The sequence below is a fragment of the Magnolia sinica genome, chromosome 4 (genome assembly GCF_029962835.1).
Source record: "Magnolia sinica isolate HGM2019 chromosome 4, MsV1, whole genome shotgun sequence".
Taxonomy (NCBI): Eukaryota; Viridiplantae; Streptophyta; class Magnoliopsida; order Magnoliales; family Magnoliaceae; genus Magnolia; species Magnolia sinica.
In genome coordinates, this window is record NC_080576.1 from 73,232,937 (window position 1) to 73,305,025 (window position 72,089).

The following is a 72,089-nucleotide window of genomic DNA, read 5'->3' on the forward strand; positions in this document are numbered from 1 at the left end:
TCGTATTAATGTTTTGGATTACTGTTTCGATGCATTGTCGTACGCCACAATTGATGCCTTAACTGATCTAATAGAAAATCCAAATGAGAAATCCACAGATTATGTGTACGTGGCAAACATGTAAGTGAACCGAGACCATCCAAAGTAGTGATATGTGGATGGTTTCTTACATGAAATAAGATTCATTTAATTACTTAAATTACTTTTCTACGGAGATTCGTTTACTAAACTTTGTCATTTGAGCTTTATCATCTTGACCATCCGTAGATGTCTCCAAACTGACAATTTCATATCATTCTTTTAGGGTTATTTATGTGATATTTCTGGCTCATGACAAATCTAGAAGTAGCTCCACCATTGGACGGTCTGGATTACATTTCGTAACTACACTAGATTAGTGATTGGACAGTCTGGATTGCATTTCATCAATGACGCGGGTTGATGAAAGACGTATCTCCACCGTTCATTTGACATATCTATTTAAAACCTATCACTGGAATCGACGCTAAGGAATGGATAATAATGACGAATGAAGGTCGATGGCTTATAATCAGTGCGAAAAGGCATGTTTTTTTAGATGGTTAAGATAGCCCAGACAAAGTGATCTGTTATTACCAACCACCCTATGGAAGAGCCTGCATGATGCTTGGTTCGAATGATCGCACACGTGTGACACATGGGGATAACAACGCACAACTCTCCACAGGCAGTCGATCTGCTAGCCAAACGAACCACACGACATCTCCACCGTTCATATTTGCTAGGGTCCACCATGATGTTTATATGCCATTCAAGTCGATCCACAGATTATTTTCATTGACTATCAGTTACATCGTACCTGTTGTTTTCTGTCGTGTGTCCCACTTGACGCAATCGATCCAGCACGTACATCATAACAGGCCTAACAACAACACGCATACATGACTTTACAATTTGCATCCAACAGGAAGAATACATGCATGTACATACCGAAAGTGAAGAAGGCAGTGGAGTGGATAAATGTAAGGAATCCAATCCATCCATCACTTTCTAAGACCCAAGACCAAATGGCCTACATGTTATCTCCATCTCAGCATCATCATACAAAGAAGACATCATTTTCGGGAGAAAGCAAGAACACCTACCTACGATGTAGTAGGAGCGGAAGGGAGACGGTGTGATTAGGATAAAGTTCCGACCACCCACCAGATTATTCTAACTGAATACTATAATATATACACACCTGTGAAGAGGATAAAGAGGAATCAGTTAGCTGTGGTCTTCATAAATGATCAATCTCAGCGTCGTCATACAATTAACCTAGTGAAGACAATGTTTTTCGGGACAAAGCAAGAAGACCTACCTTCGCTTGAGGTGAAGCGAAAGGGGCACGATATTGATTAGGACACAGTTCCGCCCTAAGGACAGGATTCTTGTAGCTAAAAACTATAGTCTTCCTCACTTGTGAAGAGGAAGAAGAGGAATCAGTTAGCTGTGGTGTACATGTCGGATCTATCCTAGCGGTGACATACAAAAAACTCAGAGAAGACAACGTTGGAGAGGAGAAAGCAAGGAGGCCTACCTATGATGGAGTATGAGTAGAAGGGAGGTTTAGTGATTATCATCTGTCAAATATTTAAAAGGTGGTGCATTACACATATGCTCTCACAGACCACCGAGAGAGGAAGAGAGTCTTGTCCTGTCCTCGAGAAGGTCGCGTGAGATCCTCGGGATATCCCTTGGAAATCACCTACTGCGAAGAGTGGTTTACACTACCGCCTTTTGCTGGGCATTTACACCACCCAGCAAACGAAAGACGAGGTCACGATGACCCATTTCCCTGTGATTTCACAACCCCCTTAGAATTTAAACAGGCTCTAAACAAATTCTTGAGAAAACGGTTAACCCGGATCGCAAGGATTGGTCACTTCTATTGACCGATGTGTTGTGGGCATACCGTACAACATAAAAAACTCCCATTGGATGTCACCCTTTAGACTTGTCTATGGGAAGGCTTGCCACTTGCCTATAGAGTTGGAACAAAAAGTGTACTGGCTATAAAGAATTTCAACTTCAATCTTGATAAAGTCGGCTTGCTGCACAAGTTACAATTAAATGAACTTGAAGAAATCTGGAATGATTCTAATAAGAACTTTCAGATTTACAAGGACAAAATGAAAATTTTATATGACAGAAACATTCTTCAGAAAAGTTTTAAACCAAATCAAAAAGTCCTTCAGTATAATTCCAGACTTCATCTCTTTCCCAGTAATTTGAGATCTTGTTAGACCGTCCCCTTTCAAGTCTAAACGGTTTATCCTCATGGGGCTGTCGAAATAGAAAATCCAATGAATGATAGCATTTTTAAAGTGAATGGTCATCGACTTAAACCATTTATTGAGAAATTCGATTAAGAGGATATGTCCATCTCTCTGAATGATTATGTCTATCAGGACTAACCTTATAGTTTGATGGCGGCCCATCTATCCATTTATTGTTTTATTTGGATTAGGTTAAAATAGTTTAGGTTTGTTTTAGTTTTATTTTTGTTTACTACTAATCCCTTTAGGTAGTGAAGAAGTCATGTCATTCTACTGTTTTTCCTCAGGTGCTCTCTCTCTTACTCATTCTTCTTTTATTTTCATTGTCTCATATTATGATGTATTGCATATCTTTTACATTAAGGACAATGTAGCTTTTAGGTTGGGGTGAGATTAAATGGAACTAATTAGTATTTTCTTAGTTTTTGAGAAAAAAATTTCAAAATTTTTAATTTTCAGTTTCAAAACTCTTTTTAAAAATTCATATTCTGTGTAGTTGAATATATTTGAGTGTATGATGATAAGTAATTTTTGAAAGTCTAGGGTGTAGTTGATTACTAGTTTTTTTTTAATAAAGTTTTTCTAATAAATTAATTAATAGAAAATTTAAACATCAATTGAGTCTAATTCACAATTCACGTCTAACTAATATTCTGTAAAGTTAACTTAAATTCTTAAATGTTTGAGTTGATAGTTACTTAAAAATGTTAGGAACTAAGTCTGAAGATCTTTATCTACCTTTGGTATAAAAAGAAGAAAAATGACCAACTAAAAATAATTGAATCGAAAATGGCTGCCTATTATACGTGCTGAAATTAGAATACAATGAAGAAAGAAAGAAATAATGATAGTATGAAAGTTGTCAATAAAAAATTAAAAAGCAAAAAAAATAAGTGAAAAATGAGAAGGGTTCGAAATCAGTAACTTGTGTTGATCTATCCACTTTGAAGAAATCTTCATAGTTAGCATTATAGAGAAAAGTTTAACTATTAATGAAGTACAAGTTAGAAATTCATTAACCACATTAAGAACTTGATGTTTGAATTTACTCTACTAATTAATTAATGAAAGAGAACTTAGTTTAATGGTTTGATATCAGGTTCTAGACCGACATATTTCATCCTTATATCTTTGATTCATACTTACATATGTATAAGGTTGCACGGAATGTTGTTTCCTTAAAAATGTTTGAAATTATTGTTTTGCATGTTTTGCTCGGGACTGGCAAAATGTTGGTTAGGGGGGGAGTGTTGAGTGTGAAATATAATATATTTCACCATTGTTATGCATTGGTTTTATAAGCATAGATATGCTTAATCGATTCAATTACGTATGTTTTCCTATACGAGGTGATTTAGAGAGCTAAGATGAAAATGACGCTTAAAGAGAAGATTTAATGTTCAAAGAATGACCAAAAGAAGATTTGGAGATTTGGAGACGATTGATGAAGAATTCAAGTGCCAAAGATCTAAGAAAATTAAGTGCAAAGGAGATAGAGAAAAGACTGACTGAATCACAAGAGCTACGACAGAATAAACAAATTGTCCAGTCCCACCTAAGATCGGTTTGGTCCAGCAGAATGTGCATAAAATAGTCCAACAACAAACAACGATTTTCAGACCTAATTCGACTATAATAGAAGACCACTTCGATGCGACCGAAGCCGGGTTCAGTGCGACCTAAGAAAGACAGAGACTTTAAATGCAAATCAAAGAAATTCAACTGCAACTGAGGGTTAATTTGGTGCAACCGAAGGCTAAGTTTGGTGTGATCGAAGCTCATCATCAGTCGCAGCTGAAGCTTAATAAAAGTGCGTAAATTGAAGTCAGTGCGAATTTTTCTTATTTAAATGGATGTTCTAGGCTTTCTTAGAGAAGAATTATGGTAGAAGGTGTAAAGCAAGGTATTGTGGAGCCTCCGTGGAGTCCCCCTTCTTCTCTAATCATTCGGTTCTAGTTAGTTTTTATATTTTTCTTATTGAATTTTAATTCAATCATGTCTTTGATTGACTAATCTCTTAGCTATGGCTAAGAAGTGAAGCTTGTAGTTATTCTTAATGTTTAGTTTACTTTGATTCAAGTATTTGATTTGAATTTTGAATAAATTTATTGATACTTGGTTTGAATAAAGATATATCTTTAGTTTACTTTGATCCATTATTGACACCATGCACATTGGATGCTTAAGAAAGCTAAGAGTAAATTCTTATATATTATGTAAGGGATTGATATGTAAAATCCACTGACTATCGTAGACTCCGGGCACGATAAATGCTTTGAATTTCATGCCATTAATACTTTGATGCATGATATGTAAACCAATTTAATTGAAGTTCAAATCTGTTTTGAGTTAATAAATGTTGATTTAACCACTCTATTATCAGCCTGGATAGAATATGACTTCGATTCCAGTTGAGTTATCTAATTGAATAAAGTGAATTAAAATTAAGATATAGCGATAAGTGAATCCTTAACGCTCTAGTATTTTATCTTTAATAGTTTCTTGTGCTCTCATCAATGGAAGTTGAAAGCTTATGAATCATAGTATTTTGTGCTCTTATTAATGACACAAGACATATTATCAATTCCAATTTTAATTGTGGTGTCAGAATCTACTTTTAGCATGGAGAGTAGGGTTGTGAATAAGTATCGAAGCTCACTCACACTAGAATCAATTGAAACACTCATTTGTACACATGATTGGCTGGGTCCGATTTGGAAAAAAAGGAAACTCTGCTAATGAGGAGTTCGAGGAAGAGCATGATAAGACACTGCATTCTATTACCTTTGCATTTGTTTACGACAATTTGACAATTATTATTTGTGGACTTGAATTGTAAATTTAAGGGATGAATTTATATTTTCTATGCTTATCACTTATCAATTTATGTATTTTAATATTTTTTTCTCTTTTCGTTTATGCTTTTAAATGACTTAATGTTGTTTAAATCTCATTTGGTTAGCTGGTTGCATTTGTTTATCTTCATTCCTTAATTATTTATGTTGCATCAACCTAACCAAATATTATTTCTTTCAAAATTCACACTTATAGATATGTCATCAAAAGATGATCCATCAACAGATATTTGAGATTATGGAGCCCAAATCTAATCACAGGACGAAAAGATAAAGTTGCAATGCAAGTTGTGTAGAAAACAATTTGTAAACAAAATAAATCGGTTAAAATTACATTTAAATTATCAGGGAGGATATGTTGCCCCATATAGCAAAGCTCCTCCAAAATTCTGGAATTTATTTCAAGCATTCTCAACTCAAATACAAAGGCTTTCACCACCCCTTCCCTTACAATCATCCATATAAGATATAGAAGTATGTCTATTAAAATTAAAGAAGGGTCAAGCAGATGAACTATTCCCCACAGTTAGTAGAGAAGGAGAAGAGAGACTATTAAGGAAATAAGAAGAATGAAATTATAAAGAAGTCGTAAAACAAAGCTTGAAATTGACATCTACGACAAAAAAAACATCAATCCCCTTTAAGACAACATGATGTTGAAGCAGGAACGAGTTCGGGACATAAGCCAAGCGATAAATCATCAAAGTTTCTTAAAAGTCTTGCAAACATTCTATTGGTGGTTGAGAATCCAATATAAATCGGATCATAAAAAGATGCTGAAAAAACTTGTTAAAACTATGAGGGCGATGGAAATGCATTTCTACCATCAGATTCAAAAGAGGTAAACAACAATCTTTTAGACATCTCCAGCTTGAACTCAGCTCAAAATTCTTTCGTAATTCGAGCTGCAAAAAGAGAACCAAATGATGATTTTGGCAATAAAGGTGGATGAGGGAGTTACTATTTTAGACAAGGTTACTTGGGTTATATGCCACAAAGGCATTCAAATACTGAGTATATTGAATGAATGAATGATTTATTGGTTTGAATGTGGAACTCTATCTGAGTTTCTGAACATATTTTTGATTTTTGATAATGTTTATTTACTTTATTTGTTTTTTTTTAAAATTTTACAAATTACTTTTGAGTCTTTGACAATATTTATTTTGAACAATTCAAGTATGTATGTGTATATATATATATATATATAAAGACGGAAAAAAACTCAACTCGACCTAACTCGCTCTGGATTATCCTAGGCTAGACCTAGACTCGGACCGAGTCAGGCATGCTGGACTCGTAATGAATCCAATCGAGTTTAGGTCAGGTATATTTCAAAACTAGATCGGGTCGGGTCAATCCTAACTCGGTTTGACTTGACCCGATGTCCAGCTCTAGTATTGACTAACTCAATACGCTAGTATACTAAGCATACTAAGTAAACTCTGTGGGGTCCATAATGATTTATGTATTTTATCCACTTCATCCATCCATTTTATGAGATAATTTGAAGGCTTGAGACAAAAAAATGAAGCATACAGAAAGCTCAAATGGACCACACCACATGAAACAATGTGAATTGAATGTATACCGTTGAAAAATTCTTGGGGGCCACGTAAGTTTTGAATCAAGCTTATATTTGTGTTTTACCTTCATCAATTTATGTGTGATCTTATGAATAGGTTGGATTACAAACACACATCACTGTGGGGCCTAACGAGGTTTCAATAGTGGAAATCATTATTCCGACTCTTTCTTATGTTATGGTCCACTTGAGCTTTGGAGATGCTTCAATTTTTGGCTCAACTACTAAAATGGGCCAAAAAAAGGAGTGAATGGCGTGGATAAATGACATACACTCGCAGTAGGTCCATCAAAGTTTAGTACAATAACTACGCATTGAGTAACTAATCATGCAATCCGATTTCAAACCGGATGCAACGAGGTGGGTGGGACCCCTGACTGGGGAGGTCCACTGTGATGTATGTGACTACATCCAAGACGTCCATCTGTATTGAAAACTCATTTTAGGGTATGATCCAATAAATGAAGTAGTTCCAAATCCCATATGTACCATAGTATAGGAAACAATGGTGATTAACCATCAAAACTTCTTGCGGGCCACAAAAGCTTTGGATTAAGATGATATTCACATGGTCTCTTCATCTAAGTGTTTGTGACCTTATCAACTGGTTGGATATAAAATAAACATTCTGGTGGAATCCATGAAGTTTTTAATGACGGTGATTCAATTACTATTGTTTATGGAGGTGTGGTTCACCTAAGATTTGAGTCAGCTTTATTTTTGGGATTATACTCTAAAATGAACTTTTCAAAATGGTTGGACAGTGTGGATTTAAGGCACATACATCACTGTAAGCCCTACAATCAGAGGTCCCAGGTACATCGGTGGATCCGGGTTCTCACCTAATCCGCTCCTACATAAGCGATATCCCTGTGGCAGATTCTGTAAGGCCCACTGTTATATATGTGTTTTGACCGCTGTCCATCCTTTTGCCGGCTCATTTTAGAAAATGGGACAAAAGATAAAGTTGATCTAAAATTCAAGTGGACCACCTCACATGAAACGGTAATTGAACACTGAACATTAAACACTTCTCAGAGGACCAAAAAGGTTTTGGATCAATCTCATATGTGTTTTCCCTTTCAACAGATGGATGCGAAATAAACATTCACGCTGAACCCTAGGAATGTTTCAACAATGAGTGTCATTGTCCCTGAATTCTTTGGCGAAAACGGACGGACGGCCTGAATATAAAACATATACATCCCCTGCAGCGCCTCCCACCAGGGATATCCCTGGTTCCTGTCACCAGGGAAACCACTTCCAAGGGAAAAGTCTCCTTGTCATTTTCTCCAAGGTGGATTTCCCATTTCCCTTTTCCAATAGCGTGTAGTAAGTAAGTTGCAGGATTGAAGAGCGACCGAGAGGATGGAAGAGGGAGATGAGGAGAAACGCGGTGCATGTAAGGAGGAAGACGGAGGGTTGCAGCATCTTCCGTCTGCTGTAATAGCAACCATCTTAACGAAGCTAGACATCCCATCTCTCTGTTCCACCGCTTCCAGTTGCAGATCCTTCCACTCTATCTCCTCTCACATCCTCTCCTTCCTTCCCGATTTCCATCTCCTCGTAAGTTTCATCCCATCCATCCATTCATTCATCCATACACTCGGGAAATGCTGGCCGATTCAAAACTTTAGGTGGGCAACACCACACGGAACAATTTTGTTTGTTTGTTTTTTAATATTTTTTCTTTTTTCTTTCTCAATTTCCTCTAACCGGGGGTTATTGGGAGCCCTGTAACGATAAGCTCTGCGGGGGCTCACAGCGATGTCTGTATGACATCCACTCCGTACATTAGTTTCTTCAGCTAATGTTAAGACATTATCCAAAAAGTTAGGCAAATCCAGACCTGAAGTGGGTCGCATCACAGCAAATAATGGGGGATAGAAACGCCCACTGTTGAAACCTGCCTGGGGCTCACAGTAAGTTTATATGTCATCCAATCCGTTCATAAGGTGATTCCCACCAGGATGAATGGAGAACACAAATATCAGCCTGATACAGTACTTCTGTGCCCCCCTAGTAGTTTTCAATGGTGGGTGTTCAATCCCCACTACTCGTTTTGGAGATCATGTCCTAATATGAGGTGGGTCAGCTGATGGTCGGAGTGGATATAACACAGACATCATGAGGGACCCCACAGAGGTTAGGGTTGCTGGGGCTTCGCATAAGGGGGTTGCCCACCATAGGAAAAGTCCAGACTGTGTGGGGCCCACCGTGTTGTATCTATGCCATGCAACCAATTCATCAGGCGCATGAAGGACCGTCCCAAAATTCAGGTCGATCCAAACCTCAGTTGCACCATGCCACTTGAATTTGGAGGATTGGGGCCTGATTTTAAGTTGTTTACTATGGTGGGAACACCTGGAGTTTTGGATCTGCTTGATGTTTAGCATCATGGCCAGACATTGTGGGGAGTGCACTTTATGGATGGAGTGGATGTCATACACACTTCTTGGAGGCCCCCACACAACTCCACTCGAGGGTAACCATGGAGTCGACTTTCTTTGATCATTCCCCCCATACACACATTCACATTATCATTTCTGCAGAATGATTCAAAATATTGTGAAAAATAGATTGAAGATAGCAGCCTATTTTCTGCCGCAGGACATAGCACCCACGATCGATCTGCTCCGTCCGTTGTTGCCTCCAAACCCCAACCTCCGGAGCCTGAAGCTCGACTGTGGCCGCCTCAATGACTCCTCGATCACATATCTGGTCAGGCCATCACTGCATGAGCTCTGCCTTCACAACTGTGAGAATTTCAGTGGGATGCTGCTTTTGGAGGTCGGCTGCAAATGTGCTGATCTAAGGTCTGCAGCTGTGTCCTGATAGATTTTGTTCTTTTTTTGATAGTCTTATTGAATTTATACAGATGGTTTTCATTTTAGTTTGAATATATCCTACTGAAAGGAGCTTAAAAAACATGAAGTGTTTTTGTTTCTGAAATTATTCGAAATCTGGCAGTCTCAGTAAATCTTTTGTTCAATTTATGGCATCAATCTGCTAATTTCATAGCTTCTATATGTTTGGTTGGTGGCATTGATTTGCTAATTACACTGGCTTGACTCATTTAGAGAAAAAATAGAATTTAAAATATAAGGGTTGAGCATGTTACCTAACTAGCAAAGGTGTTACTCTGGTCAATACTCTAGATCTTCACTTGATGTTGTTTGAGGCTTGGATTTATGGGTCAAGTTTAGGCCAGAATTTGGTTTAAATGAAGAAGTGACTTTTGGACCAAAGTTTAGGTGGAATTAGTGGCTGATACTTTGCGACTTGAATTTCGATGAATTCATGGAAACTGAGGAATCAATTTTTTGTGAATTGGGAATTGATTGGATGTATTTAAGTTCGAGCTAGTTGCTTGAAGCAAAGTGGCTACAATTTGGGTGCAAGAATGGGGAAGCACCTATTTCAAAATGTTTTGAAGTATATATAGGTAGGTAGGGGCAGCAGGAATGCGAGTTCGAAGCATGATTTGAAGTGGGAGAAGAGCCTAGTTAGAAGCAGTGTGACAAATATCACCAAGATTTTGAAACACTTACATTTCTCAAAATCTCTGATGATTTGAAAATATCACCTTTTTTGTTTTTTTTGCAATACTATCACGATATTAATGCTAAAACAATAAATATTATGGGATTTTGTTATAAAAATATACTGAACTAAATGAATTTAATAATGGAGAATGTCTCAAGTCCAACTAGTTGGACCACAATTTATGGTCCACCCATCAGATAAGTTCCAACCTTTCATGTGTGTGCAACATCCAATCTGTCCAATAGGTTGGCCCCACCATGAGAATTTCCTTATACAAAAATCAGCCACATCCAGTCATTGAGTGGACCACACTTGTATCTTGTTATTTAACAATAACTAGACATTGTTTCTATGGTATGGCCCACCTGATGAGTAGACGAGGATGACTTTTGCACTAGGTGTCCTCATGGTGGGCCCAATCTATTGGAAGGGTTGGATGTTGCATTAACTTAAAAGGTCGCATGTTATCTACTATGATGGGGACATTACGCGCACACGCACGCCCCCCTATGCATGTACGCAAGGAGGACGAGGGCCCCACCATCGATATGGATCGATGACAACGTCCAGGGAGGGCCTTCTAGTTAGAGGACTGCGTTTTGATTCGTTGGAGTGGACCTGATAGTCATGTGAATCCCACCATGGGTTTTCATGATTGTGGCCCACTATCTAATTAACCTAGTACTTTGAGTTTTGCTTATTATTGTTATTAGGAATATCATGGACGGTTTAGATTACTTTTATTAGTTGTTATTTTTTATTGCTTCGTCTCCAAGTAATAGGTTGCGCACATGGCGCGAGTTTTTGGGGTATAGGGTTTTATTATAAATAGGCACCCCTTGTAGTCCTTTTTTTTTTCAATGAAGATTAATAAAATTGCTGTGTTTTTCTGCTCCTCTAAATTTTTAAGTTGTGGAGATTCAATTGGGTGCAAAAGCCTCCCTTCCTCGAAGGGCTGACTACCGTGGTGTGAAACCACACCTATTTCGATTCACCTCTACCTTCTTCCATCCATATTTCTCCTCCTACAAGCATTCCATCTGCAAATCCATCAATATTTGCAGGCATTTCCCCATCTACAACAGATTTCCAGAATCTGGCCTTGGAGGAGGGCTGAAACTTCGGCTAAGCACCACGCACAAATCGTGCATCGGATTGAGCTGAAATTTGAGGGTTTTGGAGTCCACCCCTGGCCGACCAGGGCTAAGTTGACCTTTTTCTGAATAGTGGGCCCCACACACGTGCGGCCGGAATCAATCGCATGTGCGTCTGGGCCATTGCTGTTGTCCATACGTGCTGTACTTCTCTGGTTCGTCTTTCTCCTCTCTTTCACCCTTCTTTCACCCAAAATCCCTAAACCTTACCATAAATTATTCAAATCCCCAATTTTATGCCCTTTCTTCAAACTTAGGGTTCCTCGAATTGAAATTTCTGAATCCCTTGGATTGGGGGAATTATTTCTGTGCATGTGTGGATGAATTTACCCTCAGTTGATTCTTGTTTGGTTTATAATTTTGATTGTCCGGCCTTAGTATGTATAGGCCTGGATCCGCATAAGATTCCCCTTGATTGAGTGTTTGAACTTTTGTGTGGGATGTGGAATTTTGTGTAATTGTTTCTGAACTAGTGTGATCTAAAGCCTGAAAATCTTGCACATCATATTTGAATTTCATTTCCTGCATCATACCAGGTGGACCATAACTTGAGGTCCGACCGGTTGGACTTGAGACCTTCTCTTAACAATGTACAATAAATATTTTTAAATATTTCTATTTTGATGAGATTTCCCAATACTAGGAAAACCTCAAAATTTGAAAATCTCTGGAGAAATTTTTGGGCTAAGAAATTGGCAAAATTGAGACATGTCACTATGGTTAGAAGGATCATGTAACTAAAACTTAGGGCATACAATGGCTTGAGTCAATTTGCCAAATCGATCTTAATTGCAGCATTGTTTTAGGTCTCTGGAGTGGGAAGAACTTGTCAAAGTGATTGAAACTCTGGTGGTGGTTTACAATAATTGATTGTGAGATTGAAATTGTAACAGGGATGGCAAACCTCTTGAGGGGCCTAGAAGGGAGTTATATAAGGTATAGGTGTTGGATTTTAAGAAACTAGCAAGTGTCTAATCTTTCAAGGGATTTATACAAGGTATAGTTCGTTTAGCTTATTTTTGTGCCAAATGGTTCGAGCTACTTGGTTCCACCTAGGAATCCAATTGTTTCACCCAGACTCAATTTATATGATTGATTTGAGTGATCACAACACACAGTTGTCTAGGAGCGTTACTATGTTTTGATGGCATTTTTGGAAAAAAAAAAAAGAAGAAGAAGAAAGATTTCAACTTGCAAAGGTGAAACACGATTTATAAAAATCCTAGACCAACACAGAAAAAGGAAAAAAAAAAAAAAAAAAGAGTTGTCAAATTTTCTGACCTCAGCCTGTCATATACATAAAAGTTAGTTGATGCGGTCTCCAAAGATGGAAGGAAGATCATAAACTATAATTGACACGGATAAATGTAAAAAGGCACTTGATTGAATAAAGAAAATGAAATCATGGACAAACTGGAGATTGACTCCTATAACTAAAAGGGAACTTTTGATGGTCTAGCATGATGCTTAAATCTATTTTTTCAAATGCCACGAGGAAGATTAAACGAATTGAATTCTTTAATTATTTTATTTATCTTTGTAGACCAAGAGAATAATGAGATATTTATCATACCAGCTCACAACTATAATGTTGGATCTTCATTCGCATAAGATTGATTCATCTTGAGTCAACCATTATCTCTGATCAAACTTCAAAATGTTTTTTTTATTTTTTATTTTTAATTTTTAAATTTAAAGAATGGGCTAGGAGCTTTATATATATATATATATATATATATATATATATATATAGAAAAGAGAAAAAACAAAATGGAAAACCAAAAACAGCTACAAAATTAATGAAGGCCCTAACAGCCATGATGCCAAACAGAATCACCTGAGCTATGCCCAACACAGAAATGAGCGAACATGCAAAACTATTATCAAAGACAGTCTGAATTAACTCTCGGGATGCACCCTCCTTGTCCAACCGATCAGCCTTTGAATTGACTTATCGATGCACATGAGAGAATTGCAGAAGTGGACAAGCATAGGTCGCGGGATTCCTTGACAAGATTTGCAATTCCTCGAGGACAGCAACCAGACTTTATCCATCTGATTGCATTGCTTGAATCACCTTCTATAATAGTCGGACTAAGTTGCTTGAATCAATTGTCCACTCCAGTTTGAAAAGCTTCAAAAAATTTCACCAAATTCATTGAGCAAACGGACAAAGTCGCTTATGCTCTTAGGCACATACAATAGCCTTTGACATTAATTTTAGTCAATTATGTAGGTAGTCCTAAGTATTTTATCAAACCTAACCATTCAACAAAAGACACGCAGGGGGGCATTCCTATTCCATGCCACTTAGGAAGGGACATGGAACTCATAATTTTTATTTTCTGAAAGGCAGTGGCTTTAGAAGGGACTTGGAGCTCATCATTACCAATTAACTTGATGTAAAGAGATCGGACTTAGGAATTCCATTTGGTTCCACTTTTAAATTTGCTTATCGGTCCCTAACAATTGGATGAACGTATGTTCTAAAAGAGAGAGGAGAGAGGTAATCACCCTCCTATTTTTGGTTCAAGTAGCAATGACTTTCGTCACAGTCAGTTCAAACACATAAACCCAGTCCACTTGCAGTTATGTTGACCAAAATGGCTAAGTTTCGTGACTTGACTGGTTACTCACCCTCCTATTCTAAGATCATCTTGCCCTGTGGTCGACATTCCATTCCCCTTTGTCGTAGGTGGGTGCTTGTTCTTTTTGGATTTTCAAGACGTGTCCCCTAAGCTCTATGGTTGGGACACAAATGTGACTCCCACCCATTGTCCATCATTCCATACCTAACACTGATAACTTGCTTCCACAAGCAATCACCTTCATATGAGAACCACCAGATCCAATTTCTTAATACCAACTTATACTTCATCATCATCTCCCTCCCAAATAGGCATTGGCCACTTTTTCACGTAAAGAATTCTGCAAATATGATATCTTGCATATTGGGATCTGAACAAGCCTTACCATGCAATCTGATAGGTCAAGAAAAAATAAATCCAACTTATTTGTTTTTGTGGGGGTGGATAGAAAGGGGCTCATGTAGGATAAGATTACGGTCATTATTCTTTCATCTGATTGATAACATCAGAATCGTAAGAGTTTGATCTTTCTATATCCATCAGATACACCAAACAATTGTCATCGGGGGTCATTCTAATCTGGTTTCTTTGCTCTGGAAAAGGTGAATTAAGAAGCCTTCATTCACCTCTTTGTCAGAGACGATGTTAGGATTTCCATAAGAAAAATTCAGATTAAGAAATTACCTTGCTATGTTTTTGTGTTTTATAGAATTGTATGTCCTACTTGTCATCAATAGTTTTCCAAATTGGCTAATACTTTTGGTTACCATTTAGAGCATGCTTATTGCTTTTTTCACCCTATCGATTGCCTCATCGGTAGCTATTGTGAGCTTCTCATTACTTCCATCTAAATGAAGTATATGAACTACAAATGCTGTAATTTTTAAAATAAATAAAATGTTGTCCAAAATGGAAGCTGGAGAACCATATGTACTGCTCTCATGTTTTACATGCTTTGCTTGCCCTTTTTTAAGTTAATGACGAGCAAGCCTTGCCTGCCCTTGATTGAGTTGCTTGCAGGTAGAGGTGCAAATCAAGTAAGTTGGGCTGCATTGAGGGTTGACCTGAGGCCCAACCCAATCCAACCCAAGCTACCCAACCTAATGTATCGATTTGACCTTTATGTAATGTATATTAGACATAAGTCATATTTATGTGTAACACAGAGAAGGTCGAGTTGCCTGAGTTGAGTGAATCCTTAACCCAACCCAACACGGGAGGATTTCCAGCCCAAGCTCAACCAAACCTCAACCCTGTGTAACCTAAATTCAGTTTGGGCCAATTGGGTTTGAGATGACCCAAACCCAAGTCGCACCCCCACTTGCAAGACAACAAGGTTGCTTATCCTGTTTGCATCGTCGCTTTTGTTGTCATGGATGCTGCAGCCTAGTGAGTCAAGTGGTTGTTGTAGGCAGCTTTATATGATGTGTTATCAGAGCCAAAAATCTTGTAAACAAACCTACTATTCTTTGTGGTAGTGGCATTTGAGAAATCAAGGAGGGCTTGGAAGATGCAGGAAAACATGATACAAGAAATCACTGCAGAATTCGAGCGTATCTCTACATCTAAGCAACGCTAGGCACTGGAAGAATATAGCAAACAATCTTCTCTGGGAAAGGAAGTTCATGGCCCGTGGGTCTTCTACCTCCACGCGGCATTGCTCTATTAGGCTTTTGCCCAATTTGGAAAATTCCCCACTACTGCATCCTATAGGCCCAACCAATGTTCAAAATATCGGTATTGCGTTACATATCGCACCCTTGGGATATAGATACGTATCGGTTATCGCATGGGATATATCGGTTGTATCGTGTAATGTATCGCTATTGTTGGAAACATAGGTAAACATTGGGAAATTGGTCGAATTTTTCAATGAAACTTCAATGATTGTCAAAAAAGACATCAATACACACTTATAAATCTAAACATTACAAAAACCTAGTGCACATAATATGTTTTCTTTATATGGGGTCCTAATCTATGTGTTTTCTAATTGAATTGATGCAAGTATATTCAAAAGCAATTTAACACAAGCAATACATTCAAAAGCAATAGAAGAATTAGTAGATCACGTTACATACATGTTTGATTTTATGTTTAGACACAAAGATTGCAACTGATTTGCGAGAAATTGGGAAATTTTGATTTTTTTTTTTTTCAATTTTTTGCAACTCGGCCCATCTCCTCCAGATCTCGAAATCAAAGCTTCAATCCATGATTTTGCATGCAAAACATGAAAATCATGGATTTGTAACAATTTAACACTGATTTAACATGGTTTATAAGAAAAAATGATCGAAAATTGAAAATGCTTGCCAGATTGAACATGTGGGATATATCCCACTACTCGTGTGTTTCGTATCGCATAGGTGGGATGCAAGATATATCGTGGGATATATCGGTCGATATCTTCGATACTTAAAACAATGGGCCCAACCAATCGCTCTACCATTGAGCTATTGAGGAACAATGAGAAATTAAATCTCATTAAGTTTAACTCCCGTTCTCAACCCATGACCAATATGAGCGCGAAGCTTCCTTCATAACTCTTGGAACTTCTTCGTAGTGGCGCCATTCCATGCCTCATAGGGAACCCCAAAGTGGCTCTATTTCATTACCCACTTAGCTCTGCAGCTAATAGCTAGTCAGCCTCTTCCTCCCTCGTATTCCATTTTGCACCTCTCCCTCTTCACTCCCTAGTGGTGGAAGGGAGGCAACTAGCTCTCTACTTTAGCTAGCATTTTCTTTATCTAACCTCTAGTCAAAGGAAGAAAACCGGCTTCCTCAACAAATCTTCTTTGCTTCAGTAGGGTAGTTTCTTGGCCTGCGCCACAAAGTTGGGCTTGACTGGAGGCTTGAACCCGAGCTGGGCAAACCCCTGGTCCTGTAAGTCACACCAAGATGAGTGCTCTCTTATTCTAACTTCTTCACAGCCTCTGGTAGCACAACTAAGACAACTACGGGTTCTCTACCCCTAGAGATGTCTCGATAGAAGTCTTATGAATCCAAGATAAGGTCATTGCAAGACAAGTCGTTTATTGCTATAATAGGTGTCAAGTGCAGCTTGTGCAGCTATAGTGATGCATACAACTAAGGCATCCTAATAGATTGAGAAGTTTGGACCTTGTTCCTACATGATGGATCAAGGCAGTCCTGCTAAACTATATCACTAGTTATTCTTTTGAAAAAAAAAAACTATATCACTATTTACTATATCTTTTACGGAGGTCACCCCTTTATCGGATAACGACCTCTGTTGGGCGGGCACTTCTAGTGGCTTTTTACTCAAAAGGGGGTGGTAATTTTGGGGACTCATGTTGGACTATTGGTGTTTCTCTGTGGCAGTCTTTGTTTTAGGTCAGTGGATCTTCTCAATTGCAAGATCTCCTATGTGGAGAAGGACACATTCCAATTAACCGAGCTTAATTTTAATTATTTTGTTCCGAAGCAAAGATATTCACGAGGCTAGTTTGTCTTTTTCAGATATTCACAACCAAGAGGAACTCGAGTCTCTTTATTTCCTAAATAGACAGATTAGTCGAAAAGAAAGGGTCACGCTCCAAGAAGGTGATGTTTCACAAGATGAAGAGGTGGCAGGAGTTAGGATCATAGGGATTCCCTATTGCCGGTATGTCTGCGATTAGGGAAACCATAATTGTATGGAAATGGCATGTCGGGCAATGTAGTTGGTCTAATTAATTACACAATTTCTTTTTAGTGAAATGGCCTATTCTAAATTATTTCATCTTTTTCCAACCCTATCAGTCACGCCCCAAACTCGGTGAACAGGCTTACAGAATTCTTGAGCTCTGAATCCGGCAGTGATAGCCTCTGTAGTACTCTATTTTTTTGCTCCCAACTCCCATAAGCTAGGTTTCGATCTTGGGATTCCACAAGGAGAATTTTCAGGGTTCTTTTTTTTTTTGCACATAAGCATAACTACAAGTCTACCAAAACTAAGGACATCATCACATTTCCACTATAATATCAGTTCGAGTACAGTACTAGAAGGAAAATACATAATATAATAAAAGTCCAAAAGATCAGGCATATGCTCTTGACTCAATGCTGTTGCAGTCAATCATAACCTGCATGTAAATAACGTGTGTAAGCTTACTGCAAAGCTTAGAGAGTGCGTGCGTGTGTGTGCAATACATGTGCCAAGCATACAAATGTCCGAGTAAGCAGAATGATGGAGGGCCAAACTGGCAAGTCCATAAATACTATCAGTTATACACAGGCTATGCGATGCAGAGGCCTATAGGGTTAAATGTCATATGCTGAGGATGTAATGCAACATGCCAATCCTGATGTCTAATCCACATCTCAGTATGGTTTCCATTTGGAATCATCGAGGTCTAGTACACTGACACTGGCCTGCTGCCCCATTACGCGCATGACCCAACGAGTGGAAGAGACTTCACTATTCGCCTCGTCAGTGGTATGTCAATCCCTACTTAGCTCACCAATAGCGGACCCATTTTACGAGCTGGTTAGACTTAACCTAGCTTATAGCCCCCTTCACTCGGGCGGATAAGGTCACACCCCCTTCCAACCGACCTCGACACAGTGGGGAGACGCAACCTAATGGTATTTTGCACTCGGGCGCTCATGTTATCTACTCGGTCTTGATGCTGGAGCATCTTGTGGCCTATGGGGTTTAGGGACTTTCACCCAGGGACATTTTACGTGCCCACCAAACGTAACCAAATTTTCGATGTCCATACACAAGCTGCCAACCACGATGATCCTGTGGTAGCCACAACCCTAATGTCGTTGGGGTGTGGATACAAAATGCATCATGCAACTCATGAATGCATGAGTACATCATCCGAGTCATGCAAGCCGTAAGTACAAGCCGAGTGGCCCCATGTCATATAGGTCCCCTGAAAATGCCCCCAAGTTGTAGGGTCGTCAATGCAGCCTTGCTGCGCATGGGCAAGCCAAAAATCAATATAAAGCAATGCTAACTTGCATGTAAGAGCAATGTTACCTCTAATATAAAATAAGTGTCTCGTCAATATGAAGAAAGCACCATATCAACGTAAAGTGCTATAGCAATCATAAGCGTAAACCACGTACAAATCATTATAGTAACTTCACGTGAATCATCAACGAAGTGTTGTACCAACACCCATGTAAAACTAGTGTTTTAAATAATGTGTAGCGTATAACGTGGCGTTTGGCCCTCTATGGCGTATAGCGTAAGCTGCATAATGTGTAGCATAAGCTACACTATCCATAATATTTTTAATTAAAATAATAAAAAATATGATAAGCTTTACAAAATGCATAATTTCTATCAGTTCTAGACTATGAATCTGGATCATCAACCACCTATTTCCATGCAAAATCTCTCTCTCTCTCTCTCTCTCTCTCTCTCTCTCTCTCTGCCTTTAAACATCTCTAAGTGTGACTTCTTTTATTTATTAATTTATTGAAACACCACAAATTCATGATATAGACTACAATTTGGATGGTCCAGATTGATGTAGGTGCTCTATCTACAATATGGACCACAATTTGGATGGTCCGGATTAGTTTAATGTAGTGCCATGTGTCATAGGTAAGTCATTACCATTTTAAAATAGGTGTTAAACTAAAGTAGAAAAAAACACAAAAAAAAAATGAGATTTCAAGTAGCTTACGCTATCCGCTATATGTAGCGTACGCTACATGCACTATAGCTTACGCTATATACCCTGTAGCTTTTACTACTAGGAAATTACGCTACTTGCATACGCTACGTAGCGTTTTTGCCATGCTACACTACGCTACAGCGCTACTAAAAACACTATGTAAAACATCGCACTACATGATAGGGGAAATGCATCACTTACAACAGGTGGAACCTAGATGGAAGCCAAGTCTAACGAGCCCCAGAGAGCTACACTTGAGTGGGCTTTCAAGTAATGGGCCCACTTAACAAGCCCACACACGAGCTGCCAAAACATGCTACTATCTGCATCTAAACGGGGTGGTGATTGTAGGGTCCACAAACAATCATGGTAGGCCCGAAGCGGATATCAAAGTGGGCCCTACAACCATCCCCAAGCAAGGCCCATGAGGGTGGCCCACAACTTGTAAGAACATGTCAAAGATTAGTTCAACGTAAGCATGTTGTGAAACCAAACCGCAGGCCCTACACACTTCAAGAGCGGGTCCCATTGTGGGACGGTGCGTCTCTAATACATATGCCAAGGAAAGCCATGGTGCGACCACAACTCATATCAAAAGGTGGGCCCATGGCCACACGTACATCGAGGGTAGGCCCGTGGCCACGCGCATATTAAGGTGGATTTTGCGCACCTAAATGGGTCCACGACCACATTGGATTACAAGTAAATATCTCAATGTGCTCTAATATTTGTGGACCCAAAACGTACATCAAAGTAGTCCCCACATAAGCCAACCAATTGGATCACAAGTGAACATCATAACGAGCCTCATCACTTGGTGGGCCCAAATGGTTGGAGGGCGAGTAAACATTATTATAGGCTCAAGAAAGGTTTCAATGGTGTGCATTATCATGCCCCACGACCTCAGTGGTGTGATCCACTAGAGCTTTGAATAACCCCATGATGGCCCGCCGCGTGGATGGGCAGCGACGTCCTCTCGACGCTGCTCACACAATTTTTTTTGTTTGTTATATAGATATATATATATATATATATATATATATATGTATTGCTGAATGGGGCCCACACTGGGATAATCCGCTCCATCCATCGGGTCAACCAACTTGTTGTGGACCTAGAGAGTTAGACATGGTTAGTTTTGATGGCATACACACATCACGGTGGGCCTTAGAAAGTTTTGACAAAATTACCATTGCCCCCACTGTTTCCTATAGTGCGGCCCACATGAGATTCGAATCTGACTAATCGTTGGGGCCAAGGCATAAAATGATATTGTGAAACAGATGAACGGTGTGGATTAAACCCATACATCTCGTGGGACCCCATTTCACGCTCAAGGAGGGCTTCCACCCCTTGTGTCGCTGGGCAGCAATGCCCATGCACGTAAACTCCCTTTTTATGGTTTTTCTTCTCTTTTTCTTTCTTTCTTTCTTTCTTTCTTATTATTTTTTTATTTTTTATTTTTTATTTTTATTTTTTTGTTTTGTATTTAATGAGGCCCACACTTAGGTAATCTGCTCCGTCCATCTTGTCAACCAGCTCCCCATGGACCCAAGGAGTCCAAATCTTGGATGGGTTCCACTAAACACACAAACATCACAATTGCCTTAGAAAGTTTCAACGGTGGGTGTCATCATCACCACTATTTTCTATGGTGTGGCCCACGCAAGATCTGGTTTAGATTTGGGCCCTATCCCTAAAATAGTCTGTTCTAACAAGTGGCTGATGTGGATCATACACATACATCATGTTGGGTCCCATGAGTGGACTCCCCACTCACGTGTTTGCCCAAGGCATCTTGACGCTGGACTTCAAGCGTCCCAGACACTGGTTTGGTCCACATGCGGGTGATCCACTCCATCCACCAGCTTGGCCATGCCAAGGTGGGCCCGAAAAGCTTGAGTCAATTTGATATTTGCACAATCCCATCACCCAGATTTGTGTGGTCTCATAAACAAGTTGAATGGCAAATAAATGTCACGGCGGGCCACACAAGGTGGTCCACGCTATGACAATGTGTGGGGCATGTTGTCTTATAGCATGTCCCACCTGTGGGCCCCACAATGGGCCACAACATTAACAAAAAGAAAGAGAAAGGAAAGGAGCAAGGAAAGATCGAGCCCTTGGATGGGCCCCTCCACACTAAACTATCACATAGACAAAGTGGGTCCCACCCTTGTGGGCCCATGAAAAATGAAAGAAAATAAGGAAAATGAGAGTTTGTCCTCCCTTCCACTCACAATGATGATGAATGGTCGAATCGTTGATTAAACGGCTTGGATGGTCAAGCTCCTCCCCTAAACTCCTCCAACCCTCCCTCATGCGCTAATCTCCCTCTCAACCTCTCTTTTCTCTAGATATCTCTCCACACTCTCTAATCTTTTAAGCTCTCTCTCTCTCTCTCTCTCTCTCTCTCTCTCTCTCTCTCCCCTTAAATTTTAGCAAAAAAAAAAAGGGAATGATACGGTTCAAACGTAGGAAGGCTTTTTGATGTAGAGAACTTGGGATAGGCAGGGGATTTTGGAAAAGGGAGAGTGGGCAGACAAGAGAAAAAAATAAGAGGAATGATGAGCGTTGACTCTTAGAGCTTCTCTTACATGGGGAATGGAAAAAGGTGATAGGGTTAGGTGGTGATGGATTGATGGGATGTGATTAGACTACCTTGAGATTTGTTCAAGTGGGGCCCGTGCCACGCGTGCATTGGGTAGCCCACCTCAGATTGCACCAAAAACTGCAACTTCTAATTTGGGTGTCGAAATGGGGCGTGCCGTGCCGCATTGGAATCACAACGCCTATGCGGTTACCAAGGTACAAGTCGAGGGTCATTGCAGTTAGAGGTGTACACGAGTCTAGTTGAGCCATGCTTTGCCCACCTCATGCTCGACTTGGACAGCTTGAGTCTCAGCTCGTGCTTGGCTCGGCTTGGCCTTCGAGCTTGGAACAATAGCTCGTGCTCGGCTGGCCAATAGCTCGGTCCAGTTTGAGCTGGTTCGTCCGACTGTACCAGAGCCACCCGACCAGTTGTCGCTGGTCAGACGGACACTACTCGCCGGAAAAAAATGGAGAGGGGAGGGAGGACTCACTTTCACATGTTGCTCGTCCGAATAGACACTGGAAGTAGAGTATTCGCTAGGAGATTTGGGCGAACGGACGGACGATGCTATTTGGGCGAACGGATGGCCGAGAGGCGGCAAACAGGTTAGGGATTAAGGGTTGCTGGCCGATTTGGGCGAAATGGGGAGATGGCCGATGGCCGATGGGTGATTTGGGGGCTGGCTGGGACGCTAGGTTAGGGTTGGGCGAACGAACGGGTTAGGGTTAGGGTCTGGGTCGTCGGGGATTCAAGCGAACTGAAATGAAGTAAGTAAAGGGAAGGGTTTTTTTTTTAAAAAAACTTATATATATTAGGAAAACTCGATCCGAGTCAAGTCGAGTCGAGCTCAATACCGAGTCGAGCTAGGTCCAGCTTGGACTCGACTCGAACTATTTCGAACTCATAAAAAATGGCTCGACTCGGTTTGAACACAATTTCAATCCGAGTCGAGTTGAGCTTTTCAGAGTCGATCCGAGCGAGCTAACAAGCTAACTCGACTCGTGTAGAGCTCTAATTGCGGTACTGAAATAGAGTTGCGATCAAAGCTTGCCGATGTGGTCCGCATGGAACATGCCGGCACTGAAAACGAAGCATATGGTCGGTCTCACAAGGTTACGGGTCTTACAACTCGAACCTCCTAAAAAAAAATTCTTCCTCGAAATTTATACCATAAATCCAAGGCAATCAAAATGAACCAAAGAAGGGAGTCACATCACTATATAACAACGTAACAAATACAATCAAACATTGAAAAGATGGGGATAATGCTTGCGAATCTCAACCTCTGGCTCCCAAAACGCCTCATCTACGTTGTGGTGACCCCACTGAACCTTCACCAAAGGAATGACCTTGGGTTGGAGGACCTACTTCTACTTAAGGATACAAACCAACTGCTTAATGTAAGAAGCATCCTCCAACGACAACCAATCTATCACTGGAACCACATCTGACCCACACTTCCGCAACATAGAAACATGGAAAACATTGTTGATGTCAAAGAACTGAAGGGGTCAGGCAAGCCGATAGGCCACGATAGCAAAACACCCAATGATCTCAATGGGTCCAATGATTTTTGGGGCAAGCTTCCCCTTGACTACAAAACGAACCATGCCCTTCATGGCGAGACCCTGAGATACACACGATCTCCAACAGTAAACTCCAAGGGACAACGTCGACGATCTGCAAAATTCTTTTGCCAACTTTGGGCGCTGTGCATCCTTTGCCTGATGATGTCACTAGCCTCTGATGTTCTTTGCACAAGCTTGTGACTTAGGAGATACCACTCTCCGACCTCGGTCCAACAACTCGGTGACCTGCGAGGTCTACCAAAAGCTCTCTTGGGTGTCATGTCCTACAGAAAAGGACAGAAACCCCTTAGCATTGGATTACTCTCGAATGCGCACGTCTGGTGTCTATTCGAGAGTTTTTAGGGTTACAATAGGGAATCTTAATGTAAACTACGTTCTAGTTTCTAGTTCACAACAATCACGGAGTGAAGGATAGTTGTAAGACCCGTAATCCTGTGAGACTGATAGTACGCTTCGTTTTCAGTGCCGACACGTTCTAAGTGGACCAGATTGGCGAGCTTCGATCGTAACCCTAGTTCAGTACCGCAATGACCTGAGACTTGTATCTTGGTGATTGCGTAGGTGTTGCGATTCTAATGCCGTGCAGCATGCCTCATTTCGACACTTGTATTAGTAGTTGTGGTTTTTTGCGCAATCCAAGGTAGGCTGCACAACCCACGCATGACACAGACTTCACTTGCACAAATCTCGAGGTAGTCCAATCACATCCCATCAATCCATCACTACCTACCCCCATCACCTTTTTCCCTTCCTCATGCAAGAGAAGCTCCAAGAGTCAACACTCATCATTTCTCTTTTTTTTTTAAAATTCTTTTCTACCTTTTCTAAAATTCCCTCCCTGTCCCAAATTTTCTATCTCAAGAAGCCTTCCTACGTATGAACCTGGTCATCCCCATTTTTTTTTTGTTAAAATTTGGTAGAGAGAGAGAGAGAGAGAGAGAGAGAGAGAGAGAGAGAGAGAGAGAGTGTGTGTGTGTGTGTGTGTGGAGAGAGATATCTAGAGAAAAGAGAGGTTAAGAGGGAGATTAGAGCTTGAGGGAGGGTTGGAGGAGTTTTGAGGAGGAGCTTGACCATCCAAGCCGTTCGATCGACAATCCGACCCAATCCGGCTATTCACCGTCAAAACGCTTTGGGTAACCACGTGAGGAGTAGGGTCTCCACTTGTGGGACCCAACATGGCGTATGTGTATAATCCACACCGTCCACCTATTAGAACAGACCATTTTAGGTTTAGGGCCCAAATCTGAGCCAGAACCAGATCTCGCATGGGCCACACCATAGAAAACAATGGTAATGATGACACCTACTGTTGAAACTTTCTAAGGCCATTGTGATCTGTGTGTGTGTGTATAGTGGAACTTGTCCAAGATTGGACTCCTTGGGTCCATGGCGAGCTAGCTGACAAGATGGACGGAGCGGATCACCTAATTGTGGGCCTCATTCAACAGAAAATACAAAAAAAAAAAAAAAAGAAGAAAAAAAAAAGAAAAAGAAAAAGAAGAAGAGAAGAAAAACAAAAAACGGGTAATGTGCAAGGGCATTGCTGCCCAACGACATGAGGGGCAAAAGCCTCCTTGGACGTGAAATGTGCGACCCACCATGATGTATGGGTTGAATCCACACCGTTCATTTGTTTCACCATATCATTTTACGCCTTGGCCCCTAAGATTAGTCAGATTTTGATCTCATGAGGGCCGCACTATAAGAAACAATGGGGGCAATGGTAATTTTGTTGAAACTTTCTAAGGCCCACCGTGATGTGTGTACCATGAAAACTGACCATGTCTAGCTCTCTGGATCCCCGACGAGTTGGTTGACCCGATGGATGGAGTGGATTAACAGTGTGTGTATATATATATATATATATATATATATATATATATATATATATAACAAAAAAAAAATGTGTGGGCAGCGTCCAGAGGACGCCGTTGCCCATCCGTGCGTAAGGGCGGAAGCCCTCTTTGGGCAAGGCAGGTGGCCCACTCATGGGACCCATCATGCTGTATGTGTTTTATCTATGCTGCCCATCTATTTTGCAAGATCATTTTAGGATCTAGGCCCAAGAATGAGACAGATCTAGTTCTTAGGTGGGCCACACCATAGGAAACCGTGGAGATAATGATGTCCATTGTTGCAACCTTCCCATGGCCCACCTTGATGTTTGTAGGCTATCCAACCTATTCCCTAGCCAGGTGTGGCCAAGATAAAGGTAAAACACATATATCAGCTTCAATCAGAAACTCCAGTGGGCCCACCAACCAAAGAACGATGGTGATTTACCACCCACCGCTGAAACCTTCTTTGGGGCTACTGAGATGTCCGTGACAAATCCACCCGGTCCCTCTGTTGTGGACAGGCCCAGGTCCCACCTTACTGCATGTATTTCATCCAGCTGTCCATCCACCTTGCTAGCCCATTTGGTGGGCCAGATCCAAAAACTTGGATGGACCACACCTTAAAAATTAGTGGGGATTGAATGCCTGTCGTTCAAACCTTCCTTGGGCAACTCTGTGCTGCACATCCGTACTAGCCATCTCCTTTTTCATCTCTCTTTGCGTGGGCCCACTGGATAGCGGGGCCCATGGGATGCCTATGAGAAATCCGCACTGTCCATCCTTTTGTCTAGCTGGAAATGTAGTAGATTCGAATCTCGGTTAGGCTACACCCAGGGAATGGTGCAGATTGAATGTCCACCGTTGAAAACTTGAAACCTTCCTGGGGTGTCACCGTAATGTATGTGTTATATCCACGCTGTCCACTCTGTCCATCTACCTTGGGCGAACCTTGGGCCCACCTTGATGTGTGTATTCCATCCCAGTTGTCCATCCATTTTGGTAATCATTTCAGGTCTTGATCTCAAGTGAAGTAGATACAAACGTCGATGGACCACATTAGAAAACAGTGGTGCTGGAACGCTTGCCATTGAGACCTTCCTTGAGCCTGTTGTGTACTGGGTTGTTTGGTTAGCGAGTGGGGTCTACTGTGGACCCCACCAGATGTATATATCTTATCCAGTTCGTCCACCTAAAAGGTCCATTGAAATTTATGTGTTTTCTCCATGCCGCCATTGTCCAGTGGGTGCGGCCCGCTAGGTCGGCCCACCTTGATGATGGGTTGTATATCCTGGCCACCCATATGTTTTAACAACTCATCTCATGCATGGTCCCGAATATGAGTCAGATCCAAAGCTTAAGTGGGTCGTATTGCCCAATACGGGGCTGTTTTGGGGCGCTCACATATTGCAACCTTCCTTGGGCCCGCCGTGGTGAATTCTGGGTCCCACAGCGGTGGGCCATGCTATGGAAACAACTTGCACAAATAGTGTGTGCCCCACGCTATGGGGTCCACCATGGTGTATGCGTTCTATCCACGTCACCCATCCGTCTTACCATATTATTTTAGGGCGTGGGCCCATAATGGGGCTGATTCAAAGCTCTAGTGGATCACACCACTGAGGTCATGGGGCAAGATAATGCCCACTATTGAAACCTTTCTCTAGCCTATCATAATGTTTACTCGCCCTCCAACCGTTTACTCGCCCTCCAACCATTTGGGCCCACCAAGTGATGAGGCCCGCTATGATGTTCATTTGCAATCCAATTGGTTGGCTTATGTGAGGACTACTTCGATGTACGTTTTGGGTCCACAAATAGTGGAGCACATTGAGATATTTACTTGTAATCCAATGTGGTAGTGGACCCATTTAGGTGCACAAAATCTACGTTGATATGCGCTTGGGCATGGGCCGACCCTTGATGTATGTGTCCGTGGACCCACCTTTTGATATGAGTTGTGGTCGCCCCATCGGCTTTCCTTGGCATATGTATTAGAGCCACACCGTCCCACTATGGGACTCGCTATTGAAGTGTGTGGGGCCTGCTGTTTGGTTTCACAGCATGCTTACATTGAACTAATCTTTGACCTGTTCTTACAGGTTGTGGGCCACCCTCTTGGGCCTTGCTTAGGGATGGTTGTAGGGCCCACTTCGATGTCCGTGTCGGGCCTACCATGATCGTTTGTGGACCCTACGAGTGCCACCTAGTTTAGATGCATATTGTAGCATGTTTTGGCTCATGTGTGAGCTTGTTGAGTGGGCCCATTGACTTGAAAGCCCACTCAAGTGTAACTCTCTGGGGCCCGTTAGACTTGGCTTCCAACTAGGTTCCACCTATTGTAAATGATGCATTTCCCCTATCATGTAGTGCAATGTTTTACATTGGTATTGGTACAACACTTCGTTGATGATTCATGTGGCGTTACATTAGTGATTTGTGCGACGTTTACGCTTATGATTGCTATAGTTGCTATAGCACTTCCGTTACGTTGATATAGTGCTTTCTTCATATTGATGTGAACTTATTTTATGGTAGAGGTAGCATTACTCTTACATTCAAGCTAGCAATGCTTTATATTGAGTTGACCTCACTTTATGCTTAATGCGGTATTACATATCTCATCCATAGTGCTTACGATTGTAAGTTATCATATCTCATCTGCATCATGTTTGCATGACTTGGATGATGGTAATTCATGATTTTTTGCTTGCCCATGCACAACTTGGGGCATTTTTAGGGAACCCATATGAGATTGGGCCACCCAGCATATATGTACGACTTGCATGACATGGTTGCATGACTCGGATGATAGACTCATGCATTCACGCGTTACATGATGCATTTGCACCCACACCCCAGCGACATCAGGGTTGTGGCCACCACAGGGTCATCGTGGTTGGTAATTTAAGTATGGACATCAGAAATTTAGTTACGTTTATTGGGCACTTAAGATATTCCTAGGCGAAAGTCCCTAAACCCTGTGTGCCACAGGATACTCCAACGTTGAGACCGAGTGGATAACATGAGCACCCGAGTGCCAAATACTAGTAGACCATGTCTCTCACTGTGTCGGGGTCGGTTGGAAGGGGGTGTGACCTTATTCGCCCGAGTGTAGGGGGCTATAAGCTAGGTTGAGTCTGACTAGCTCGTGAAATGAGTCCGCTATCGGCGAGCTGAGTAGGGATTGACATACCATTGACGAGGCAAATAGTGAAGTCTCTTCCACTCGTTGGGTCATTCGTGCGATGGGGTAGTAGTCCAGTGTCAGAGTGTACTAGACCCCGATAATTCTAGATGGGAACCATACTGAGATGTGGATTAGATATTAGGATTGATATGTTGAATTGTATCCTTAACATATGACATTAGGCCCTGTAGGCCTCTGCATGACATAACCTGTGTATGACTGATAGTATTTATGGACTTGTCAGTCTAGCCATCCATCATTACGCTTACCCGAACATTTGTATGCTTGGCACATGCATTGCGCACACGCGCACACACTCTCTAAGCTTCGTAGTAAGCTTACGCACGTTATTTACATGCAGGTTATGATAGACCGTAACAACATTAAAGCAGAAGCATGTGCCTAATCTTTTGGACTTTTGTTATATTATGTATTTCCCTTCCAGCACTGTACTCGAACTGATATTATAGTGGAAATGTGATGATGTCTTTAGTTTTGGTACACTTGTGGTTATTATGCTTATGTGCAAAATAATAATAATAATAATAATAAATAAATAAATCACCATGAAAATCCTCGTTGTGGAATCCAAGGATCGGAACCTGGCGTATGTGATTTGGGAGCTAAGAATGGGGTACTACGGAGGCTGTCACCGCTGGATTCGGAGCTCGGGAATTTTGTAAGCCTGTTTACCGAGTTCAAGGCGTGATACTATCCGTGCCTTCAACAATGAGATTTCAAAATTTGATTCTTTTCCACAGCTTCTTAGTGAATGATTGATAATTGATTGCTCATAGTTCTTACAGGGTGGGGAAAATGAGGTCACTCCGGGATTTTCCTTTTGCCACATTTCTCTCAAATGGTTGAAGAGATAGTGCATCAAGTGTTTGCAAGGGCCAACTTGATCCTCTTTCCTAGGGATCCATATGAGGGAACCCTAGGAGAGTCGCCTACTCCAACTGTTGTCCATGGACGATCCATACTAAATATGAACTGCCCTTCATACCTCCTCTATGCTCTTGACAACCCATCTTCGTCTCAGTAAAGCCTTTCACTGCCATGTTTTGATTATCTTCCCCATTACTTAGGCCATCAGTTCAAGTACATGATACTATCATTATTGCCTGGACAATTAGACATTCAACTTGTTATTGCAACATGATGGGGACATCACGCACACGCACGCCCCCCTATGCACGTACACAATGAGGACCCCACCGTCGATCTGGATCGATGACGACGTCTAAGGAGGACCTCCTAGCTAGAGGACTGCGTCTTGGTCCCTTGGAGTGGACCCGATCGTCATGTGTATCCCATCATGGGTTCTCATGATCGTGGCCCACTATTCTAAACGATCTAGTACTTTGAGTTTTGGTTATTCTTGATATTAGGAACATCATGGACGGTTTAGATTGCTTTGATTAGTTGTTATTTGTGGTTACTTCCATCTCTAAGTAATAGGTTGCGCACATGGTGCGAGTTTTGAAGTATAGGGTTTTATTATAAATAGACACCCCCTATAGGTTTTTTTCCATTGAATATTATGAATAAAATTCTGTGTTTTCCTGCTTCTCTAATTTTGAGTTGTTGAAATCCAATCGGGTGCGAAACCCTCCCTTCTTCGAAAGGCTAACTACCGTGGTGCGAAATCACACCTATCCCGATTTGCCCCCATCTCCTACCATCAATATCCACCATCTCCTACGACCAACCAATCATCAAATCCATCATCCTTTCGCAGCGATTCTCCCCCTACAGCAGAATTTCAGAATTTGGCCCTACAAGAGGGCTGAAACTTCGGTGGAGCACCGTGATTAAACCGATCATCTGTTTGGCCTGAAACTTAGAGGGAAGGTAGCCCACCCCTAGCCGACCAGGGCCAAGTTGGCCTTTTTCTGATTTGTGGGCCCCACACACGTGCGGGCCACCACCAGCGCACTTGCGTTAGGTGGGTTAGTTGTCCACACGTGCGGAATCGGTTCCGGGTTCTCTCTTTCCTTTCTTCGCTCTTGTATCACCTGATTTCCCTAACCCTAACCATAAATTGTCCTAAATTCCTATTTCCATGCCCTTTTTAAACCCTAGAGTTACCATAATTGAAATCCGTGAATCCCTTAGATTGAGGAAATATTTTTGTGCGTGTTTGGATGAATTTACTCTCCTTTATTTAGTATGATCTTAAGCCTGAATTTTTTTACATATCACGTTTAATTTCCATGTCCTGCATCAAATTTGGTATCAAAGCTTAAGTTTGTCAAGGGGAATGCATTGCATGTTTAGGGTTTAGTCTTCTTACGTTTAATTTGCATTGACTCTCATCATATAGGGCTGTTTAGGGCCCATCATTCACATTAGGGGCTACTGAATTTTTTGCTATCAGAAAATCCCCAAATCTCTTGGCTGAATTTTCTGTTGGCAGACTCTTTGGGCAGATAGGTTGCTGGAAATTTGGTAGCGTTGTGTAGTTTCCCTCATATAGTCTTGTAGGATCATCTAGTCTCATTTAGACGCATATAGCTGTGTTAGAGGGTCTGAGTTGAGTAGTTGTATGCCCACACGTACTGGTCGCAGTTTTGGTTTGCACCCTATGCTAAACATGAAGCAATTGCAAGAATCAATGGACAACCTAACTCGGCAATTTGAGTGTTTGGGTAAGCGCTTGGAACAACGTAATGACCAACACCTTGAATAGATTAATGTGCGCGTTACCCAATTAGAGACCTCCGGCCGGGCAAATCCCACCATTGGGGAAGATGCTCAATCTCAGGTAGGTGGTCAGTAGGATAGACCAAGAAATGGAGGTGGCAAGGAATTGGTCATGGGCGCACACCCGTGCACCCACCCCGCCAGGGGCATCTAGACCACTATGACCCAGATGCGCAACTCCTCAAGGGAGTTAGAGTAGATGCCACTTCGTTTGATGGCCACTTGGACCCTAAAGCTTTTCTAGATTGGTCGGCGGATATGGACCACTATTTTGAGTGGTATGACATGTTGGATGTTCGTCAGGTCCGATTCGCCAAGATGAAGCTTGTGGGCCAAGCAAAGAGGTTTTGGGCTACTGTCGAGCGAAAGAAAGAGAGGACAAGGGAGCACCCAATAGTCCATTGAGGAGAAATGAAAGAAACTCTTAAGGAGAAGTACCTCCCTTTCTCTTATCGCTTACGGTTGATTCAGGAATGGTAGTCTCTTCGACAAGGTTCCATGAGTTTGGCAGAATACATTGAAAAGTTCGAAGAGTACTTGACCCATTGTGAAGTTGATAAGGATCCCGTACTCACTCTTGCTCAATTTAAAACGGGCCTCCGTTCTGACATTAGAAGAGAGTTGCTCGCCAATGACATAGAAACTCTTGAACAGATGTATCAAGTAGTGTTGGAGGTCGAGCAATACCTCAAAACATCTGTGGGAAAGTGGCTTGATTTTCACAATTCTAGTACTAAGGTCAACCCTTCTGGGGCTAAGCCTAGCACTGGATATCAAGACAAACCTTCCAGCAGTTCTCAGTCCAGACCCAAGGATGATAAGGGTAAAGAGGTTATCGGGTCTAGCTCGCGCAGAAGCGAGGCAACTATGTGTTTTACATGTCAGGGGTTTGGTCACTTTGCCCACCAGTGTGACACGAGAGAGGGCACCAAGGTGTTCTTTATTGATGGGTAAGTAGAAGTAGTGCACCCAGAAAGTGATGGTGAGGAGGAAGAATATGAACCAGTAGAAGCCCCTACTGATGAGAAAGAGGGAGCGCGAGAGTTTGCCACCCTTGTAGTTTTGCGTCGCACCTTTACACGAAAATAATACCGATGTTAGCGTCGTTGTGTTGTTCCTATTCAGTTTAGGTCATATAAAGTCACAATTTGGAGTAATGTTGTTCCTAGGAAGCCTATCGATCTTGTCCCTATGTCACTATCCCATAGGCCATCAGAGTCTGCAGTCCTTTGCGCATCACATTCATTCATTGCATCAAGAAATCAGGCAGAAGATCACGACTAGTTATGAACATTACACACTTTCTGCAGACCATCATAATCGTTTCAAGGAACTCAATGAAAGGGATTCTATGATGGTCCGCATCAGGCCAGAGCAGTATCCTCAGGGAGTCGTTCGTAAAATACACGCGAGTAGTGCTGGACCATTCAAAATTATAAAACAAAACGGTCTCAATGTGTATGTGGTAAATCTTCCACCCTCCATAGGAATTAGTTCCACATTCAATGTGAAGGATCTGGTTACATTTCAGAGGGCCATTGATGCATTGTCCAACCTTTCACCTAACCACCCTAATTCCCCAGACTTTTTCCTTAATTCATGGCCATTTCCCGACCTATCTTCCTAGCCTCTACGTCCCATACCTACCCTTCCCGACCCATTTTCCCAGCCTCTACCTCCTATACCTACCCGTCCTGGCCCATCTTCCCAGCTACTACGTCCCATACCTACCTTCCCGACCCATTTTCTCAGCCTCTACCTCCCATACCTACCCGTCTTGACCTATCTTCCCAGCTTCTATCTCCCATACCTACCCTTCCCGATCCATTTTCCCAACCTTTACCTCCCATACCTACCCGTCCCGACCCATCTTCCCAGCTTCTACCTCTCATACCTACCATTCCCACACCCAGAGAGGAGATAGAGGATATCCTGGACCATCAGATAGTATCGACGACGGACGATGGATTTCAAAAGTTCCTGGTCAAGTGGAAGTCACGCCCAGCTTCAGATAGTATGTGGCTCACTGAGGAGGAGCTTCAGAGACTTGATCCTGACGTCAAATAGTATCGACGACGGACGATGGATTTCAAAAGTTCCTGGTCAAGTGGAAGTCACGCCCAGCTTCAGATAGTACGTGACTCACTGAGGAGGAGCTTCAGAGACTTGATCCTGACATCAAATAGTATCGACGACAGACGATGGATTTCAAAAGTTCCTGGTCAAGTGGAAGTCACGCCCAGCTTCAGACAGTACGTGGCTCACTGAGGAGGAGCTTCAGAGACTTGATCCTGACATCTTGGAGCGGTTCAGGAGTTTTGTTTCGCTAGTGGCGAAATCTTCGTAACCGGGGGAGAGTTGATGGGGACATCATGTGCACACGCACGCCCACTACGCACGTATGCAAGGAGGACCCCATCGTGGATCTAGATCGATGACGACATCCAGGTAGGACCTCCTAGCTAGAGGACTGCGTTTTGGTCCCTTGGAGTGAACCCGATCGTCATGTGAATCCCACCATGGGTTCTCATGATCGTGACCCACTATTCTAAATGATCTAGTACTTTGAGTTTTGGTTATTTTTGTTATTAAGAACATCATGGACGGTTTAGATTGCTTTGATTAGTTATTATTTGTAGTTACTTCATCTCTAAGTAATAGGTTGCGCGCATGGCGCGAGTTTTGAGGTATAGGGTTATTGTAAATAGACACCCCTTGTAGATTTTTTTCATTGAATATTATGAATAAAATTCTTCGTTTTCCTGCTTCTCTAATTTTCTGAGTTGTGAAAATCCAATTGGGTGTGAAACTCTCCCTTCTTCAAAGTGGTGCGAAGCCACACTCATCCCGATTCGCCCACATCTCATACCATCAATATCCACCATCTCCTACGACCAACCAATCATCATATCCATCATCCTTTCGCAGCGATTCTTCTCCTACAACATAATTTCGAAATCTGGCCCTGCAGGAGGGCTGAAACTTCAGCGGAGCACCGTGATCAAACTGATCATCCATTTGGCCTGAAACTTGGGGGGAAGGTAGCCCACCCCTGGTTGACCAGGGCCAAGCTGGCCTTTTTCTGATTTGTGGGCCTCACACACGTGCGGGTCACCACCAGTGCATGTGCATCAGGCGGGTTAGCTGTCCACACATGTGGAATCGGTTCCAGGTTCTCTCTTTCTTCTCTTTCGCTCCTCTCTCACCTGATTTCCCTAACCCTAACCCTAGATTGTCCTAAATCCCTATTTTGATGCCCTTTTTCCTTAGGGTTCCCTGAATTGAAATCCGTGAATCCTTTGGATTGGGGAAATATTTCTGTGCATGTGTGGATGAATTTACTCTCCTTTGAGTATTGTTTGGTCTATAATTTTTATTGATCCAGCCCTAACATGTTAGGCCTAGACCCACATAGCTTCCCCTTGATTGAGTGCTTGACTTTATGTGGGAAGTGGAATTTTGTGTGATTGTTTCTAATTTAGTATGATCTTAAGCTGAATTTTTTTTGCATATCATGTTTAACTTCAATGTCATGCATCACAACAACCCAGGATAAGGACTCGCATATTTATGGATCACCATTGCAAGTAAATGAAGATCGATAGGTTCCATATAATTAGAACACACCTAAACCCAAATCATTTTATGGTCTCAGGGGTAGTGCTACTGGTGATTTTCTAGGAGAAGATTCTATTATTGACACGGGTAAAAATTCATATAGGAAACATTTGAAGCAAGGTGATAAATGTAAGCGCCCCCTTATGTATATAAGGCCTGTTGGAGTCCATCGGTTTGCTTCAAAATGCTTATGTCTATAAAGGATCAAAAGTCATTAATATCTTATACTAGAGCATTTGAATTTGCTCAACAGTTCTTCATGCACTGGGATTTGTGGATTTACTCTTGATTTTAATGCTTGTCCTTTTAATGTCTAAATGGACTTTGTGTCTTTCCCTTTTTGTGAGATAAGTACAAGATAAACAAAAAAAATTGCTTGCCTAGGTGGATCTGCAAAATCGAATGTTGCCATCTTTACCACATCGTCATTTTCTTCAGTTGGAACGATTGTTTGTGATATTGGACAAAACTAGCCATGGATCTCCACTCCCATTTAGAGTTTTGGGTTGGTTTGGTGACCGATAGTGAAGTAGTATCGTGAGGGAAAGGTGAAAAGAACTCCCATCGGGAGAGTGAAATAGAACTTGCAAGGATTGAGTTGTGCCGAATCAAGCTTGTCACGAAGATTTGTTGGAATATGAGCATAATACACAACCAAAGACTTTTAATTAGAACAATCAAACTCCTTTGACGAACATCGTTAGTCATTTTATAGTCGTGGTCAATGTATAGTTATCAAGCTCAATCCTACCTACAAGACGGATGAATTCAGATCCGTCTCACATGTTTTTTTTTTTTTGCTCAAAGATCTTTATCATTAATGCAACCTCCATTTTGCTCATTCATGGAGTTGTATTTAATATCTCTAAGAAAGATGATTATCCACTACACACTTTTCGGTGCTAATCAATGGATCCCCTAAAGGTTTTTTCCCCTCTAGAGGGCTTGACCAGGGGGAACCCCTCTTGCCCGTTTTCTTTGTTATAGCTTCGTATGGTCTCAATCGTATGCTAGAAAAGAGGAGTCAATTGGGCTATTCAATGGCTTCAAGGTGGCTGCCTCTGGTCCCTCAATGTCTGTGAAGCTTTTGTCTTTGCAGTGACCAGTCTGAGGGAGGTGGTTCATTGCTTTGAGGCCATTTTTGGCAAGGTGTTCCATTAAGGTAATGGTGGCCATAATGGCCACCGTTATTACTGTTACGATATGGGCCATTACAACCCTTTTTTTTAATTTTCCCTTGAAAATCTATTTTTGGACCATTACAGGTCCATTATGACTGTTTCGGCCCCGTAACGTGTAACAGTTACGACCAATACAGTTGTGTAAGGGCCGTTACGGCCGTAATGTAACTGATTTGGTTTACGGGCCATTACGGCCCCCACACGGCTAATCCCACAGTATGGCCTGTAACATAACCGTATTGTGGGATTGGATGGCTTCCTTTGTGGGTCTCTCTGCCCCTCAGGAAGCGTCACCTCCAAATCCTTCTCCTATATCATAAGGTGCCCCTCATTGATGTCGGCTGCGGATTTCCCCTCTTTCATTTGGAAGTCTGGAGCTCTCCTTAAGGTGGGTGGCCTTTGTGTGGCTTCTTGCTCGCGGGAGAACTCTCATGGTGGATAATCTCCAGTGTTGTGGAATGATTCGACCCAATGTTTGTCTCCTCTGCATAGACAATGAAGAATCCATTAACTATCTCTTTCTGCACTGCCCCTTTTTCCAATGAGGTATGGTTGATTGTCTTACAAGTTGCACCAGCCTTGGGTGACGCTGAGCTCGATCAGGTCTTTTGGTCGCTTGGGTTGGTTGGAAGACAACCAAAGACTCCTCAGCGGTGTGGGACATAGTAGTGATGGCCTCCCTTTGGGCAATTTGGAGAGAGAAACGGCAGGTGTTTTCGAAATATTTCTTCCTCTTCCAAAAGAGTGTCAAATTTGCCCCTAAGGGATATCAAGGATTGGTCTTTAGCCATTAAGTTGAATGACTCCTTGATAATATCCTCTATTCTGGGATAGAGTGCAACTCCTTGCTGGCTTAGGTTATTTTGTTTATGTAGTTTGTGTTTGGCTTATTGGTTCGAGTTGTATAGCTTCTTCAGGTTACTTTTGGTTTTTCCTTTCTCGGGTTGTTCTCTTGGTAGCTTTAGGTTTCTTTTGGGGGTTCTATGCTCTCTGTTGTATTTCTCTGTTTTCCTCTCTTTTCTCTCTCTTTTGTTTTTTGGTTGGGTTGCTTCGGCTCCTTTTTCTAAATATATTTGCAATCTTCCAAAAAAAAAAAAAAAAAACATTGGTTGGCGTGGATTACTTAGTGTTATGGAGGGCAGTGTGCTTTAGGATGCAGAGGACCTATTGTCCAATTGAATTGTGGGAATATGATAATCCCTTTCATGAATTATTAGACCATGTCGACTCACACTTTACCACGATCTTCCATTTCAATTCCGAAGGCAGTAACGAGAAACCTTATCATGCAAGAATTTGAGGGATTTTCTAGCAAGTGATATACAATTTTGCATAGACAAGAAACAAGAAAAACCATATTTGGGCATAAGGGAATCTAATGAAGGAAGAGTCTAAGTGGCTAGTAGCAAGCGACTGATCGTTCGTATTAGATCTCAGGTTCTCAATTGCCCTTCCTAAAGAGGGTTTTTTTTCACCTTAAGCTAAAAACGTAAGCGCCTAAGCGAGCATCAACTTTTTAGCCTTTGCTTGCTTGTTGAAAAGCTTATTAGTAGAAAGCGTTAACACCTTAATTTATAGTTGTTTTGAAGATGAAATGAGGTCCCCCCCCAAAAAAAATAAAAATAAAAATAAAAATAAATAATAAAAAATAAAAGAACCTCATTGAAGGCTCGCCTTCCAAAACTGGTGTCCTGGCTTAGGGTCTTCCTCGTTACGTGTGGAAGATTGGATTGACTAAATCACGAGTCTTATATACTGTGTGAGGATTACATCATATTGATAAAATGTCCAGAGAACGATGAAACCATAGATTCACAATGAATAAAATGCTAAAGGCATCAATATCAGCTTTAGCCATCTCTTAGAAACATGAAACCATGTTTCTAAGTTAAGAAGCTGGTTCTCAAAAGCCTCCTTACTCCAATTAAAGTGATGTTTGAGAACCTGCAACTGCTTGAGAAAAACGAAAAGGACCTGATTGGCTAGACTAAAGATAAACCAAATCTAATGAAATGGAATGGTCCAGTAATATGTTCTTCTACACTTGATGTGCATCAATTTGGTTTGGGACTAGTGAGTGTAGGAGGAATGATGAAGCCGACTCTTCTTCGAGAAAAAGAAACCAAATTTAGAAAGGACACAAGGTATACCAACCCTGCTTTGAATTAGTGTAGGTGTAGGTCAGGTGGTTTGATTCCTCTCCTCATACCTGTGCTAGAATTTTTCCTATTAAAGAATAAACCGGTGACTCATAGGAAGTGGCTTGGTTAAGGGAACCCACTAGAGCCATAGAAAAAGCGAGTGACCAGGCTCGGGCGACTTTTAAGAAAAAGACGGGTGTTTGCAAAGTCGTGAGACGGTGTATGGGGCTTGACTCAATCATCCTATATTAGACCTAGGGCCCGAAAATCAGCCCCATCTGTGTTTCAGGTGGACCAGATGGTTGGAAATAGTGTACATAGAAAGCTCGCCCTCCAAACTATTTCTCTTGGTGTGGTTCACTTGAATCACGTATGGGTCTGCCTTTTTGCACTCAGGCCTAGCTTTTAGTGTGGCATCTAATGGTAGGAGTGGATTTCACATGCTCATCGTGGTGGGCCTTGTGAAAATCAAGGGTGGATGTCTCTCCCATCGTTTTCCATCAGTATGGCACACTTGAATGCCAGATTAGCTTGATTTTTTTGCTATGGGCCCAGCATGGGATTACACATTTAATGATCAGGGTGGATCTTACGTTCACATCACCATGGCCCTTGTAAAAAAATGAAGGGTGGGCGTCCATCTACAACTGTTAATTCTAAGAAAAGTTTTACGTTCCCAAGAATATAGTGGGGTGTGGATCATGCCCACCTTGGTATTTATGTTGTAAGTCTGTGCCATCTATCAATTTTTTTAGATTATTTTAGTGCATGGTCATAAAAATGAATCAGATCCAAATCTTAAGTGGACCACACTTTAGGAAACAGTGGACATTGAATGCCTAGCATTAAAAACTTCCTAGGGCCCGTAATGTTTATTTGCCATCCAACATTTGATAAGGTCACACAAACTTGGATGAAGTGAAAACACAAATATCAGCTTGATCCAAAATTTATATGGCCCCCGAGAAGTTTTTAATGGTCAATCACCACTATTTCCTTTGGCGTGGTCCACTTGAAATTTAGATCTAGTTCATTCTTGGGACCATGCACTAAATTGAGCTGGAAAAACTGATGGACGCCATGGATATACAACACATAAATGAAGGCGGGCCCCGCGGTTAGGGAAACACCCACTGCGGTGTTACCCAGGTTAACAAGCTAATCCACTCCCCACTTGGATTGTGTAGTGACACGACATCGGTACTATGTTGACGTGGCAAAGTTCTGTGGGCCCTACCATGATGTATATCCACACTGTCCATCCATTTTTCCAAATCAATTTCGGGCATATGCCAAAAATTGAGGCAAATCCAAAGTTCAAGTGGACCACAACGCAAAAAGCAATGGGGACAATGATGCCCACCGTTGAAACCTTCCAACGCCCACCATGATGTTTATTTGCCATCCAACCCCTTCATAAGGTCACACGGACTAGGATGAAGGGAAAACAAAAATATTAACTTGATCCAAAACTTCTATGGCCCCAAGAAGTTTTCAATGGTAAGTGTTTAATCCTCATTCTTGTCCGTGGTGTGGTCCACTTGAACTTTGGATCTGCCTCTTTTATGGGTTCATGCCCTAAATTGATCTAGGAAAATGGATGGACGATATGGATATAACACATACATCATGCTAGGTCCGCGGAACTTTGCCATGTTAAAATTGTATTGAGCTTTGTGCCATGTTCTAAGCTAGCAATCCGAGTCCCAGTCATACTTCTCTGGAACTCTGGAAAAAAGCAGGGACGAGATGGACACATGCTCTTTATTTTTTATGAGGCCCACCTTGATGTGTACATGAGATTCACTCCGACCATTAGATGTGTAATCCCACGCTTGGCCTAGAGCCAAAAAATCAAGTTGACCTGTGATTCAAGTGGGCTATACCGGTGGAAATAGTTGGGAGAGATATGTCCACCATTGGTTTTTACAGCACCCACCGTGATGAGCATGTGAATTCCACTCCAACCATTAGATGCCATATCAAAAGCTATGCCTGATTCAAGTAGGCCACACCAAAGGAAACAGATTGCAGGTTGAGCTTTCTTTGTAAACTGTTTCAAATTGTGTGGTCCACTTGAAACACTGATGGGGCTGAATTTCAGGCTCTGGGTGCAATATAGGATGACTCGCCTTATGATTGAGGTGGATTTCACATTAACACTACGGTGGGGCCCACCCAAGACAGCAACTCCTTTTCCTCTATGAAATCTTTGAAATAACTTCCATAGATACCACATTTATTAACATTAACTAGTGCTTAAATTAGGCAACTAGTTGTACATCCAGCTAGTTGTGTGCGTGCGTGCGTGCGTTTACAATAGAAGCACAAATACAATTCTTATCTGTAAATTCCTCGCCGCCATGCTTGATAAAGGTTATTTGATTTTATCTTCTTCTGGTACTTGCTATTTTCTAGAAGTGGTATTACACTCCCCATCTTTGATCCACTTGGAGCGAGACTGCCTCCAGTGGATTTCTTCCTTCTTAAGAGTTGCTTCCAAGTCAACCCTTAATTTAAAAGCGCTGACCTTCTCCTAGGATAGATCATGTTCCACCCCAGCTCAATCCAGTGTGCAGACAGGAAATGCCATGGAGAAGCCTATCATTGGATTCTTTGATGTCACCGAAGGAAGCCAATCTAGATAGGCAAACACTGCTCAGATCCTCTCCGCATTGATTTGAATAAAATTGAGACAAACCACTGCCTGATGACTGCATAAAATCAGGGAATCAGTATTTAACAAAGATACCCTGCGAACAATGCTCAATATCTTATTCAAGCTTGCTGAGTAAAGGGGTGTTCAGAAGAGGTCAGTCATGCAGCCCAGTGTAATAATGAAAACTCCAAAGGGCAGAAGGAAATGAGGGAGATGAAGGGAAGGGTGTCAAAATGAGTTCAACATGAAGCGGCTATAAAGTTTATCGAACAATATTGCAGGAAACTAAAATTCAGAGTATGAATAGCAGGATGATTGCCTTCTTGGAATTCGGACACATGGGTGAATGAGGATTAGTGGGGTGGTACGTATTCAGTTTTTGTGTTCGGAGGATTGTCCTTCCTGATTCAACGGGTAGTTGACAAGATCTGACTCGAGCAAATAGGAGAACTTTTTTTGCCAATGAGACAGGATCAACATTGAGGACATGCCCAAAACGAGAGGCAATTTCCACAGTCAGTACTGCAAGCAGTTCCATAAGCGGGACCACAAGATGTATGTTCAGCGATTATTACACGCAAAAAGCTGATCACTCAAGAACTCGATTGACTAAGGAATGAATAGGGCTGGGAACCGTGCGAAGTACCGGCTCCAGACTGGTTCTTCGTCACTACGAGTCACTCATTGATTGAGGGAAGAAGAGGCAGAGCGAGCTATGGGTAGAATCATTAGTTGACACATGAATTGAGGAGCATGCTCACCAAAGTGCTCATAACCCTACTCGCACCAACCAGAGAAGCACAACCTGAAGTCCCTATCCAGGCCAGTCAAAATGATAGATCTTCTACAGCTGACCTTCTAGGAAGTTAAACCCCTCCAGTGGCTCCCACACACAGTCTGCATGTGCACTGAGTCTGATCAAGTGTGAAGAGGAACACCATAGATTATTATCCAAGCTTCACCATTAAAGGCCATTGCCAATCTTGGAGAAACCCAAGGTTGGCAACATCATAGGGTCCCAGGCAAACCACTGAGTGCCAAACTGGGAGAAGGCTAGGAGGAAGCTGTGGAAAGACGTACTAGCAATGCCAATCTTCAACTGGCTCAAGGAGGATTTGATGCCTTATTCAAAGTTTGCTAAAAGAAAGCCTTCATTCAAAGCAGACCAGCTTGGACCAGTAGAGACATAATAAATGATGAGGCCATTTTGAAGCTCACTTTTAGTTAGGGACCATTAAGGTTTTATTTATTTATTTATTTATTTTTACCTTAATGAAAATGCATGTGTAGAGGTTAGAACAAATGAAGGGCAGAGACGTAGGAGGGTTTTAGGGAAATGTTTAGGACCAATGTTTGAAATAGTTCCTGTAGCATAGCTCTACATGGTGCACCAAAATAGCATAAATTATCTGTAGCATATGCTATTGTATGGCATGGTAACATACACTATAGTGGATGTGCGTTTGAAAGATGAAAAACATAAATTTTATGTCCTAAGGCTTTTCTTTTGTTAAGCACCATTTGGAAAAATGGTGGTGGTTCATCCTCAAGACTTGTTGAATTGAGGTAGAGCTATTGGACCTTCCAAACTGTTGGTCCTACCGTGGATGGAGCATATCTTTAGAGTCACACCTATCAAGTCAATGCTAACCATCCGTACAACTACGCCATGAGTATGCTCAAAGAGCTACAATCATTATTAAATGGTATAAAAAAGTAAAACTTACAGAAAAGTTGTGCCTTCTATAAATAAATTTTTTTTTTTTTTTAAAGGTTCTCAAAAGAGGGCTTTTGAAAGCCCAATGTTGTAAATAGCATCCATTGCACAGTAGTATGCTGCATAGCATAGAATAGCTACAGCGCTACGTAACGTACCAAAATAGCGCATTCTGCTGGTAGTGTGTTGCGTATGTAGCATACGCTATACCTTATTTTATTTTATTTTTTGAAGAAGAGATTTTAATGTTGTTATTTCAATGTCTCTTGCTGGTTAGATGGGCTGGTAGAGACAATGCAGTGTGTGTGTGTGTGTGTGTGTGAGAGAGAGAGAGAGAGAGATCCAGGGTTCAATCCCTGGTAGTGTTACCTTTCAAATTACAAAAAAATGTTGTTGTAAAATGGTGGTGACCCATCCTTCTCACACGTGCCAATCATGTAGACCTATCCAGACCATCGAAATAGTGGGTCCAATTGTGGATGCAGAATATTTGTACATCAGTACATGTACAGTGTACCCTTATTAAACAATCTTAACTATCTATAAATGGGCCTCCACATGTACAGTTGAGGACTTGACTATTTGTAAATGGTATAGAAATCACATTTTAAGAAAATGTCTTAAAACTTAAGGGTTTTGAATTTCGAAACCTAATACTCGATGCATGCACCCCTTCGGCCCCCAAATGCTCAATTTTTTATTCTCTTGATCTCCAAAGCCATTGAAGAGGAGAATTTGGCCAATCAATCGACCCTGCAAGGTCCATTTGCTCGATTTTCAAGAGCATTGGAGCTTAAATATTCAGTTTCCCCCCTTTCACATCTGTATGGCTATGAAGCTCAAATATTCATTTTTTTTATTGATTAAATATTTTCTTGAGCTTGATAGAGGTATGTTCTTGCGCCTTAATATCTGTTAATGTGTTCTTTTTTATTTCAGATGAAGATCTATGGTTTCTTTTGGAATTTTTTACGATTTTTTCTCATCTTAGGAGGCCGGTTGCTATGCAATGTTCTAGGATAGGGGTTGCGATGCAATTTTGTTTTTGTTTTTGCTTTAGTGACCTGTGTGTGTGTGTGTGTGTGTGTGTGTGTGTGTGTGTGTCTGTTATGCTTTGCATTTTTTTTCTTTTTTTCTTTATAGAGGTGTTTGGGTGGCTGTGCATTGTTTTCTCTGCCATGGCCCACGTGATGGTTGGATATGCTTGATTTTCTTAGGTGACTCACAGTTGGCCATTGTTTTTATAATGTGGCCCATTGCCCAGTCCAGTGAGGTGGATCTATTTTTCCGTGTTGTGGCTGTCCATTGTTTTGTATGATCTTGTTTTCCATCATGTGGCTGCCCATTTTTTTTTTTCTATTGTTAAATACTTGAATATTAGTATGTTATTTGTCATTTATTTTGATTTGTGATTTTGTGAATTTTTATTTTTCAGTAAACTAAAAAGAGAAAAGAGATGTTTGAATGCTATTTTTCCCTCTCTTTTTTTTTTTAAAAATAAAAAATAAAAAATAGAAATATCTTGTAGCTTACGCTACATGCTACATAGATAACGCTTCACGCTACAGAGGGCTGAACACTGCGCAATATGCTACCTATTTAGAACACTGCGAAAGCCCTAACACTTCAACCACATATACTGTCGGCCCCAAAAGTTCGGGAGTTTGATTCTCTTAATTCATATGACCCTTAAAGACAATAATCCAGGGGATCAATCAGCCCTAGGAGAAGAAGAACATCTGTCTAAATTTTTAGCAGCATTGGAACACCAAACAAAAGAGAAGATTGAGTTTCCCCATTTTCATGTCCACACGGCTGCGGAGCTTCAATTTTATGGTTTTTGGTTCAATTTTGGATCTCTTCAAAAGCTCAAGAGGGGTATGTTCTTGCCCATATTTGATTTTAGGTGAAGATTTAGGTTCTTTTTTGGCCTTTTTTTTTTTTTTCTTTTTGGGAGTTGGTTCCTATGCATTGCTGTAGAATAAGCTTGTTCTGCAACACTTGTTTATGTGGGGCTTGCTGTGGTGTCTGTAGGGCATGGAATCCAAACTGTCTGATCCAACACAATGCAACCATCATGCCGGCCACCACGCTATGATGGAGGTTTTTGATGGTTGTCCGTTGCTTTTTATGGTGTGGCCCACCTGGTGATTGCATAGGCCTGATTTTCAAGGCATCCCTGCATCATAGTTGGGCTCACTTGATGTGTAGATTGGATGGCATAGACGCGATGCAGTGGGCCCACGTAGGCACTAGCCTGCTATGGTGTTTCTATGGCATGGCATCCCACCTGTCCAGTCCAGCAGGGTCAATAAGGCTTCTCTGGAACTCTTTCAATGGTTGTCCCTTACTCCCTTTTTTTATTTTATTTTAATGGTGTGGCCCAACTGATTAGAAAGGTTTGATTTTTAGGCATCCCATCACCATGGTTGGGTTCACTTAACATGCTGATTGGATGCCATACACACAAAATGGTGGCTCCCACACAGGCGATAACATACTTGTTGACATAATTGTTTTTGGCTTGATTATAAGTGGGTTGGCTTTCGATAACTTGTTTTGATCATGATTTTACTCGAAATATCAAGAATATTATCTGCTAGATCTTTTTTTTTTTTTTTTAAATAATTATTATTTACCATGTTTTTTGTATTAATTTTAATTAAAAATATAGAAGTAGCTTATCTACACACTTTCGGGGGGTGAATGCTACACTATACACTGCACTATTTAAAACACTGTTTAGTACCTTTAAATACACTTTATGGGAGTATTTGGATTTTTTTTCTCTATTATTTATGGCTTTTTAATGGTTGTTAGAATTTCAACTCTATTGCAAGTTTTGATTATCCAATTTTTTATTTTCCGTGCCTATTCTCTACTATTATTGTGGATGTTTGTTTTCTTGAGATTATTGGTGAATTAGATGATTAATCTGTACAATCAGCCCCCAAGTTGCACCATAATATGATCAAAATGAAGGAATGAATAATGAATGCATGCAAGTAGTCTCTTATAAATTATCATACTTAAAAGATGTCTCATTGTAGACAAACGTGTATGTTTCATATGCAAGCAGGCATTTATCGTTAATAGTAACACCATGCATATGGCATTTTATTCTTTTTCTTTCTGTTTGTCTTATTCTTCTTCTTCTTCTTCTTCTTCTTTGTGCAAATTGGCTTCTTTCAGTATATTATTATAAGAGAGTACTTTCATCATCATTCTTAACACTTGCTTCAGCTTGGGACTTCAGTTCTCTGCAATTTCATCTAATTTTGTAACAGCATCATCTTTTCCTTAACAGATCACTCTCAGTGGGTTCGCTAGGTGAAAAGAGAGGGCATGAAATCCTAGTATCAGATGTAGAAGAGTTGATTATTGGTTGCCGTCAGTTAGAAGTAAGATTGAATTGTATTTGAGTAGTTTTTCTAATGATAAAAAAATATTAATTTGACTATTGCTTTTGCAGAAATCAGCTAAATTTTCTCTGATTTTGCCTTGTAAGTTTCCAGTTGACCTGTTTCTTTGGAGAGAAAACTGTGGTCTGCCATGGAAAAGGAAATGAATTCCTTTTATATGACAGTTTCCTCTGTTTGAAAACCAAAAAAAAAGAGAGGAGGAAATCAAGTTTCTTTTCCAAAGCATTCATCCAAAAGTGACTAAAACCATTTCCCCAGAAAAACCTGTCAAATCGAATTCCTTAGTTGATGGAAAAATACTATTTCTGTGATGTTTAAAGTTGTCATTATTGCATGTTCGTGGCTTAGGTAGATTTACCTATTCAAAATGTCAAAACAAACAATTGGAATGGAAAAGTAAATACATTTTCATAGAAATTCACATTGCTAAACTAACATTCTTACATTTCCCTGATTCGAGGATTCCAGGGGTGTTTTCCATTTCCACATTTTGGTTTTACCCTATCCAATGTGATCTCTACCAGATAGTTCGCAGTTACAACTCACTAATCTTCCATACTTCCTGTGGTTATTATGGAAGCATGTATGGGCTTGAGTACAGCCAATGAGTCAAACACAATCTCTCTGAGATCGTTTGCAATGAGATGTAGCTGACTGCCTGAGTGGTGCTCCTGTTAGCCCTCATTGTTTGCATTTTTTAAAATCTATTAACTGGTGAAACTAATGAAATCTGCCTGAAATATTTTAGAAGTTTCTTTCTGATAATGATTATGAATTTCAAAGTAATGCATCCTGAGCCAGTGCTTTTATAGGAATATATGTTGCCTATCTGAACTGTCTACTGTAGAATCTAGTTTAGCCAACATTTTATTTTGTTTGTCCTCCTGGTATTCCCCATTTTTCTTTTGAAGAGGATGTTATGTTGTACAACTAATCCTAATTTATAGAAGAATCTTTTCCATTCTAGATTGACTTTGGTTGAGATGAAATTTTTGGTCTCGGAGAGAAGTGAGGCATCGGGTGTGAGAAGCAATGAGTACTACGAAGAAGGTTCTACCCTGAGATGAGATAGTGGCAGTCCTTGCAACTACCGTTTTAGACAGATTGAGGCATGATGTGAGGTGATGTATGCAGAAAGTGAACAAAGGTGCATTGTTGCCCTTGAGATGTAGTGAGGAAAACAAATTTGGTTGGTGCAACCAGGTTCCGATTAACTCTTTTAATCCTTGAAATGACAATCTTAGCAATGATCTGGGACACGTCTCCAAAAAAGATGATTGGGTTGAACCTGTAGAATCTGAAGCAAGCCTGATTTTCAGAGTGATGGCTCTGTATCGGTTGGAAGGCGTTATATGATTTATGACAGACTATTAAGGGTACTAATCACTAGTATCCTATTAGAAGCGGAGAACCATTTTATTTCGTATTACTGCAAAACCGTTATTCAGTATGAACAAGTGACACTGACAAAGCTTAGGGATTCAATCCCAGGATCCAGCTTTAATTAGAAATTCTGCTGTGCAGTTTCATAAGAAACAATGCCTGAAATTTTATGCCATATTGCAGTATCAATAAAAGATACACATAAAACCTGCAAATGAAGATGCATTTTTTCTCCACTGGCAGGATGGACTGATAGCATGTATCGACCTTCTGTGTCCAGAACCTTATTCATGCATTCGTTGTTGCAGAACACATGACCCTTCAAAGTATCTCAGCCCCCATGTTTCCCAGGAACAATTCTAGATATGGCTCAGATACTGCATTCACATGTAAAATTTTGTGTTGGACACTGGTACAACATCCATTTAGGAGTGCCCATGTAATAGTCTCAACCTCGGCATCTCCCCTTGCTGGAGATTTCATGTCCTATCATACTTTTGGATAGATTGATATGACCAAGTCATATTAGTATAAATGTAATGCATAAGTTGCTCCAAGAATCTATACATTATCTGCATTAAGCTGTTGAACAATCACACATTATATGTTGTTAGCCTAAGAAAACCTTGTACTTGTAAACTCTCAGATGAAAGTGCAGTTTATTCTCATAAATCATAATCAGATAAGATAGTACTGTATAATCAGATAATACAGGTTTAGGGAACTACTTGGCGAAACAGTTTGGGGTCATTGGATTCAGATTCTGAAACACAGTGTCACCAGGTAACTAATCAGTAAATCAGGGTATTCAACAACAGTTATGCAACAGCCGTTACATAATGGTACTGGTGGTGCCTAGTATGCAATACAGTGCCATAACGCCCAACTTGAATAACAAATGACCCATACGGTGTCTGTAATGGCTGTAACAGACCAATACATTGTTTCGTTTAGAATTTTTTTCTACTGTTGTAGGGCCATAACAACTGTTATGACCCATATCATAACAGCCTTCAGGCTGTCCGTTACAGCCACAGTTACCATCGTTGAATACCTTGTCATAAATGCAGAAAACACTCGTACCGAGTATGAGCCATACAAGTAACTAACATGAAACAGTAAAAGCAGAAACCAATCTGAATCAGTTGACATAGGTGATCGATCATCTTTGTTCAGAGGCCAGCATTTAAAATAGTTAATTGACTCGAATAACAATTTCATAACAGGAACAGACACCAGGTCTACTTGACGGATTTCAAATAACAGAGCAGTAGGAAAAAACGTATATCAGGATTTACTAATTGGCTCTTCAACAGCCATTTGCTAGAGATTTGTGGATAATGGGCCCAAAATAATTAATAAACAAACCGGAAATCATGCTGATTGATTGATGATGCTTGAATAGATTCATTGGCAGGGGATTGTCTAAACAAGAACTTGAACAAGCTCATGAGAGATCAGACTTGCTCTAACGGCAAATTCATGTGTTTGTGTGTGGCCATGTGCATGCACATTCAAACTAAAATAGGAATTTCAGGATTAATGAAGCAGAAAATATGCCACTTGTTTTATATATATATATATATATATATATATATATATATATATATATATATATATATATATATATATATATATATATAACTTCAGTTTTAAGAGATCTTGCTGCAGATTGGAGGTCCTCTTATGTCATCAATGTGGATGATCACCTCATGTGTAGGGAAATAACAGCAAGTGCAGAAGAAAATAGAAGGAAAGAAAGAGAAACTGAGAAGAAAGATGGGAATAAAGGATAAAATTCTGGAGTCCTACCACAAAGAAATAAAATATGACACCTATTCACGAGAAGAGTCACTTCTGGAGGAGCATTCACAGATTTAAAAGGAAAAAATAAAACCTTTTTCCTGTTGTAATGAGTGTTTTTAGACCCTTCTGCATGGCTTGTTGGCTCTGTTTATAAAGCCTATACAGCAGTATGGAGTTCAAACTTAATTAGGACTTTTCTATTTTGGTAACAAAAGGAAAGAAATTAATTGCCAACTGCTGCCAAAATAAGTAAAGAATTGAAGTAGGAAGAGGACTCAACTATTCAATGCCCCAAACCATATGGACCGTACAAGCCTTGCAGTTTGGACTGGGATTAGATCCACACAGTGGGACAACACATGGTGCCCAGCTATTGACATAAACGCATCTTGTGCTATCCAGTTGTAATGGGCCAAAAATGTGATCATAACTATTGAGCAGGCCCCTGGACAGATTTGATGGCCTGATTTGTCAATCCTTTAGGAGGTGCTCTTGCATCAGTGAGACACTATTGTCTATACATACCATTTTCTTCTAGGAAATTTGGAGATGTTTCCTTGACTATTAACATGACTTGGTGTTCTTGTTATCTCATCAGCTCTACCCACTTTCAAGTTTTTCTTCTGTACTCAAAAGCTTTCATCCCTGCTCTATCTGTTTGTTAAACATGATGTAATTTGCGTGAGAAAATCTGAGGTGATTTGAGGAAGGAGAGATTGAAGAGGTCATGTGTGGCACATTGCCAGCATAACATGTGTACAGGATCCAGGCCACCCATCAAGCGGGGACTGCCATGAATGTGCTCTGGCCCAAGGATCAAGGTCGACTCATCAGCTGGCCACACGTGTTGAACATAGTGTCATTGACCACATGCATCTGTCTGACCATCCATCTTTCTCAAACACGTGGCCCACCTGTTGAGTACACCAGCCCGATCTTTTGGACAGGGCATGTTGTGGCCCACAGGTAGAGAATGGCCCAGAGTAAACTTGTGGAATGTAGGCAGATACTGTGAATCACCTCCTATCTCTCCCCATGGAATCACCCTAGCACTTGATTATTTGCACTAGCATTTTGCACCTCTTAACATCCCATAATTGAACTGATACATGTGGGACGTGGGACAGAGTTATTGAAAGGTGATGCAGGACATGAAAATTAAATATGATATGTAAGATTTCAGGCTTAAGATCACGTTAGTTCAGAAATAATTACACAAATTCCATATCCCACGTGAAAATCCAAACATTCAATTAAAGGGAATCTATGCAGGTCCAGGCCTACGCATGATAGGGCTGGATCAATAAAAATTATGAACCAAACGATACTCAAAGATAAGAAATAATCATCCACACATGCATAATAATCAGTCCCTAATCCAAGGGATTTAGAAATTCCATTTCGGAGAACCCCAAGGTAAGAAAGGGGGCATAAAATTGGAGATTTCAGTAATTTAGGGTTAGGTCTAGGGAATTTGGGTGGAAGCGGAGTGAAAAAGAGGAGAGACAAACCAGAGAAGTACTGCACGCGTGGACAACAACAATGGCACAGACGCACGTGCGTGTGATCCCGACCGCACGTGTGTGGGGCCCACTATTCAGAAAAAGGCCACTTTGGCCCTGGTCGGCCAGGGATGGATTCCAAAACTCCCAAATCTCAGCTCGATCCGATTTACGGTTTATGCGTGGTGCTCTGCCAAAGTTTCAGCCCTCCTGTAAGGCCAGATTCTGAAATTCTGTTGTAGGGAGGAGAATTGCTGCAATAGCTGATTGATTCGAAATATAGATGATGGGGTGCGATGAGAAGAAGGGATGGTAGAAGATGGGTAGTAGAGATGGCGATGGATGAGGGGAATCGGATAGATGTGGCTTCGCACCACGATAGTTAACCCTTCAATGAATGGAGGTCTTCACACCCAATTAAGCTTGACAACCTAGAGAGTAGGAAAATGCAAAATTTTTATTAATCTTCAATGAATGAAAAAAAGCTACAAGGGGTTCCTATTTATAAGAAAACCTTATACCCCAAAACTTGCGCCATGTGCGCAACCTATTACTTGGCGATGAAGTAAACCAAGATAAAAACTAATAAAAAAAAATCTAAAGCGTCCATGATGTTCTAAATAACATTAATAAGCAAAACCTAAAATATAAAATCAATCTGACTAGCGAGCCACGATCATGAGATACCATGATGGGTTTTTCTTGGCTATCGGGTCCACTCTCTTGAACCAAAACTTCATCTTCTAACTAGGAGGCCCTCCCTGGACGTCGTCATTGATCCTGATCAACGGTGGGGCCCTCCTTTTGGCATACGTGCGTAGGGGGCCCGGCGTGCGTGCGCGGGATGTCCCCATCAATTCTCCCCGACTGCGAAGATTTCGCCACTGGCGAAATAAAACTCTTGAAGCACTCCGAGATGTAAGGATCAAGTCTCTGAAGCTCCTCCTCAGCGAACCACATATTGGCTGAAGTTGGACGTGACTTCCACTTGACCAAGAACTTCTGAAATCCGCCATCCGACGTTGAAACTATCTGATGGTCCAGAATATCCTCTACTTCTCCTCTGAGTGTGTGAAGGTTAGGTATGGTAGGTAGAGGCTGGGAAGAAAGGTCGGGAAAAGTAGGTATGGGAGGTAGAGGCTGGAAAAATGGGTCGGAACAGGTAGGTATGAGAGGTAGAAGCTGGGAAAATGAGTCAGGAGGGGGCCATAGATCAAGGGAAAGGTCTGGGGAATCAGGATGGTTAGGCGAAAGGCTGGACAATGCGTCAATGGCCCCTTGAAATGCAACTAGATCCTCCACATTGAATGTGAAACTAATTCCCATGGAGGGTGGAAGTTTTGCCACATACGCATTGAGACCGTTTCGTTTTATAATTTTGAATGGTCCAACGCTATACACATGTAATTTTCGAACAGCTCCCTGAGGGTACCGCTCTGGCCTAATGCGGATCATGACAGAGTCCCTTACATTGAGCTCCTTCAAACATTTATGTTGGTCTGCAGAAAGTGAGTAATGTTCATTACTAGTCATGATCTTCTGCCTAATTTCTTGATGCCATGAATGAATGTGATGCGCAAAAGACTCTGCAAGCTTTGACGACCTATGGGACAGTGACATAGGGACAAGATCAATAGGTTTCCTAGGTTTATAACCAGTAACGACTTTATAAGGACTGAGACCTGTAAACCTATCGACAGAACTATTAAAGGCAAACTCGACCATACATATTATGGTGTCCCATGTTTTAGTGTGCTCTATATCCCTCCTAGGGGGAGACTCATCCGGTAGATCATCAAAAACGACATCACGAAACTCATCCACTACCGGAATGGCTTCAGTGGGTAACTCTACACTAGCCTCTGGTGCACTTTCTCTAGCCACGAGGCCACACATATTGTACCCCTCAAAATAATGGTCTTGATGTCCCTCATGGGATGGGGGTACGGGTGCACGTCCATGATTGATTCCTTGACCACCTCCATTCATTCGTCTATCCTCCTAGCCACCTGCCTGAGATTGGTCATCTTCCCTAATTGTGGGGTTTATCCTAAGGGAGGCCTCTATTTGGTCAAGGCGTTGATCTATGCTTCGTTCCAAGCACTTACCCAAAGACTCGATCTGCTAGGATAGCTTGTTTAGTGACTCTAGCAGTTGTTCCATGTTTAGTGTAAGGGTACTAGCCAAAACCATGACCCGTACGTGTGGGCGTACAACTTGCTAACTCCACCTAAGGACTTTCTACGACGACTATATGGGACTAAATGATCCTATGAGACTCTATATGGGGACTATGCAATGTTACTCCAACAATATAGTTAATAAAATAAAGGACTATGGACTTCTAAAAGCTACATGTGATGGACTAGATGCATGACGGACTCAAACAAACTAACCCTAAACAAATAATGTATTCCCCTATAAGAACCCTGGGCTCTCATACCAAATTTGATGCAGGACATGAAAATTAAATATGATATGCGAGATTTCAAGCTTAAGATCACGTTAGTTCAGAAACAATTACACAAATTCCATATCCCACATGAAAGTCCAAACATTCAATTAAGGGGAATCTATGCGGGTTCAGGCCTACACATGATATGGCTGGATCAATAAAAATTATGAACCAAACGATACTCAAAGATGAGAAATAATCATCCACACATGCATATTAATAAGTCCCTAATCCAAGGGATTCAGAAATTCCAATTCGGGGAACCCTAGGGTAAGAAAAGGGGCATAAAATTGGAGATTTGAGTAATTTAGGGTTAAGTTTAGGGATTTTGGGTGGAAGCAAAGTGAAAGAGAGGAGAGAGACGAACCAAAGAAGTACCGCACGAGTGGACAACAACAATGGCCCAGACGCACGTGCGTGTGATCCCGGCCGCACGTATGTGGGGCCCACTATTCAGGAAAAGGCCACTTTGGCCCTAGTCGGCCAGGGATGGACTCCAAAACCCCCAAATCTCATCTCAATCCGATGTACGGTTTGTGCGTGGTGCTTCGCCGAAGTTTCAGCCCTCCTGTAGTGTCAGATTCTGAAATTCTGCTGTGGGGAGGAGAATTGCTACAATAGATGATTTATTCAAAGTGTAGATGATGGGGTGAGATGAGAAGAATGGATGGTAGAAGATGGGTAGTAGAGATGGCGATGGATGGGGGCGAATTGGGATAAATGTGGCTTCGCACCATGGTAATTAACCCTTCGATAAAGGGAGGGCTTCGCACCCAATTAGGCTTCACAACTTAGAGAATATGAAAACGCAGAATTATTATTAATCTTCAATGAATGAAATAAAGCTACAAGAGGTGCCTATTTATAAGAAAATTTTATACCCAAAACTCGCACCATGTGCGCAACCTATTACTTGGCGATGAAGTAAACCAAAATAAAAACTAATTAAAGAAATCTAAAGCGTCTATGATATTCTAAACAACATTAATAAGCAAAACCTAAAATATGAAATCAATCTGACTAGTGGACCACGATCATGAGATCCCATGATGGGCTTTTCTTGGCTATCGGGTCCACTCTCCTAAACTAAAGCTTCGTCTTCTAACTAGGAGGACCTCCTTGGACGTCGTCATCGATCTAGATCGACGGTGGGGCCCTCCTTCTGGCGTAAGTGCGTAGGGGGCCCAACGTGCGTGCGCGGGATGTCCCCATCAAAAGGTGTGAAAGAAATATCTCAAAATGGCAATCGAGGTTCTTATCTATGGGTGGGAGGATGGTGATGATTAAATCATCAATGTTGAATCTTCTAGTCTATTTTATGTCTCTTTTCAAGTGCCTAAAATCCATTTTCAAGGCTTTGGAGAGACAAAGAAAGGATTTTTTATGGGAAGGGTTGGGGAAAAAGCGCAAGTTCCATCTATTGAAATGGGAATATGTTCGTAAACCAATGGTTCAAGGAGGAGCGGGGATCTTAAAGTTGGAAGAGATGAACCTAGCTCTATTGGGGAAATGGGTATGGAGGTTTTGGTCGGAGGGAGAGGCTAGGTGGAGGGAGGTAATAGAGAAAAAATATGGAGTAGAGGAAGGGGGGTGCTGGACAAAGACTTCATCCTTGTATCGATGTTCCTACTTGTGGAAACCGGTAGCATCATTGAAAGATAGAGTGTGGGAAGGAATAGGCTTTCATTTGGGGGATGGTAAGAGAATTAGATTTTGGGAAGATAGGTGGGCGGGAGAGGTGAGGTTGAGTGAGAGATTTCCATCTTTAGCAAGGATATCTAGGGAGGAGGGGGAGATGGTGAGTAATTGTTTTTAAATAAGAGGGGAGGAAGTCACATGGATGCCTTTTTTAAGAAGAAATCTTTTGGATGGGGAATTTGAAGAGGTGGTGCTATCGAGTGAGTAGTTATCAAAGTTTTATCCTATGCTCTCTGAAGTGGATTCCTGGACATGGCTCTAGTCCAAGACAGGATCTTTCTTAGTTCGATCATTCTATGAGTTCCTGAGTGCGTCGGTTGAAAATTTTTGAGGTGGCGGCTTTCGGTTGGCTAGTAGGCAAGAACAAAGTGGTAATGATAGGCAATCTTTGTAACCGGAATATGTATCTCCCAAATGTTTGCGCGATGTGCTTTAAAGATACGGAATCGGTGGATCACTTATTCAGTCACTGTGTATTTGCTAGGGAGGTGTGGGGTCTTCTTCTCCAATTCTTCGGGGTTCTATGGGTGTTCCCGAAGATAATGAAGGAATTTCTCATTGCATGGCATGGTGAGGGGATGGAAAAAGAAAGGAAAAGGGTGTGGCGATTAAGTTTGCTAGCGACCCTTTGGGCTTTATGGTGTGAAAGAAATCAGCGCTAACAACTAAAAGAGAGGCCCAGTGCAAGTCTTCAATAGGGCAACTCTGAATTTGAAGGATTGGCTGGAAGCTTAGATTTTTCAATCTTCTCTTATTGCATTTGAGGGGTCTTTAGCTGAGAGGGTGTTGTAATTTTGTATATTTGTATGCTTTGGCTTCGGCCTTTTTCTAATATATCATCATAGTTCAAAAAATAAATAAATAATAAACTGAACTCTTTTTCCTTTTTTTGTAGTCACTGAGCCTGATGTTTGATGTCTCAAGATTTAGCCATCAGAAGTTTGCTCAAGTCTGGGCCACAGCAGCAAATCTCAGAGTTCTCGAGATCGTTTACATCGATTCTGTGATGATGATTGAACTGCTCAGACCAAAAGTGGGCCCACTCCAGCCAACGTATCACATGCAACCATCTGCATTGCCATGTCTTCAAAAGCTGCGTCTCTCAGTGGACTTCATCACAGATTCTTTGGTTAGTGCAATATCCAAGGGTCTTATGTCCTTGACCCATTTGGATCTTTTAGATGCACCCGTGATGGATCCAGATGTAACGAATGATCTTACCAATTCAGGCCTTCAACAGATCAATCTACACAGGAAATTAAAACATCTCTCCCTCATCCGGAACCAAGAATTCATGTTCACTTACTTCAGACGGGTTAATGATCTGGGCATCCTCTTAATGGCTGATAGGTGCTCAAACTTAGAAAGTATCTGTCTTGGAGGCTTCTGTCGTGTTACGGATGCGGGTTTCAGGGCTATCCTTCATGCATGCTCAAACCTAAACAAGCTTAGGGTGTGTCACGGAACCCAACTCACAGATTTGGTGTTTCACGACATCTCTGCGACCTCCCTTTCTCTAATGCATGTCAGCCTAAGATGGTGTATTCTCCTAACCAACCTTGCCATCATGCGGTTGGCATGTAACAAGGATCTCAGGGTTTTGGACTTGGGCAACTGCCGGAATGTAGGGGACGAGGCATTGAGAGTAGTCAGCAGTCTTCCCAAATTGAAGATTGTGAAATTGGACGGCTCTGATATCACTGATTTGGGATTGTTGCACTTGGCACAGAGCACAGCTTCGTTGATCTCATTGTCTGTTAGAGGGTGCAAAAGGCTAACAGACCAGTGCATTTCAGCTATATTTAGCAGTTCTTTTGGGCAGACCCTGCAAGTGCTGGACCTCTCCAATCTTCCTAATCTCTCTGATGATGGAATTCTTTCATTAGCAAAAAGTGGTGTACCGGTCTCCGAACTCCGAATGCGAGAGTGTCCGCTCATAGGGGACATTTCAGTCATGGCTTTAGCCTCGATGCAGGTTAAGGGTGGGTGGTGTGGAAGCAGCTTGCGGCTGCTGGATCTTTACGAGAGCGGCTGCATTTCAGGGCTTGCATTCCGGTGGTTTAAGAAGCCTTACTTCCCGAGATTGAGATGGTTGGGAGTGACAGGAAGTGTGAACCGAGATTTGGTGGATGCTTTGGTGAGAAACCGACCATACTTGCACATGGCGTGCCATGGTGAGGAGCTGGGAAGTGGATACTGGGATGACAAGTCGGATGGTTTTTGCTGGAGTGAGCATGAAGAAGTAGATGAACTGGAACAATGGCTACTAGAAGGAGGGGATGAGAGTGATGAGATTGAAGGAGAGATGATGGAAGAGTGAATCTGTTTTTGAGGAAGGGCTACGGTCCAGTCCAGTGGCGGATGCTTCACCTCTGAAAATCTCTATCTCCCAATGCTCAAGACTGATCCAAAACTAAGATGGGCCTCAGCAAAGGGAACAAGATGGGAGGGAACAGCCACACTTGAATCCCACAGGGGCCCATCGGAGCCACAATACGGCCTGAATCTTTGCCTGACCCTTCATCTGGACAGGATGAAAGCATCATAATGGCATTGATTTTACACACACACACACACACACACAGAGGAATGCTCAATTGCACACCTTTGCACACGTGTCATTGGCATAGAATCTGAACGGTCCACGTGATGCGGGCCCCTTGAAACTCTGTGGGTCCAATTTTCAGCGTGATCCAAAAATCTGGTGGGCCATAGCAAAGAGAAATGCAAATCAAGGGAGGAAACTGTTTCCCTTTACCATGGCCCACCAGAGTTGTATCCAGCCGAAAGTTGGGCTTAGGGGTGCCGCATCAGCATCAAATGGACGTGTGTGCAAAGGTGCTCACGGTGCTCACGTAAGAAGGTGTGCAGGTGAGCATTCCTCTCTGTCTACACACACACACACACACACACACAAAACATGGTGGACCCCACAGTAATCGAGAGTGGCCGTTCCTCTCAATAATGTACCCTGTGCTGTGGCCCATCTGACTCTTTTATGAGGCTGAATTTTGGGCTCTGGCTGTTTTCTGAGCTCACGCATCTTTTGGGCAGGTTGGATTCCGCCAAAACATCATTGGGCACTAGTAGCACTGGAGCACGCCCTTTTTAGGAATTATGGGATCCTTGTGTGACGGCATGCACAGTATACTCACGTGTTTTTAGTTTGTACAAGTGGGTCCTTATTGGCATGTTGGGTCCACATTAATATGGGTGGACCATGCCATAAACATCTCCTTGATAGGACAATCCCAACCTTTCAGTTTGTGGCTTGCATAGCTGGCTGCAAAGATAAATACAGCAAAGGTCTACATTCATCTGCGTATAGCCCCAGGACTGATGGCTATGATCTTCCTATCTGGAGATTTTTGGGACATGGTCCTTTCAGTAGTCCAACTGTGTCAGTATGGCCCACTGGTACAAATTGAAAAGCATGCTACGCATATCCTATGATCAAGGGTCATGTTCTTCCCCTTTGTATGTACGTTGTCTAAGAAATATGTATATGTAGTGTCTATGTTTACCGTCAGTGTGTAAAATTGGATTGTAAATCCTAGCTGCAGTTGCCCTTGGTAGTGATTGACATTTTTTCTTATCAATTTCATGTACAGGCCCATTTGTTTGCTGAGAAATTTTGAGGCGGTTCCCACCATGAGAGATGGAAGATGCCATTTGGGGCATGATCCAATCCATTCATCAGGTTGGAGCGACTGAGAACATGCGCTGGACTAGAAATGTACCACCCATCAGGTGGGCCACACATGAGCTTCGAGAATATGCTGTAGCTGGCCATGATTTTCCTTTTCTCGGATAACAGTGGCCGGGAGCTCTTTAACTGATGAATACCCTGATCAGAGGCCCAACCCAATCATTTCAGAATCTGGGACATTGAATTGCAATCAGGAAAACTTGATTTTTAAATATGCACAGATCAAACGCCCAACCCATCTGGGCGCCCAGCTCTGTTGACAGCCCAACTTGTTAATGGAGACCCAGAGAATGCTCTAAAACCGAGACGGTCACAATCAGGTTTTGTTGCTGTTTGGTCCAAACCGGTTTAATTGGCAGTGTGACCCGTTTAACACATGACATGCATTAGTAAAATTATACAAATTAAGCAACGAGGCCTGCCTAAAACAGACATGAGCATTTTGTTACCTTAAATGGGTGATGCAACAACCTGTTACCAAGGTCAGTTCTGGCCCAACCGGCTTGTTGGTCTGGGTTTTAAAACAGTGTAAAATAGGTGAGTTAATCATCCCAACCATCATTTCACAGGTGACATCCTGGTTTGCATCAATGAGCACCGGTGGCAGTGAGACTAGTTGTGGTCAGCTTGGCCTGACCTGTTTAATAAACAAATCAAGAATCGAGGTTTCTTTGCTGGTCCACATTTTATCCTCGAGGGTTATGGGATTGTATCCTAATTAGACTTGAATTTTACATCGCATCCCAAAATCTCTTTCTAATTTAGGAAGAATCCACTTCTCAGTGCTTCAAGTTCTCCGATAAAGTATCGGTCGTCCCTCAAAAGTTTGTCTTTTTGGCATAATTGTGTTAGATGGCCTTGAAGTGTGTATCTAGATTGCGAAAGATCTCTGACATCGACATGGCTTTATATAACTTGTTGAGCACGTTGCTCGACCATTCGTGCCACTTGTGTAACAGTCATATGTCCTTATAATATCTTGCTTTTCTTGATCGCAAACGTGTTTATGGCTCTTAACTGTTCTGATTTTGATAAGTGATGTGTCACCAAAGGAAGTAGGGTGAAAAGATATCCTCGAGGCGCAAGTAAGATTTCATCCACCATTCATATATAGTGCCGACATGTGGGCCTTTCATTGAGCCGCCTGGATTATGTCATGTCCCAAACTCAAGAACTGGGCTCACAAAATTCTCAGTCGTCAAATCCAGTGACAACAACCTCCGTAGTACTCCATTCTCGGCTCTTATTTCCCATACACCGGATTCCGATCATGGGATCGTATAAGGAGGGTTTTCATGGTGAACTTTTTTTTTTTTTTTTTGTAAATGAGCATAACCACAAGTGTACCCAAGTTAAAAACAACATCATCACCACATATCCACTAATATAATCTTTGAGTATATTGCTAAAGGGAAATACAAGATGTAATTAAAACTCAAAAGATCAGGCTCATGCTCTGGGCTCAATGCTGCTGATACGTCCTAGCATCACTTGCAGCATAAACAAACACGCATATACCTCCTACGAAGCTTAATAGAGTGTGTGTGTGTGTGTGTGTGTGCGTGCGTGTGCGCGTGCGTGCACATTGTCGTGTGTGTGTGTGTGTGTGCGTGCGTGCGTGCACAATGCATATGACAATAATGCATATATCAGATTATACAGAAGATGATAGATGGGTAAGCTGCCAGGTCTATGAATGTTGTTAGCCATACCAAGGCTATGCAATGCAAGGTCTACATGGCCGAATGTCATATGCTAGAAACGCATCGCAACGTAAATATGATGATCCTCAACTAGTCTATATATCAGAACAATTCATCACTAGAAACATCACTGGGTACTAGTACACTCCAACACTAGCTACCGCCCCATCACGCGCAGGACCAAGTGAGTGGAATAGACCTCCCTATCCGCTTCGTCAGTGGTATGTCAATGCCCACCAGGCTTGTCTATAGCAAACTCATTTACGAGGTGGTCAGACTTAACTTAGATTACAGCCCCCTACCCTCGGGTAGATAAGATCACACTCATTTTCAACCGACCACGACACAGTGAGAGACGCGGCCTACTAGTATTTGGCACTTTGGCGCTTCTATTATCCACTCGATCTCGACATTGAAGCATCCTATTGGTACCACAAGGGTTTAAGGACTTTTACCAAGTACATCCATAGCGCCTTGATGCTAAAACAGATTTTTTCAATATCTAATCTAGCCATCTATGATTTGCTTGTGGAGGCCACAACCCCGATGTCTCTAGGGTGTAAAAGTGATCGTGACATACAGAATGCATGAGTCATACTGTCCAAGTCATGCACCAAACTTGCGCATAGCCCGCGATCATGTGGGGCAACCCTATCTTATATGGGTTCCCCTAAGTATCTAAAGTCGAAAGGCGTATACTATGATCAATCATCATCCACAACAAGCATATAAATGATGTGTATGGGCATATAAATGAGCATGATATCCATTATACTAAACATGTTATCAGTGTGTCTTATCAGGCTAAATACACCTACATGTTATCAGACATATCATGAGATAATCAACCCTAATTGGCACGTCATATACAGAAAGTGGGAGACGAACAACAGGCTTCACTAGAAATATAGAAGCCTATATGGTGTAGCCCACGTTAGAGTAACATCAGCTCCTCACGTAGCTTGCACATACAAAACTAATAATTGGATGCAAGGCATGGGTAAGATACATATGCCAAGGTGGGTCCATTGATAATCAAGATATTGGGCAAATGGCCCACTGATGATATCCTAAAACAATGAGATTATTATTGGCATCAATAGGATGATCTGCACCATTTGAACATTCCTGATGTAAGCAACAGTTATAAATCGTTGGTTAGTCACTAGGATGTGATCCTGTACTTGTGGCTCATCTAAGTCTTGGGATTTCATCATTTCAAGCAAAGTACATGCATCAACGAATTAATACAATCATAATGCTAACATTACATACATACACTGATTAAGGATTTTAAAGTTAATTTCAAACACTTGCATATGCACATTGCATTAAACTTAGGATTATAGGGATTTTGAATTCAGGGTGCTAAACATATCCAAGGGATTCCAGAAACCCAAGAATCCCAAGTCCAAGAGGGCCCCAAATCCAAGGGATTTAGAATCCAGGGATTCCCAGGTCCAAGGGATTCCAAAACCAAGGATTTCCATGTCCAAGGGATCTCAAATCCAAGAAATCCAAAGTCCAAGAGGTTTTTACCCCCACAGTTCCCTATGGTGTGGCCCACCTAAGATCTAAATCAGTTTGATATTTGGGCTCTTGGCCTAAAATGATTTGGCCAAACAAATGAACAAAGTGGATAAGTCAAATACATAATGGGAGGTCCCATGAGTGTGCCCCAATCCACGCCTTTGTTATATATATATATATATATATATATATATATATATATATATATATATATATATATATATATATATATATATATATATATATATATTGGGGATGCCCTATCAAGGTGGGCCCCATGAGTGTGATATACTCTGTTCACATCTTTTCATAAATCGAGCGGGGTCCAATGGACTTGATTTGGGCTGATTCACACGAACAGGAACTCCACGGCAAGCCTCGAAAGGTTTCAACAGCCAATCATTGTTTCCCTTAGTGCGGTCCACTTAAGACTCGGATATGCCTCATTTTTTGGCCTGTGGCCTAAAATAATCTAGAAAAACTAGTGGATGGCATGGATTAAATATATACATCAAGTTAGGGTCCAGGAGTGGAGGCCCCACTCTCCCTCTTGCATTAGTGGCGTCTAAACGTTGGACAGTTCCAGCATATGTGACATGGAAAACATCCAGTGTCTGGACTTTTTTTTTGTTATTTATTCCCCCCCTCTTGTGGGGTCCACATTGGGAATTTGAACCATCCATCAAGTGGGCTAGCTCGAGATGGGCCCAAGGAGCTTTGGATCAATTTGATTCTTGGTGTTTTTCCTTCATCTAGATCCATGTGATCTAAACAATATGTTAGTTGGAAAATAAACATCACAGTGGGCCACACAAGGTGGTCCAGGCTGTGATATTGTGCAGGTCACACCCTCCAACTGTGTGGCCCACTTGTGGGCCCCACAACATCATCAAAGAAGAAAAATGAAGGGAAATGAAATGGAAAGAAGAAGCAAGGGAAGGAAATCTTGCCATTAGGGTAGGACCCCCGCCACTATGGGGTCCACCATACATGATCAAGGTGGGTCCCACCCTCATGGGCCCACCAAGATGAAAAAAATCACAAAGAAAGAGACGATTTTGATCCTCCCATGCACTTACAACGAAAGACGAATGGTTGGATCAGCCCGGATTGGCGATCGGATGGTCCACCAAGCTTCTCTCCACCCCTAATCTCTTCTAATCTCTCTTCCTCCTAACCTCTTGATCTCTCCTAATTCTCTCTCAAGCTCTCTCTTTTCTCTTAAACCATCTTCCTAATCTTCCTTTATTCTCTCTCTCTCTCTCTCTCTCTCTCTCTCTCTCTCTCTCTCTCAATCTCTCCTTAATTCTCTCTAATCTTTTTTCTTTCTCTAAATCTCTTTCTACTCTCTTGCTAGGAAATGGTAGAAATGAGAGGGAGTTAGGGGATTTTGTGGTAGAAATTTTAGGATAGGGAGGGAATAAGAAGAAGATGAAAGGGTAAAATGGAGAGAAAAAAAGGAAAGAGTGATGGCTAAGCATAGGTAAGACATGGGTTGAATGATTGAAGGCATGAGTTACTTTGGCTAATGGGGAGAGAGAAGTGATGGCTTGATTGATTGGTTGATGGATGGATTATTGATTGATAGATGATTTGATTGATTTAACAATATTGGGATTTGTGCACGTGGGGGCTGTGTGCGTTGTGCAGCGTACCTCAAATTGTGCCCAAAACTGCAACTTATAATTTAAGAATCGCAATGAGGCGTGCTGCATGGCGTTGGAATCATAACGCCCGTGCGGTCGCTAGGGTACAGCTCTCGAGGTGTTGCGGTACTAAAATAGGGTCGCAATCAACACTTGTCGATTTGGCCCACCAAGAACATGCCGACACTAGAAATAAAGCATATAAAGGGTTAAATAGGGTATAGGTCTTACAGACTACACTAGGACACACCCACCTTGATGTATATATTCTGTTTCCAGACCATCCATCCATTTTGCTAGGTCATTTTAGGGCATGAGCCCAAAAATAAGGCAAATCCAATTCTTAAGTGGACCATATCATAAGAAACAGTTATGATTGTTCCGCTACTAAACCAAAAAGTTTCTAGCATTGAGCCATCCAACCATCTAATAAATGAACCTTTTTACAATGAATACGAGCCATTATTGAAACCCAACTCCAAATTGTTCTTATATCCAAACAACCCCTTGGTTTCCATTGATGTAGCATGTTGAGCATTGAGAGATGAGGTATCTCAGTGGGAGACATCTCTTCCTTTCCTGTCTCTCTTTAACTCTTCTTTCTCTCTCTCTTACGTACGTACAACTATGCTATGAAACCTAACTTTTCTTAGTGCTTTGCATATTCTCTATCTTATGACTTTGTCTATATAAGGAGATACACATGTATAGAATGTTATTCTATTCAGTTTATCTTCTGGGGTATTCCTTGGTATGGGATTCCTTATACGGGTGAGAGAAATGTAAGCCTTATATTTTTGTTTCTCTTATTTCTGGTGAAGAAGAAAGTTTTAAATTACTACCCCATGGAGTAAGCATATTATCAAAATATGTAGATCCTTATACCTCTTGTCTCTTATTTTGGTTTGGCCCTTTTAGCTTTTGTTTATCCCTTTCTTTTGTGTTTTGGCCTCGCTTACATTAATCACGTGTGGGCATTTTTCTGTAATAATTGGTATCAAAGCTAAGGTCGGTAAACCTTTTAGCATAAAATCGGTGTTGGTGTTTGTTTTGGAATTACGTTTCAGATAGTTGCATCAAATTCTACCAGATTCGAGGTGCCAAAGCTCAACGGATCTAATTACTCGTTATAAAAATTAAAGATGAATGCGATGTTGGAGAAGGAAGGATGTGTAATTGCGATTAAGGAAAAGTAAAGAAGCTCGTAGAAATGAAAGACGATATATTTCATGAGAAAAATCAATTAGCCATGGCGGACCTTCTTGCACTGAATGATTCGGTTTTGTTCAAAGAGTCTAATCAAATCACTGCAAAAGGTTTGTGGGATAAATTACGAAACATATATGAAAGAAAATTGATGTCGAATAAGATATTTTTCTAACGACAACTGTACAACTTGAAGATGAAGGAAGGATTTCCTTTATAAGAACACTTTAATGGGTTTAACACCCTAATTAACATATTGGCGGCAGTCGATTTGACGATTTACGATGAAGAAAAGGCCTCACTTCTGCTCTACTTGATGTCAGATTCATGGGGTGGTTTTATTATGAATCTCAGCAACAATCTAGATCTCACTATGGAGTCAACTATATTGCTTGTTGAAGAGTCTCGCAGAAAAGTGCATAGAGAATCTGTTGGTAATGCTATGTTAAGAAGAATATCTATTGAAAATGGTACCAATGGGAGATCAAACGAGATACATGTCAAAAAGGCACAAAACATTTAAGTGTTAGAATTGTAGAAAGAATGGTAACTTGTACAAAAATTGTAGGCTCAAGAAAGCAAGTTAGGAAAATTACAAACTTGATTTACATGATTAAGCATCAAAATCAAATGATTCCCAAGGAAATTCAGTCGAGAAAGACAATTCATTTGAGGATGGGGAAGTGTTGTCTACAATGATTTCATGAGAGAATCCAAGCCATCAATGGATTTTAGATTTAGGTGTTTCGTTCCATATAACTCCATACAAATTTATTTTTTTTTACACATCAATCATGTGACGGCAACACAATTTACATGTGTGATTATAGTACGTGTAAAATTAGAGGGATTGAAAACTTTAAAATTACTATGTTTGATGGTTTCACATGTATAATTTTTGGTGTGTGACACATACCAGACTTATGGAAGAGTCTTTTATCATTGGAAAATTTCGATAAAGATGGCTAAAAAAATTATAGTTAAAAGAATTGATTGAAAATTGTTAAATGGGCGATAATGGTGGCGAAAAAAGAGTTAATAGGTAGTTTATATCATTTGATTGAAGATACCGTGGTTTGCGATGTTATTATTGTTAATACTGTGACAGACTCTGCTACAATCTAATACGGACGATTAGGTCTCATGAGCGAGCAAGTAAAGACTAAAGGTACTTTTTTTTATTAAAATTTACTTCATAATTTAAAGTCTATTAATTTAGATTTTTATGAAGATTGCTTATTTGAAAAGCGCTATATAGCTCATTTTTCTTCATCCACTACTAAAAGTAAAAATGTTTTAAATTTAATTCATTCTGATACTTTGAATGTTCCATTTGAATCCTTGGAAGGTTCGAAGTTCTTTATTTTCTTTATTGACTATTTCTCCATAAAGGTATAAATTTATATGTTAAGAAGAAGAAGTGATGTGTTTACTTATTTTAACAAGTTTAAAGCATTTGTTAAAAATCAAAAGAAAAAGGAAATTAAGTATCTTGATAATTGATGAGAATACACTACGAAAGAATTTAAGAATTTTTGCAATAAGCATGGCATTGAGAGGCACTATATGGTCCCTGGTACTTCACAGCATAACGAAGTTGCAGAGTGTAGGAATTATACGTTAATCAATCATGTTAAAAGCATGTTAAGTTCAGTTAGGCTCAAGATGCATTTTTTGGTGGAAACCATTAATACGACTTGTTACTTGGTAAATCGTTTTCCTACAACTGCACTAGATTGTAAGATCTTTAAATATATATGGTCTGAAAATTTTGTTAATTATTTGCTCCTTCGTAATTTTGGTTGTGATGCTTATGTGTGGATAACAAAAAAACATAGGTTTAAGCTGGATACGAGGTTCGGAATTTTTTATTTTATTTTTTGCTATGTAGGTGGAACAAAGGGGTACATATTGTACGACCTACTGCTCACAAGCTAATAATTAGTTGAGATGTAGTTTTTAATGATGATTCGTTGTAAAAAGACATAAATTATAGAGCTCAAAGTTAAGAAAGATAATTGAATTAGAATCTTTAAATGATATTTAAAATCAACCTATTGATTCAGATGATCAACAAGTTTATAATATCAATAAAGGTAAAACTGATGAAAAGAATGTATAGGAGATATTGAGTGTTGAAACTAAAAGTGGTTAAAAATCGACTGAAGAGAGCTACAAAACCTTTCATTTGGCTCAAAAATTATGTTATAGCTTACGCTTGCATGATAGAAGAGTGTGAGCTTTGTTCACACCAATAGACATATGAACCTATGGATGCTAGCTAATGAAAAGTGTTTATAGAGGAGGAGATGGAAATTTTGCATAAGAACAAGATTTGTGAATTAGTTGAATTATCCAAATGGCAAAAGACTATTGGTTGCAAATGAGTTTACAAGCTGAAAAATGATATTATTGGAAATGTGGAAAGATACAACTTTAATGAGATATATATATATATATATATATATATATATATTTCAGTTGTTCGTATGGCAGCAATGCATGACTTGGAGTTGGAGCAGTTGGATGTAAACACTGCTTTTTCTGTACAAAAATCTTTTTGAAGAAATTTATATGATTCAATCCGAAAGTTTTTTCGAAGAAAACAAGAAAAATCTAATTTATCGGTTGAACATATCATATTATAGTTTAAAGCAGGCGCCAATGTATAGGTATAAGCAGTTTAATTTATTCATTGTAAGATTGAGATTTCAGAGATATGAAGCAAACCATTGTACTTATATTCATAGTTATGGTGACGGTGACTTTATTATTTTATTATTGTATGTGGATAACATATTGGTTGCCGGTACTAGTAGAGATACTATTACAATATTAAAAGCTCGTTTAGATAAGGAATTTAATTTGAAGTATTTGGATGCCGTTAATTAAATTTTTACGATGATCGTACTTAGAGACAAAAAATAAATAAATCTTGATTACCCAGAAGAGTTATGTTAAAAGAATTCTATGCCGCTTCAATATGTAGAATTCTAACTTAGTCAGTACTTTATTTCCTATTAATTGCAAGATGTCTTTGGATCAATATCCTAGCACAAAAGTGAAGAAAGTATATATGTCTTAAGTGCCATATTCATCAACAATGAGGGAACTTTATGTTTACCATGATATACACCAGACCAAACATTGTGCAAGTAGTGAGAGCAGTCCATAAATACATGGTGAACTCGGGTAAAGATCATTGGACTGTTGTAAAATAAATCCTTCGTTATTTAAAGGGTACTTCTGAGGTGGCTATTTGTTAAAACGGCCAAAATTTTAAGTTCGCGGAATTTGTGAATGTAGATTATGCAGGAGATTATGATAAAAGAAGATTTACCACTGACTATATTTTCTCTTTGGTTGGTGGTGCAGTTAGTTCGATGTTATGATTGCAGTTAATGGTAGTCATGTCTACTATAGAAGCATAGTACATATCAGCTACACAAGCATGCAAAGAGCCTATTTGGTTCAATAGGTTACTAGAAGAATTGAAATTCAAGTGGAATGTTGTGTTGATTCACTATAACAATCAAAGTACATTACACTTGCTAAAAATGCAGTATTTCATGTTCGGATCAAGTATATTGATGTTTAGTATCACTTTGTTTGTGATTTGGTAGAGGCGGTCGAATCTTATTATAGAAGATTCGCACTGACGACAATATAGTGGATATGCTGATGAAGCCTATTGCAAAGGAGAAGTTTGTGTGGGCTTGTGGTTACCTACCGAATTGTGACGTTTGAGAAACTGTATATCGAGTGTTTTTCGCATTATTAGAAAAAGTAGTCTTCAAGTGAGAGAATGTTGAGTATTAAGAGAGGACTTCTCCTACTAGGAGACATCTCTCTCTCTCTCTCTCTCTCTCTCTCTCTCTCTCTTACATCCATATGTACATATGACTATGCCATAAAGCTTAGTTTTTCTTAGGGTTTTATATATGCTCTCTTATGGCTTTGTCTATATAAGGATATACACATGTAGAGAGTGGTATTTTATTCAGTTCGTCTTTTGAGGTATTCCTTAGTGTGAAATTTCTTATATGGGTAGGAGAGAGGTAAGCATTGTATTATTTCTCTTATTTCTAGTGAAGAAGAAAGCACTATATTTCTGCTCGATAAAGTAGATATATTATCAAAACATGTAAATTCATGTTCTTATTGCCCCTCTTTTTTCTTTTGGCTATTTTGGTTTTTATTTGGCTTTTTATTTATTTATTTAAATGTTTTGGCCTTGCTTACATTGATCACGTGTAGACATTTTTTCACAACAATGCACAGGTTAGAACTTTTGGAATGTGGCCCATCACTTTTCAGTCAGGTCTACTGAATGAGCGGTTTGATCTCATCAATGTTTGCCATGTGTATTGCTACATTGAAGCAAATTGCACTTCCCAATCTAAGCCTCCAGAGCAACTGTATCAGCTCCCACTCATTTGATTTAGGAACTAATCCTTTGATTAATAAGGTCTCAAGTCAAATCCGTTGGACTAGTAGTTACAATGCACTCAATGGACAACTTCCTACCTTTCATGTATGCATGGCATCTAACCCGTCTAACAGGTTGGCCCTATCATGAGGATCACCTTGTTCAAATCCACTTATTGAGTGGACCAAACTTGTATTTTTCTATTAATCAATGATTAGAAAAAATAAATTCTGACAGTGTGTCCCACTTGATAAGTGGATAGGGCTGATTTTTGCACTTGATGATTCTCACATTGGGGACAACCTATTGCAAGAGTTGGATGGAAGTTATCCACTTGATGGACCATACCTTGTGACACATGTATCGTAATTATACCCATTATCTTATCATAGTTTGAACCATTTTGGGGTCTCATTTACTAGATGAGGACCCCATTCCATTTTATGCTCCGAGCCTGACCTACGACTCGATGAGTGTGGCTCAAGCCCAACAAAGAAGTCCGTCGGGCCAATGACCATGGGCCATCCAACCCATTGTCTGTATAGGTGAAAGTGGGCTATGTTGAACCCATGTTTGAATGGATCTGAACTGGGGCTAAAGGTCCAGGTCGGGTCAACTGGTAGACTCGACCCAACTGATTCATATCATAAAAATTAAAAATTAAAAATTTAAAAAAGTCATTCAATATGCTCCAATGCTCTCAGAGCACTGATCCTAGTCGCATTGGGATACTTGGAATGAATTGATTTAGATCCAACATACATTTCATGAGCTAGTATGTAAATATCACACAAACCTCACAAACGTAACCATCTAATCATTATTTGCCTTTAATCAAGTTTTTTTCCTGACTAGTTAATTGCCCTCTAAACTTTTACTGCTCACTAAATGGCACTGGATCTTGATAATCTACTTCTCAAGCGTGGTTTTTTTTTTTTTTTCCAATTTCCACATTTAACTGCCCCCAACTTATTCCAGGGTATATCCATTCTCACCAACCGCTGCTTAAAACTATATCCATGACGTAGACAAGATCGGTTTATCTTTCAGGCAGTTTTAGAGAAAAATTAACTAATTCATATGCTGACCGTCTACCTATATGCTTGTCAACATGGCTCACACGTACGTCGATCCAAACCGTCTAAATTATGGTATGCGGTGTGGATGGCCACGTCTGTTGCTTTCCACCGTGGATGACCACGTCTCATAAATATCCTTGAAAGGGCCATCTTTCTTGGCTGCGAGTTGAAGCGGGCCGGCCAGGAGGCCAACCTTGGAGGGCCGGACGCGGATTGCGTCCTACCCCCGGTAATCCGTCCGGGCAAGGCTCTGTGGGGCCCACTGTGATGTAAGTGTTTTATCTACGCTGTTTATCGCTTTTCTCAGATCATTTTAAGCTATATTTGTAAAAATTAAACAGGTCCACAGGTCCAGTGGACCACACCAAAGGAAGCTGCAGTGATAATAACAGTCACCGTTGAAACCTTTCTAAGGGCCACTGTGATTTTTTTTTTTTTTTTTATGCCATACAACCTATTCATAAGGTCATGTAGACGTGGATGAAGTGAAAAAACAAATATCAGCTTGATCCGAAACTTCTCCTCTCCCAAGAAGTTTTTAATGGTGAACGTTCAATCCCCACTTTGTGGTCAACTTAAGCCATTTACATGCCTCATTTTTTGTTTTTACTTAAAATGATCTGATAAAAACGATGAACGGCGTGGATAAAACAATTACATTACTGTGGGCCCCACAGAGCCCTGCCCGAACGGATTACCGTCCGGGCGGGGGGTAGGACGCAATCTGCGTCCTGGACGGCCAGGGCTTTGGTCTGTAAACTTGGACCAATGTCAGGCCACGGCTTGAAATTTAGGCCCGGTGTCGTAGGCAGGCAAGCCTAGCCGGTTGGCCCAGTCCGTTCATCAAGTGGCCCACCAATATAAAAAAAAATGGACGGGTATAAAACACCTGTGAGCGATTTCCATTCACTATATAAAGACTTTCGCTGCGCGATAAAGGTCATGTATCAAAGATCCAAGCCATTGGATTGGGACGGGGCTTCTTACAGACGGAGGACATGGAAAAAGTACTCTTATGGTAATAGGAAAACCCAAGTATTCTGCATGAAGACCTTGTTCCTTTGCCTGATTTAATGGTACTTGTACGACAGTTTATAATAATAAAATATATAAAAGGATATTATTCTCTAAACGCAGAGCAGCGGCGACAGCTCGCCACCTCCACGTGGGGACCCTCACCTGTTAATGACTCAATATGCGTGTACCGTAAGATCTTACCACTTCTTACTTACTCTCCAAAGGCTGCTATTTCCACGGGTGCAACTTCGGTGGAACCCACCGTGATATATGTGACTACATCCACGCCGTCTATCGCTATTAAAAGCTCGTTTCGGACATGATCCAAAAAGTGAAGCAGATCTAAATCTCAGATGGAACATAGTACAGGAAACAGTAGTAATTAAACATTAAACACGTTTTTGTCGGCCACAAAAGCTTTGGATCAAGATGAAATTTGTGTGGTATCTTCGTCTAGGGCTTTGTGACTTTATTAGCAGGTTAACATTGCGGTGGAATCTTTGAAGATTTTAATGGTGGGGATTCAATCACAAATGTTACCTGTGGTACGGTCCACCTAAGATTTGGGTCAACTTCATTTTTGGGATCATGCCCTAAGGGGGTTCGTT

General features: G+C 40.9%; 1 protein-coding gene across 1 annotated transcript; it reads left to right on the plus strand.

The window, feature by feature from the left end:
- The first annotated feature begins 7,971 nt into the window (after positions 1-7,971).
- LOC131243219 (F-box/LRR-repeat protein 10) lies at positions 7,972-58,761 on the plus strand. Its single transcript, XM_058242405.1, has 4 exons — positions 7,972-8,306; positions 9,351-9,556; positions 46,204-46,297; positions 56,058-58,761. Exons 1-4 carry the CDS (start codon positions 8,109-8,111, stop codon positions 57,480-57,482), a joined length of 1,923 nt encoding a protein of 640 aa, XP_058098388.1. The 5' UTR covers positions 7,972-8,108; the 3' UTR covers positions 57,483-58,761.
- The last annotated feature ends 13,328 nt before the right edge of the window (positions 58,762-72,089 follow it).

What these genes read in the sequence shown, in the direction of transcription:
- LOC131243219 (XM_058242405.1), top strand. Translation starts at nt 8,109, where the DNA reads ATGGAAGAGGGAGATGAGGAGAAACGCGGTGCATGTAAGGAGGAAGAC. An exon ending in TTCCCGATTTCCATCTCCTC is followed by an intron (nt 8,307 to 9,350) that starts GTAAGTTTCATC and finishes TTTCTGCCGCAG; the next exon opens with GACATAGCACCCACGATCGA. An exon ending in TGCAAATGTGCTGATCTAAG is followed by an intron (nt 9,557 to 46,203) that starts GTCTGCAGCTGT and finishes TTTCCTTAACAG; the next exon opens with ATCACTCTCAGTGGGTTCGC.